The sequence below is a fragment of the Pantherophis guttatus genome, chromosome 5 (genome assembly GCF_059756535.1).
Source record: "Pantherophis guttatus breed Tessera chromosome 5, ASM5975653v1, whole genome shotgun sequence".
Lineage (NCBI taxonomy): Eukaryota > Metazoa > Chordata > Lepidosauria > Squamata > Colubridae > Pantherophis > Pantherophis guttatus.
The window spans coordinates 91,116,445-91,167,367 of record NC_142067.1 but is presented as its reverse complement, the minus strand read 5'-3'; the positions used below and the strand labels follow the sequence as shown (position 1 = coordinate 91,167,367).

At 36.6% G+C, this 50,923-nt stretch overlaps 2 protein-coding genes across 3 annotated transcripts; both read right to left on the bottom strand.

The window, feature by feature from the left end:
• Positions 1–1,677: 1,677 nt before the first annotated feature.
• Positions 1,678–18,176, bottom strand: LOC117673795 (P2Y purinoceptor 8-like). Of its 2 annotated transcripts, XM_060686660.2 has the most exons (3): positions 18,148–18,176; positions 7,848–7,954; positions 1,678–4,800 (listed from the first exon to the last, which is right to left on the bottom strand). In XM_060686660.2, the coding sequence occupies exon 3, from the start codon at positions 4,732–4,734 to the stop codon at positions 3,667–3,669; it is 1,068 nt and encodes a 355-aa protein (XP_060542643.1). In that variant the 5' UTR covers positions 4,735–4,800; positions 7,848–7,954; positions 18,148–18,176; the 3' UTR covers positions 1,678–3,666. The 2 variants fall into 2 exon arrangements, with proteins under 2 accessions (XP_060542643.1, XP_034287314.1); XM_034431423.3 differs by lacking the exon at positions 18,148–18,176 and having other exon boundaries at positions 7,848–8,590.
• A 14,646-nt stretch (positions 18,177–32,822) lies between these two features.
• LOC117673718 (P2Y purinoceptor 8-like) lies at positions 32,823–41,680 on the bottom strand. The gene is made up of 2 exons (XM_034431273.3): positions 41,588–41,680; positions 32,823–34,524 (listed from the first exon to the last, which is right to left on the bottom strand). Exons 1-2 carry the CDS (start codon positions 41,599–41,601, stop codon positions 33,435–33,437), a joined length of 1,104 nt encoding a protein of 367 aa, XP_034287164.2. The 5' UTR covers positions 41,602–41,680; the 3' UTR covers positions 32,823–33,434.
• Positions 41,681–50,923: the final 9,243 nt, after the last annotated feature.

Below are 50,923 nucleotides of genomic sequence, written 5' to 3'. Positions count from 1 at the left end.
AACATGTCTGCTGTCAAATTACATAACAATATCAAACTTCCCCCTTTTCTATGAAAAATACTTTATGGCAACATTCTGCTTTGACAGACATTGAAGTACATGCCGCACAATGTTTTAATAAGTCTGACTAAAGTTATATTGTGTTGAAAAGGCCATGGCTCAATTCTTTCATCTAACCTGACTTTTGCAAACACAGAAAGGTTCTACCCTTAGTAGAATGACAGTCTTCTTTGCCACTGTATGGCATTATAATAGGTAGAACTAAATTGCTGAAGAAAATTCATATTTTGGGTATAAAGTTCCTCTGGCAGGTCAATTTTATTTGAAAGCTGCAATGTTAAATATGCATAGAAATAAAATATAACAGTGATTGTCGTTTGTTGAAGCAGCTCAATTTTTCTAGTTGTAGTTTCAAAACTGGGTTAAATAGGAAAAACATATTCACTAGTTTACAACAAGAATGATTTTCAGTTGTAGGGAGAAGGAAAAGGAAAAGGAGAAGGATTTGGGTGAAATAGCCAAGCATGGACTATTTCACCTCTTGAGATTTGGGATCAGCTTTATGAATTTTTGGCAGTAGTTCAGATTGTTTCCTGAATCTGGACTATGTTTGGGTGCTGTGTTTATTTCCCCAAACCCCTTATAGTAAGGGTAATTTCTTTCCCCTCCAGATTGTTACTGTCTGGGATAATGACTTAGAACTCAATTTCTGAATATGGCGTGTTTGTCTAATACGGGTTAAAATCTCTCTAGAATATGATCAGACTAGAAGAATAGTGGTTTAGCAAATGTAAATGTAGTGAGTTTGGAAAAGTTCCACTTTTATACCTCCCCTACAGAGTGATAAACCTGAAATACATCATTGTCTGCTCATGCACCATCCCTCATTCTCCACGTGGTGTACACTGAGCAGTGTATTCCGTTAGGCAATACACTTTTATGTGCTGTGGCTGGAATGGAAATCTTCAGTACTCCCATTTTTTTCAAGAGTACATTGGGAATGCATGATCTACAATACCCTAAGAGGCAACTGTGAGCAATTGAAATAGGGTGTTAGTATTGCTTTATTGATTAGAAGGCAGAGGAGAGGCAAAATGGCCTTAAATAAGTTTCTCCAATACTAATATGATACTTTAATATAAGGCAATCCTCGACTTACAGCCATTTGTTTAGTGACCATTCAAAGTTACAACAGCACCGGAAAAGTGCTCTGACAGGAAAATACGGGCTCCTGAGCTCCGTTTTCAGCTGCAACAGCTCCTGCAACCCTCTGCCAGTGAAAACAGAGCTTGGGAGGACCGTGTGCAGCCCTCCTGAGCTCCATTTTCTCTGGCAGAGGCACCGCGGGTCGGTCCTTCGCTGTCCTTCGCCAGATCTAAGACCCCGTGGGCCGGAGCTGGTCCCCAGACCTTGAGTTTGACACCCCTGTAGTAGAGCATAATATATGTCACTAACTTCTTTTTACTTGATGGAATACTATATGCAGCATATCAAAAGAAAATGCGGAAATAAAGAGAAAATTCCAACACCATACATTTACAAAACCAAATGCCTTTAACATAACTTGTAAGAGGCTTCTATACTTAAAGAAGTATAAAATTAATTCCTAGGAAAAAATAAGTCCTTATTTTACTGATTTAATTTTAAAAAATAATGCAACAATTAAATTTACACAGATTTACTTGAAAATAAATTGTATGAATTCATTAGTGCACTTTCCTATTATGTAATTTGGGAGTGCAGTCCCATACAGTTGGGTATTATGAGATCACAGAATCCTCATTTTTTTCTGTTTCTTTTACCTGTCAATCAAATTTCCAAGAATATAATAATTTCATTGAAAGTGACACCATTTTAGATATCTCAATAAATAAATCCCAAAAGACACATAGCCCCAAATTTAATATTTGAGGTAAAAATTCCTGAAATTTAGCCCATATTCTTTTTCTTGTCAGATCCTACAATGCTAAAGATTAGTACTGAGAATTTTCTTTTTAAACCTAATGGAGTCAAATAAAATAAAAGAAGTAATTTGATTAATAGAGTATATAATAACCCAAGTTCAGTAGTGCCTTGACATATTCATATTTAAAAACTTTAGCATCCAAGCTTTTAAAACTGAATAAAACACTGTATTTATTATTTCCTTAACAGAACATAAAATGTACACAATATTTCTATAGAAAGTTATTTCAGATCAGATTAGGTTCACAGTATATTATGAAAGCAATATAGTTCACCATCAAAGGTCATGTTCAACAATTCCCAAATTTTATCAACACAGATTGAAAATTGTGAACAACTGCTACATCTACCTTAGTTAAAAGGTTACCAGTGAAAGTGTTGTAATAGAGGAAATTTTGAACCAGAAAAACTAGGTTGCAGAGCATTTGGATGATTTTATCCTGAATTCAAAGGCAACACATTCATCCTCTTTAAGAGAAAATTGTTTAAACAGTGTACACTATCAATGTTGGCACATGGTTGCAAAATGTTAAATGCAAAAGCAGTACAGACGATGAACATTATACAAAGAAACATGGAATAGGCAAATATTCAATACAGCAAGACATAAAACATAGAATCTTAGGAAGGGGTTTTCTAGTCCAATTTCCTGTCCAATTCCCTAAACCATTACCCAGGTCAAATGGTTGTCCAATCTATTTTTGAAAACCTCCAAGGATGGAGTTCCCACAACTCCATGAGGCAAGCAATTCCACTGATTAATTGTTTTTACTGCCAGAAAATTTCTCCTTTCTTCTAGGTTGTATCTGTCTTTAACAAACTTCCGCCCATTACTTCTTGTCCTGCCTTGGAAAATAAGGCAGTGCTTGGTGCTTTGGAGAATAAATCAATTCCCTTTTCTCTGTGACAGCACCTCAAGTACTGGAAGACAATTATCATGTCCCCCTAATCCTTCTCTTCAACAGACTATACATAAAAATGACTTAGCAGATAAATCCCTGAAATATATTCAGTTATGAGGACCACAGTTGGTACACTGGAGAAAAAGAATGGTGGTGGGAACTTTACATAACCAAAATTACATTTGCATAATCAAAAGAAATGGACTGATCAACTAATAATGATATATGACATAATGAAACTGATAGGTTCAAGGAAATGACAATTGATTAGCTATTTTGTATAAAAAAAGCAAACATCACTGGTGACAATTCTCAACTGGATATGAATTAACCATAAAAGACCCAGGAAACCCCAAAGAAATACTGAGCAGATGATGAAGTTCAGTTCAAAGGTTGTAACTTTGCCAAAATAGTTATGTTTTCTTATGGTATAATGTAAAGATTATTATATATTATATTGGGTTTCCTCAAAGAAAGAAGATTCAGGTTTAGTCATGTGTAGAGTTAGACACACTGAAGTCGGTCCACATTGATTTCAGGGTGTCTATTCTACATACAACTAACTCCAAATCATTGCTGAATGCTGCTATGGATTTGTGGCATGGTAATGTTCCTTTACATTTTACTTGTTGCTACATATTACCATAGGTATAATAGTTGCCATATTTGAAGACAAGAATTTTTCCTGGTATTGAATACAGTTCTCCAATCTTGCTTGTACAGTAGTTGCTTGAGATAACCATTCTTTGCTTGTTTCATGAAATAGAATGAATAATCTCTTCATCTTTGAGCATTAGTGTTAAAAAACACTTTCATGCCTTTGCAAACATGTTCTAAGCACATCAAATCCATCCTTATGTCCACTTGATAGAGATCTTCCTGATGTCCTGGTAGACAATACACTTTCCCTTCTAGTCTCCGAACTGTCACTCAGTAGCACCTTCCGTCCTACTACCTGCATGGATTTCTGATAAAACTCTTTGGATGCAAAATAGTAAATGAATGGATCTATGCAGTTGTTGAGACAACTAAGGCACAAGGTGAGTTTGTAAATATGATAGTAACCCTCTTTTTCTGTGAGACGGCTGACAATGTGCACCAATAGGATAAAGTTGTTGGGTGCAAAACAAATGATGAAAACTAAGAGCACTATTATAGCCAAGTAGACCGACCGTGTCTTCTGCCCATTGCCATACTTGTGAGAAGCTTGAATAAGTTTCCAAATAATGGCGGTGTAGCAAGCAACTGTAATTGTGAATGGAAGCAAGAAAAAGAAAAAAAAGGGCAACAGGAGGAAAGCTCCCCATGCAAGAACACCGGGAAGCATATTCCAATAAAGGACATCAAAACAGGTTGTAATATTCAGCTGGTTTACTTTAAAAGTCAGGTCAGTTGAGGCAAGGGGCCACAAGGAGAGTAATACAATAAACCACATTACAATGCAGGTAGCAATTGCATATCTCTTTTTTCTCCATTTTTGGGAGGTCAGTGGGTAAACCACCCCCAAATAGCGCTCAAAGCTGATGAAGGTCATAGTCAATATGGAGGAATACATGTTTGCATAAAACATTATTGTGACGTAGCTGCACAGCTGTTTGCTGTAAGACCAGTGGTTCTTCTTCAGGTGGTATATAATCTGAAGGGGAAGACAGGAGGCCAGTGCAAGATCTGTGAGGCTAAGGTTAATCATGAGAAGAATTGATGTTGTTTTGGGTTTGATATGAAAGAAGAGAATCCAGAGTGAGAAAATATTTCCAGGGATACTGATAATAACAACTAGCGAATACACAATTGGTAAGATGACCACAATATCAGGATTCTTAAGCATGTTTATTGTTGCATTATCCAGTGAGGTGTTTTTCATCATTTTCTGTATTTGATTTCCTTCTTCTTGAAAATTTGAAAGATATATCTCACAGCTTAAATTTGTACCCTATAAAGTAGAGAAACACAGAAAAGTGGTCAGTGAAAATGCGAAAGAAAACTTAGATGTGGTTTCTTCTATGGACCACTTTCTCACATGTCATGTACGCCTTTCTAAAGGCCATCACATATCCCTTTCTAAAGATATATGCTAAATTAACTAGTCAATCTACTGCTTTTGCTACTAAATTTATTCAGTATATCTGTTAAGTACCTCAAAATTAAATTTGCCAAGCATTTGTACATTGCATAGTAGCACTGCAACACATCAATAACATTCAACAAAATATAATAAAACAGTAATATAGATTATAAAGGTGTAAACTATGAAGAGAAAGGAGGGAGGGAGGAAATTTAAATGAAACATTTTTGGGATTAAAAATACCATATATATGAGGTAACAGAAGCACTCAGCTCTGGCCACAGAAGTAAGACAAGGATAATCATGGCAAACCCATGAAGTTCCTTTTTAAAAAGCCTCTCGCTCTTCTGGTCTCTCTTTGGATTTCAGATTAAATAGATACTTTAAGAAGATTATGTGCATTTAGTGGGTGGCATTCCATTAGATACCATTGTCCATGGTCATCACTGTGGTCCAAATACTTCTTTAGTGCTCTTAGATACCAGCCTCCCTATTTTATTAGACTAAAATAAAATAAAAAATAGGAAGCAGATATGTTGCAAGACAATAGTTTTTTGCATTATATTTATTTACGGGAATGGCTTTTGCTCCACAAAAGTTCCAATAGGATGGTTGATGCTAGCTTGAATTCTGGCATATAGTTGTTTTGTGAATGTGCACCCTAGACTCAAAATTCTAGTTGTGCCACTGGCACCGTCTCCTGATCTACTGCAAACCTAGCACATTGAATTATGTCAGAGGACAATAAAAACCAGTGAAAGTGAAAAAGACAACAATAACAATAATAATGTCAAAAATGCTGCTGATACAAATATGGGACTTGGTCCCATTTATTCAGCAATCACCAGATGAACTGCGAGAGGTTGTACTAGTAAATGCACATGCATACAATGCAATGTTTTAGTATTACAATGGTAAATATTCCTAAAATATCATATGTATCACAAGATAAAAAGAATACTTTTGCTAAGCATGTATAGAACTTCCTTTTTTATAAACCATATCATGTGCATACTATCTGATTAAAATTTCAAAAGCAAATTAATATATATCCGCTAATGTCTAGAAATGTGAACACTTCCCCTTTCATCACAAGATCAAAAGCAAAACACAAATGGTTGACTGCCATAGAAAGACAAGTCACGGCATGTCAAAGAAGAACTTGCCATGCATTTTATAAGTAACTACATACTGTATGTACGTCCTGCATGCATCGAGCATACAGAATATACAGTGGAATAAAATATTCTATTTCATAAGTATGCAGAACTAAGAAAAAAAGAATATGCAGTTGTAAGCCAGAGAAGTTATAAAGTAGGTTACCAGTTATAGTAGTACTTATGCCATATGGAGTATTATTCACTATATGTAATTAATTCATTCTGATACATTTTGGCCCACATGTTTCAAGGGCAACCAAAGTTCTAATAGTTCTATTATTGCTTCAACCCAATATTTGATCCTTTTGGCTCAGGAGTATTTTGGTGAAAGATACAGAAGCAATGATGTAGATACAGATCAGTTATTTTCAGTCAAAGAAGCATATTTATCCATTTATTTAGAATTTGATACATAAAATATGCCTATACAACAGGCTCAGAGAAAGTTCAGAACAGAATAATCAGATGTTGCCCTTCTGTGAAGTTAAGAAGTCCAGAAACCTCTGTAATTGGAGAAGTTTAAGGAGCACCTCATGGCACCATTACAACTGCAGAAGTGATTTAGAAAACAAGCAACATAGTTCAATAGTGGGAAATCCACCTGGGTATACACTTAGACAAGGTGTAGTTCTAAGTATGTATACCATATAAAGAAAGCACCTGCTAAGTCAAACCAGACAGGAATGAGTAAAAGCCTATTTCTTTTATTAGGAATAATTCTACATGGAGAGATCCTTGGACTACCAATCAAAATACATTATTTATCTACTGCACCGTTTTTTGGTACAGGCTTTCTGCGAAAAGGAAATAAAAAGGTGAAACAAGAAAACTTGGGTAGATTACAACCCGGAAATAGCATTATTGGCTCCATCTGCTAATCTATGTATGAGAAAGGATGTTGTTTGCTGTGGGGATGGCAGTTAAAGTTCTGTTTCAGTTTCTGGAGAGCTGCTAGGGTCTGAAGGAGACAAACCAAGCTGAAGCTGAACTTAAGTAGGGTAGAGCTGATGTTTCTTCATCAGGATCACTTATCAGGGTTGTATTTCAAAGATAAAGCAAGTCTGTGCCTTGAGGATACTCTCAAATGTTTTAATAAGTCAAGTCTACTCCCTTTATATACACGCTCTCTAAATCAGCCAAATTATTATTAAATTCTCACATTTATATATTTCTCAATAATATGCTTAAGAAGCAAAAATCTGCTTTGCATATCCCTTCCTAGCTAAAAACCAAACTATATTACCCAAATGTTGCTGTCACCATGTCTACTCTTTGAATCAGAAGGTTAGATAACACCTTCCCAGGTACACGAATAATCTAATCCCTCTATCATTTTTCATTTCCTTTCTGTTACATTTCCTTTTGTATAAGAGAAATGGCATTCTTCCATTTATAGGGTACAGAAGCATACACATATATGAAATATGCACATTATGAAACAAGTTGTAGAGTCACTTTGTAAGCAAATAGGAGCCATATTTTAACCTTTAAAATAAAATCTTAATTCTTGTTATAACATCTTTAACTGCATATTTCTTGTCATATTTCAAGATCTTACAAAGATTTTACTTTTGTTTCATTTTTGTTTTTTCTGAGATAATACCATTTCTAGATATAACAACTGCCAAGGTCAGCTACAATAGTTGGGCTTATACAACAATAAATGATGAAAAATAAATCTTTTTAAAGCTACTGTATGCTTATGCATCAATCTCTTTTTAAAATATTTTTTCTTGACATTGTATGTACACTTACCAATCTAGATTTTATTTGCTCCTTTACATGCAGCCAATTTACTTTGTAGTAGTAAAGTCAGAAGGTGGAGAGATAATCACATCACATTTTTCTCTATAAGCTGTCTTCTGAAAAAGGAAAGTCCTTTATTTTAGAAAGAGGGGTATTTTTTTATTTGTTTTTGGAAGCATGTAAAAAACTTGTGGTAAGGCACAACATTACCACACCGCAAATCTTGAAAGCCTAGGTAAAGACTTGGAACTCCACATAAGGGACTGCAGGAGGAAGACTTTACAAAAAAACCAACAGCTATGTAATTGCTGAGTTGAATATAGCATAAGGTGACCAGACATCCCGCTTTTGGTGGGACAGTCCCGCTTTTTAGCAATTTGTCCCGCGTCCCGCGGCGTTTCAAAAAAGTCCCGATTTTTCATTCTGCCTCCTCAGTCTCGCTGCCTCTTGAGCCCCAGCTGATGGCTAGAAGAAAAAAAAACTGTTTAAACTCTTGCCCGGGGCTTCAAAGGGCCGCCCTACAGGCAATCAGTGTAAAGAGTTCCTGAAGCAGTTTTTTTTCCCCTAGCTAAGCTGCAGAAACGAAACCGAAACCAGGATCTTTGGTGGAACGTGACAAAATGAGGCAGAGAGAGATTTATTTTTATTTTTATTTTTCCTCCCCAAAAAAGGTAGGTGAAAAACTGCAAACAATGGGAAATTTAGGAGGAGAGTTCAAGATTTTAAAACACAAAAGAAAAAAAAGCTGTATTTAACTAGGGAATTGTAATAATTGAATTGAGATACTATTAATTGTATATTGTGTTGAAAGCAGAAATGTTTAAGTTGTGGTTCAGAGGAATATATGGGGGAAATTATTTGGTTTATTATTATTGGTAAATATAATTAATTGATTTGTAAGAAATTGGATTGCATGGAAATAATTGGAATATTCATGTTCATATTGATTAATATACAAAAAAGATAGTTTTATAACTAATTGATTTATATTAAAATGTTGAATTTGTATTAAACAACTATATTACATAATTACATAATTAAACAATGTGAGGATGGATATAAAATAGATGACAATGGAAAGGGGTATAATATAGAATAGAAGGGAAAAATTGAATTTGATTAAGATTAGAGATGAGGATGAAGGGTAATATTGGTTTTTTTAAAAAAATAGATGAGGAATAAATATGGCAAAAAGGAAATATAGAAATTGTAAATTTAATTGAAGTGACTAAACACTGTTTAAATTTGTGAACCGGCCAAATACTCTGTTCAAAGAAAATAAATTGTATGTTTGTATGTGTGTTTCTAATTACTGCTATTTATTCATATTTGTTCTCTTTTATTCTTTAAAGTTTAACCATTCATTCTTTATCTTAATATCTTTATATTTGTTTGGGGTTGGCTTTCTTCCCTTTCATCTTTTTTATTGTACAGCAATCTTTCTCCTCAAACCTACCACCTCTCTCTTTTCTTTCCTTCTTACTTTCTCTTCCCCCCCTCTTCTTCTCCTCCCTACTTCCTCTTCCTTTCTCCTTCTCCTCTCTTCCTCCCCCTCTTACCCTCACTCCTACTCTAATTTCCCTTCCCTTCCTTCATCCCTCTCTATTGCTGTATCCTTTTATGCATATGGACTACTCAGAGGGCTGAAAAAGTTATTTTTGACTGGTCCTCGCACTTTTGACCAGTCATCGAACTTACGACTGTCTTCACATTTTATGTTTTTTGCCCTATCTTATCACCATGGTGAAGAGAAGCAGTTGTGAAATGAGTGACATGGTTGTTAAGGATGCTGCATGGGCATAAATGTGAGGATGGTCATAAGTGTGAGGACCAGTCAAAAGTGCGAGGACCTGTCAGAAATGACTTTTCAGCCCTCTGAGTAGTCCCTATACACATAGCCATGGCCACCCGGTCACATGACCAGCTAGCCACGCCCACCCAGTCACATGGCCTCCAAGCCACGCCCACACAATAAGTCACGCCCACAATGGTGTCCTTCTTACCAATGTTAAAATCTGTTCACCTTACCCTATACACATAGCCATGGCCACCCGGTCACATGACCAGCTAGCCACGCCCACCCAGTCACATGGCCTCCAAGCCACGCCCACACAATAAGTCACGCCCACAATGGTGTCCTTCTTACCAATGTTAAAATCTGTTCACCTTACCCTATACACATAGCCATGGCCACCCGGTCACATGACCAGCTAGCCACGCCCACCCAGTCACATGACCAGCTAGCCATGCCCACAAAATAAGCCACGCCCACAGTGTCCCTCTTTACCAATGTTAAAATCTGGTCACCTTAATATAGCACAGAAACTGAGAGACATTAGAATAACCCCAATAAGGTTAAGATAGTATGGCTATTTGTTAGGGATCAAGAGAGTTGTCATTTAAAACAGTGGTTCTCAACGTTTTCTTCACCACAGACCCCCTTTAAATAACTTTTGTGGCCATGGACCGAGGCCACAGACCACCAAGATTTAACTCAATATTTAAATCATAACATTTCTTCAAACCTTCACAGACCCCCTTGTGATGACATTGTGGACTCTCAGGGTCCACAGACCACAGGTTGAGAACCACTGATTTAAAACATCTGGAGATCATTCAAGTAAATATCCCTCTAGCCTACAGAAAAAGATAATACGTAAGAGAATCAGTTTGACACTATTGAATAAGACTCTGCCCCACAATTAAGCTTCTTAATTGCCACCAAGTCTCAATCAGAGTTTGATTGGGTCACAGACCCATTATCTGTGACCATCCAGATGTGGTTAATTGACATCTCCTATGCTTGGTACATGATTCATGGGGGGGGGGGCAAATTCCCTATTCAAAGTCTAAAATATTGGTGATACAAATGCAAAAATGATAGGAATTTTTGTATCCCCTCCTGTGAGTTTTGCCTACTATAACTCTGCAGATTTTGTACTATGTGACATTAAAACAAAATCACGTACAGCATTACCAATTTAGGCTAAAAGTATTCATATACAATTTGCCTGGAGTAATATGTGCTGGAGGCAAATTTGGCCAAATTTGGTTCAATATTATTATATTATTATTAATTAAATTTATATGCTTACCATCTCATTCTAAAAAGTGAGCCAATAGAAGCAGAAATTTGTTAAAGGACTGTTTACTATTATTTTTTCTTCATCCATTCAAATTATGCCTCTACTCAAAATCTTCTTGACACATTTTTTTTCCTTTTTAAAAAATACCCCACCAGAGTGTTAGTAAAATGTTTATTTATGTGTGATATAGTGTTAGCCTCAAAGTAGATAACGTATTTCATTCTAGGTCAGCTCTCGTGATTAACCAACAGGAATAAATCTTGCAAAACAAAAAATGTTCACGGAAATGGATGAGTTCGTCTCTCTGGTAATATTGTTATCAGCAAGATCTCAACAATAACCTTTTTATCTCTTCTGCCAGTCTAATGAAGTCTGCTTCCCCTCCCCTTCACACTTAATCCTTTTTTTTAAAAAGATCTAGTGGTTTCAAGCTTGGCTAATCTGCACATTGCATTACTGCACGCAAACACCTTACCATGTGAAAGTAACTGCTTGGTGGCATGATTTTATTGTAACTTTCATGTGGCAGCTGTGTGCATTCTGTCCTCAGAATGCACACAACTTGTGGTGTAAACATGCTAAAACTGTGAAACAGAAGCCAGAAGAAATGAGGAAGTGGTGGAAATGATTTGCATGAAAGGTTTGTGGAACTTGGGGAGGGGGGCACATTGCTGAAACACACATTTGAAGGTAACCTCCAAATCTTGTAACCAATTCAAAGTAATATATCAAGAAGCTTCTCTTAATTGGGCATTGCATTCCCAAATTTTGGTCAGAGTGGAAGTTGACAACAAACCAACAGTAGTAGTCACTTATTCGCACTTAAATTTTATTTTATTATTCAATTAAGTCAATATAATTAACACAATTGCCTCCACTATAATTAATAATTTGCTTCCGTCATATTAAAAATGACAATTTGAACACCTTTAGAGATTTTAAGAACGATAGGACCTTGAAGCAGAAGTTTATCCTATAATAGATAGATAGGCAAAAAAGGTGAACTTTAAAAATATAATACCTTACAGAAAACTTTTCTATCCAAGGGTCTTTCAGGAATATTGGGTTAGAATTCCTGTTATTTATACCCAAGAATGATTAATGACTCTTACCTGAGGATTACCTAACCAAATGTCATTTTAAAATGTATGACTTCTGAAGAAGCCTTTCAAGAGACTCTTATTATTTTAATGACCCAAAGGTGCTTTTTATTTTTCCTTGAAGACATTTGGCTTCTCATCCAAGAAGCTTTTTCAATTCTGACTGAATGGTGGGGGGTGGAAGAATTTTCATTCCTTGCAGTCCACGCTCACCATTCAGTCACAACTGAAGAAGCTTCTCGGATGAGAAATGAAACATCTTCAAGGTAAAACAAAGTGCAGTTGTCTTTTGAAAAAGCACCTTTGATCTGGATGACTGAGAATCTCCATACATTATTTTAACTAAACAGCATATCAGAGCAACAGTGTAATGACTTCTTCAAAGAGAAAATCTTTATCATCACTATTGTTGCCATCATCATTATCATCTGCATTGCTGTATTGTTTGAATAGTCATGGAATGGGAATCCCCTGTCTGAAATCATTGTCTACAATAAATTGAAATGAAAATTATAATGCTCAGACTGGAATAATAATAGAATGATAATGGTCTATTGTCAACTATAGAGTTCTGTTGAGGAAGTGAGTGTCTAGACTCATTTTTATCAGATTCATGGCACAGAAACAGCATTGATCTTTTTGGTAGATGACCTCTGTTGGGACATAGGAAGGAGGAATGCACCCCTTGGTATTTTAGATCTCTCAGTGATTTTTAATTTTAAGAGTTGGAGCTTGGTAGTGCTGTGCTTCAATTATTGAGTGACTGGTACCAATTGTTGGTTGGTAAGAAGAAATCAGCCTTGTGGATCCTGACTTCTGCACTTCTACCAACTTCTTCCAAGTTCTATTCTATCACTTCATCTGTTTTACATCTAAATGAAACCACTAGCAGAGATTGTCCATCAATTAAGTGAGATACCATCAGTACCCAATTACATATCTCCACTTTGGACTAAGCTGGAGATGCAGTGAAGTCTTAAACTGGGGTCTGCAGATAATTTGGATTTGAATAGGATGAAACAGTGTCAAACTGAACCTTAGCAAGATGGAGTTGCCCTCGGTGCAGAAAGAATCTCTCTTTTTCATTTTTGGTGATAACTCTTGAAAAGTGGTACTACCCTAAAAGAACAGGTACATGGCTTGGGAACTTTCTAGATTCATGGCTACTGCTTAGTAAGCAGATGGAGACCACAGATAGGGGACTTTCTTCCAGTTTTGGCTGATGTACCTGTAGTAAGGAGCCCTTGCCATAGTAACTTGTTTTCTCTTAATCATCACTTCTTATATTATTTCCTGTCGGTTGATCTCTCTCTCTCTCTCTCCCTCCCTCCCTCCCTTCCTCCTCCCTGTCTCTGTCCCCCCACCCCCACCACACACAAAGAAATATACTTCTTCCCTCATGAAAGGGGTGGTTGGATGGAACAAAAAACCACATACCTGACATAACATAATATCCAAATGAGCTGAAGACAAAGTGGATTTCATATCATATTCTGATATAATTTATAGTTTATGGATTTTATAGGTGTTTATATTTATAGTTATAGTTTATATGAATTTATTGGTTTTTAAGTTTTTGCTCAGATTTTATTTTGTAAACTGCTGTGATAATAAAGTCATTCAAACTGTTCTGAGAGGGCACTAATGTGCTTTTCCACTGAATAGGCTGTTGGTTGTGTAACACTGATATGCAACCATTTATGGTGCAATAGAAGCAGCATTGCCCATTTCATCACAGGTAACAGTGACAGAGTTGGAAGGGACCTTGGAGGTTATCTAGTCCAACCCCCTGCTCACGCAGGAAACCTGTACTAGGGATTCGAACAGCCGAACTGCCAACCTTTCTGATCAACAAGCCCAGTGTCTTAGCCACTGAGCCACCTAATCAGGCTGCTGGTAAGTTATAGCTCCCTTTATGCTTGTTGTGTAATTTCTTTTAAGAGTATGCTTGTCCGTGTGCACTATAGTACCAAACAAACAAACAAACAAACATGAACACATGGAAAATGAGATTTCCTTAAACTGACATTCATGAATTTACAAAATCAGAAGAAAACCAAAGGCTTCTTCAATATATATATGGATGGAGTGGGGTGCATCACATTATTCCTGGCAGGAAGAAAATGTATAATATCCTTGTTCCAGTGGTGGGTTTCAAAATTTTTTACTACCAGTTCTGTGGATGTGGCTTGGTGGGTGTGGCATGGTTTGGTGGGCGTGGCATGGTTTGGTGGGCATGGCATGGTTTGGTGGGCGTGGCAGGGGAAGGTTACTGCAAAACCCCATTTTCTCCTGATAAGCTGGGACTTGGGAAACAGAGAATAGATGGAGGTGGGGCCAGTCAGAATTTTTACTACCGGTTCTCCGAACTACTCAAAATTTCCGCTACCAGTTCTCCAGAATTGGCCAGAACCTGCTGAAACCCACCTCTGCCTTGTTCTTTTTTTGGAGAACCTCTATGGACCGAAAATACAGACTTGAGTTCTCTAATGACGATTTCTTTCTGATTCATTCTATGCACATCAGCCTAATGATAGAGTCTGAAACTGTATTTTCTATACCTGTACTTTTAATTCACCATATTCTGAATTTCTGAAACTATTAAGAAAACTGAGTACTGTATATTATAAAACAATAACATTCCTACAATACTGTTTGCATCTTATGGTTTGCTTCTATCCTGCAAAAATATTCCAGCAAATGCTATAAAGGAACACAAAATGGACTTCCGGTGGCTCCGTGTTCCCCGATGGACGCTCCTTTAGGAGCTCCAGCCCCGCGATTCTGTTTGCCACTAGAACAGCGAAAATCAGCTGTCTAGCAGCTTGAAACTCTCCCCCAGGGAAAAATGGGGAGAGAAGAGCAGAAGGGTCTGGGTAGAGCTCCCCTAGGCCCCCAGGGTTTTTTTTTAAGCCTGGGGTTTGCAGGGTGAGAGCTCCCTGAAAGCCCTTCAGTGCTCCGGATCCGGGACGAGTCTTCTTTATGCAGAACAAGGGGTCGCAACCACACCAGCAAAGCAATTTTAAGGATTAAGAGAAACTTTGACCCTGGATGCTGGCAGAGCAAAATCAGGAGAACAAAAAATGCAAGTACTGAACTTTAACTCCATTTAAGAGAAAAAAGAAAAAGATGGCGCTTAAGGGCGTGAAAAATGAAACTTATTACTAGTGAAAGTGATTGTTAACATTAGCAACATTGTTAAAGCTACTGGATTACGCAGCAAGAAAAAGATTTAAAGTGCTAGTGGAATGGAAAAAAACTATGGTATTGACCTCAACTAATTTATACTTTTAAATTGTGTGGAAAATAATTGGACTTATTGCCTGATAGCTGAATAAATTTAAAGTGAAAATTGAAATATGGCTGACATCAAGGATGGAGGATCATTATTATGTGAGCCAGCAAATTCACAAGTTGTGACTGTAAAGGTTTTACAAGAACTCTTAAACTTTCATACTTCTGTTATATTAGAATCAATTAAAAGGACTGTTCAAAATCAAAATTTGGAGAACAACAATGATTTGCTGGCTGGAAAAGAGGAAGAAATTAACCAAGCTAATGTGATTTTGGAGGAGGGAAAAGAGACTGCCAGGATTAAGATAGCACACTGGAAACAGAGGTTTTGGCAGAGGCTTCTATGCAACTAATTGAAAAGCAGCAAATAGACTCTTTCCTGCAGACTGATAAACTTTACCGTGACAATACTTGGCTTTACAGACAGAATCAATCTTTAAGGAATGAAGTGACTGATTATTTAAGCAGGAAGAGTCGAAATGGAGGTTTCAAATTAAAGGAGATAGTTTTAAGAAGAGAACGAATTCCAAAGATACATCAGCCTCAAATCTATATTCAAAAATTTTTGAAAATAAAAGCAGGGGGAGGAGCAATGCTGAAGAAGAAAGTATTATTGAAGAAGAAGGACTGGAAAAATATAGGAAGAAAGGAAAAATGGAAGATTAATTTCTTTTGGGGAGGATCTTAATAATAAATATGAAAAGCTTACTGAAATTAGTATTTTTTAAGTTTAAGTAAAAATGTTTAACTAAAAATGGATAGCTTTTTAAAAGTTATCGAGGTATTAAAATGGTTAACTTTAAAATTAATAGATAGCTTTCTGAAAGTTTTGAAATTGATATTTTGAAGAATGAATTCAAGAGTTAGAAATAATTTAACCCAATGGATTAATAGTATCTTTAAGGTTATATTCTGAAGAATGTTTTATTGAAGTGTTTTTTAAAACTTACTGAAGTATCAAAATAGTTAATTTAAAATTGAATGGATAGCCTTTTTTAAAAAAAGAAAGTTTTGAAAGTTATATTTTGAAGAATGTTTTATTGAGGTATTAAGAGATTTTAAAAGGTTTAAGCTAATAATAATATTTTTCTTTTTTTTTCTTTCTAAAAAGATATGCTTTAAAGAAAGTTTTAAAATGTTTAAATTAGAATTTTAAAAGGAGAGGCTGATGAATAACTTTTAAAAGAGGAGTTAAAGAGTGTGAGGGAGTTTTGAATCTTGTAGTAAGTTAGTATATTTTAGCTTATGCTTGTTTAACGTTATACCCTGTTTTTGCTCTGGGAAATCGGGGGTGGGTGGGTGGGGGAGGGGTTGAAGGTTGTGTGGAGATAAAATTTTATCTATTAATACATTTATCTATCTATTAAAAGATAGATAAATGTATTAATAGAGAAGTAAGAAATGTGGGAGTAATGTCATAACAAAGGAAATGATAATATTAAGATATGATAAATATTGGAAGAGTAAAAAGAAGACACAAAAGATGTATTCAGAAGATATATTGAATGATTGATTATGTATTGTATTGTTTGTTTGTTTATAAAATAAAAAAAAACTTTTTAAATAAAAAAAAGGAACACAAAATAATCTGCTAGTGTCTCAAAAGAAGAAACTAGTATTATAGGCAAGCTCTGCCTTCTAAAAATGACTATATAAAAATATACAGGGTCTCCTTACTTTCATTTCAGTTCATTCAACCAAATATATAAATATCACCCCATATGTACATTTCCAAATATGATACAGTATGACTGCTTGTCTTTAATTTATGAGGTTTTAATCTATTTATTATAATGATCAATAAAACAATATCTTCCCCCCTCTTTTCTCCTCAGATTCTAGCTATGAAGTATGTTAAGCCGATAAATGAATAGGTTGCAATCACTCCATGAGCTTCCCAGTACAATATTCTAACCAATATACTGAACATGATACAGAATCAATGATAATAATCACATTAGAGACAAATAGACAGGGTAGCTAAGCACAAATCAATACAAATAAAAGTCAATGAGTATTTGGAGGTAGGAATAAAAAGCAAATACACTTTTAAATACCTAAACATTTTGGTGGAACAGCTATTAAACAATATTTTACATTTCAGAAAACGGTCTGGGCAAGCCTGTAAAAGCCACTTTCAATCAACTACCAGTACCTTCTGTAAGAAACAACAAAGAAAGTTTGTTTATGCTTGTAAAAACAAATGCTATTATAAGCTATAATTCTGCAGGTTCTGTTTTCAAGCAGCTAGTGCAAAGAAAGATTCCCCCAATAAAGTTATTATAGCATTTATGTAATTTACGAATTTTCCCCTAACTTTTGTCTTCCCTAGAACAGCAATGTAAAGATGGCTTTGTTTTATTAGATGCCTGTCTCAGATGCAGAAATGTTACTAATGTATTTCTTTCTGCTTTAATTAAAATCCAACATATTATAGTCGATTTATACATTATGTTAGAACATCAGTTGCTTATGTAGTTTTAATAATAGTTCTGATTACACAGTAACTGCTCTTCCCCAACTCATTGCTGATTGCAAATTTGTGTGTTATCCGTTTTAAAAATATTTTACAGTTGTTTAATTTATCAATGATGGTTTTTATCAGGAGGTACGATGTAATTAACTATAGCACTATTTTTATTGAATAATAATCCTGAATTATCACACATTATTCTTAGAATGTATATATTTTAAGCAAAACATGACAAATGTATAATAATTACAAATATTATAGCACTATTTTTATTGAATAATAATTCTGAATTATCACACCTTGTTCTTAGAAGGTATATATTTTTAAGCAAAACATGACAAATGTATAATAATTACCTGCTGCAGTGTGTGCTACATTCAACAATGCTTATAATAGGAAGTGAGCTGATTTTGTTTCAGAATAACTCAGGAAGTTACCATACCCACTCCACCCCTCCCCCCCCCATACCCATACCCATACAAACACACATACACTTAACTCTTTCATCATTGATATTATGTAAATAATTCAAGAAGACACAAAGTGAAATTATTAACTGAATTTACATCATGCACATAGATCCCTCTGATAATAAAAATATTTGAGTCTTAATAAAGGGGAATAATGTGGATATTTTAGAATGTAATACTCTAGTTTGTATTTTCCATCTCAAGAAGATATACGGGAGAGCGGGAGAAGGAGGAGGAGCTTGGGGGAATCTCCTGTCTCATTTTGCGCAGCTTTAGAGAACAAACTGATTTAAATGCCAGCTTCTTCATGCTATCTGAAGTTGCATAAAGTTCAAACACAAAGAAATACATTAGTACCATTTCTCTCAACCAAGGTAGAGAAGCACTGGCTTTTTCATCCAATTTCTTATCTTTTTAACATTCTGTCTTTCTGCTGTATTAGAAATGTCCATTCTCTTTACCAGGTACAAAGTTCTATGATCCTTCAAAATTGGCCATGATAGTTAGGTTGATGGGAGCTGGTGTTCAGGAATTTTGGAGGGCTAAAAAAGTATAAGGTGATAAAATATAACGTTTTTAAAAAGCATTTAGAAACATTGGGCAAAAGTAATTAAATGATTATTTAAGCAATAAGAATGTGTTTAAATGTATATATTTTAGCTGTTAGGCTTTTTTCTTTCAGCTTTCATTTCAGGTTTGCCTCATAACAACTTTGATGTATATTATAATGAAAGAGAGTTAGCTTAAGTATATTTGAAGCAAACCAAAATGCCTGGCCAATTTTTGGACAATTAGAATACAAAGATGTTGAAGGGGTACTCAAGTAAAATAGGGAGATTGCAGAGAAACTTAATTAATTTTCATCTGCATTTATTACAGAAGATACAAAGCAGTGATACCAGCCTGTAACCATTTTCTCAGCAACAACTAAACAGTCCAAATAGAAATTCTAGAACACAGTAACAAATCATCCAGTTCTGTCATCATTTATCTATAAGAGTATTCTCATAATTGGGGAAATTTTAAAAAATTGTTCAACATGTAGCATGTGAGGAACAGATGGGCATTTCAACTTCACTCTTAACTCTGGCTTCAGTGCAGTTATGAGTCCAAGAAAGGATAAATTACTTTTGAAAATGCTGCCTTAAACTACTGTCTCCAAAATAATGACTGCAGTTATTTCGTTCCCAAAATTCTAGAACCCATCCTCTTTCTCCTGAGCTCCTGGGCTTATCTGCACTTTACCTTGCCCATCATGTGTGTGTGTGTGTGTGTGTGTGTGTGTGCATGCATGCAGTAGATACATACCTACTACTGGCCACCCATCTTACTTCTGGGTAACTCTGGCCAGTTCTTTAGTACTAGCCACTCACCTGAGGGTAAGAAGAGATGATGTCTTCCTTTCATTCCCATCCTATTACAACCTGTCCATGTCTCCAGCCACAATTAAAACCACTATTTTCTGACTCACATTACTTGAGGACTTCAGTGTAGAATAGTCTTCAGGACTTTATTCCAGTTCTAGTGGCAGCCTTAGGTTCAGTTGCCTGGGTTTCCTAGCATTTTCCCACCCATCCAGTGGCTGGTTATTGTCTGGGACAGTCATTTCATTCTGGGGTGCTTTGTTCTCTGAAGGTCAGCTGTGATTTTGTGTCATGGTTTCTAAGGTAGAGTATGCACCATCGATTTAACAGACCATTCTTGAGTGGCTGTTAAATCAATGATGTATACTCTACCACAGAGTGAAACTGATTAAGTTCTGGTAGTTCCAGGCAGCAGTGCCAGCTTACTGGAGGGCTCTGATCAACTGATTAAGATCACAGAGCTAAGCTTCTTAACTTGCAGTTACCACTTCTTAGGAAAGAGTTGTAATGATACGGCCTGTGGGGTGAGGGTGGAAGAGGAAGAGTTACTGCCTAGGTTATGATCAGATAAAAAGAAGGGAACCCTAGCTGAATGACAGGCAGAGAAAGAATTTTAGAAGGCATCTGCCCTAGAGTGCCAGATTAGTAAAAAGAAATGGTACAGGATTTATACTTTCAGACTTGCAAGATTAAAGTAGCCTTTCAATAAAGTTATCATGTTTCCTGTCTAGTTACTTGGAAGTCTGATTGGGCTGCACTGCAGAGAAAAGCAGGTCAGGAAGAGATACCTTATTTAAACTTTCTGTCTGCCCTGGGAGTGAAGAGAAAAGTGGTTTAGGCACAGGACACAGTACAAGGAATTATCTGACAACAGCAGCCAGTGATCTTTGAAGCATATCTCTTTCTCTCTTATTCACATGTTTGCTTAGTGACCATTTCACTTAACAACAAAGTTGCTAGAACAGATTGTGATCACTAAATGAAAGGGAATATTTTTTCTTAAAACTTTAAGTTGGAAAACAGTCCAGTGCTACATTATTTCTGTGATATATATTATACATCATATATATCGTTCCAGATAGTGTTCTAACAACTAAATCAGCTAGCTGTGCCTGGCTACATGTATATCGTTTTATTTAGTTTGCTAGTATGTTTTGTGTTGATTGCTTATTTAGTATCCTATAACTATCACTAAGTGTTGTATTTTATGATTCATGATGAATGTATTATGATGACTGTGATCATGATTTATCACTTATATCTTTTATGTACACTGAAAGCTTATGTACCAAAGACAAATTCCTTATGTGTCTAATCACTCTTGGCCAATAATGAATTCTATTCTATTCTATTCTATTCTATTCTATTCTATTCTATTCTATTCTATTCTATTCTATTCTATTCTATTCTATTCTATTCATCTGAACGATCACTTCTTCCTTGCTACAAAATTTTCATACAGTCTAGAGCCGTGATGGCGAACCTATGGCATGAGTGCCACAGGTGGCATGCAGAGCCGTATCAATGGGCACCCGAGCATTGCCCTAGCTCAGCTGTGCATGCCAGCCAGCTGATTTTCAGGCCTTCCGGGCCCACAGGAAGTCAGGAAACAGGCTGCTTCCAGCCTCTGGAGAGCCTCCAGGCGGGGCGTGAAGGCCATTTTCACCCTCCCCCTAGGCTCCAAGAAAGCCTCTGGAGCCTGGGAAGGGCGAAAAATAGGCCTTCCGGTCCCACAGTGCCATCACGTGTCAAAAATGGGGGTTACACGCGGGGGTCACATGCGCATGCGGGGGGAGCATTGAATTATGGGTGTGGGCACGCGTGCACGTGATCCCCCATGCTTCCCCCCCGCTTTTGGCACTTGACGGTAAAAAGGTTAGCCATCACTGGTCTAGAGGAATATAGGAACAAAAGAGCAATCTGTTCCTTAGAAAAGAAAATGGAAGGGGAGGGGAGGAAAGAAGGAAAGGAAGGGAAGGGAAGGGAAGGGAAGGGAAGGGAAGGAAAGGAAAGGAAAGGAAAGGAAAGGAAAGGAAAGGAAAGGAAAGGAAAACCCAATCATAATTTTTGAAGTTTTCTTAAGAAACCGTCAGGAGCAGCATAGGAAACTGGTAGCTTTAACTGCAACGTGAAATTGATCTCTTTGTGAATCTTTCTTCCTTGGCTATATATTGGCATCATTCTTCTTTAGAATCTCAGATATGAAGTTGCTAATTTCCTAGCAAAATACGTAATTTATCTCTCAAATTAGTGCCAAAAATTAGAAAATAGCCATCATGACTCTTTTCTTTTTTCAAAATAACCCAAGACTGGTCTAAGCCAACTAAAGCTTGTTACTTTAATAGTTACAAATTGGTAGAAACAGCAACCACAAGAACCACCTTTGCTCAAAGAAAATGTAAACTTTTGCAATGTTAAATCCTGCCATACAGATCTGGGTATTTTGAACCTGTCTAAAGGATGGGGTCAATTTTTTGATATTATATAAGTTGATTTTCACCAAGCCTTTAGCAAAGACTTGAGCTTTAAGTGGCCATAATGTATCACCAGTAATCTCTTTTATGGGTTATTAGCTGGTTGAAAACAAACAAAAAATGACGATCACGACAACAAAGAACAAAAAAAAAAAAAAAAAACCACAGATGCACCAGTAAGTTAATTGTACTTCAATCTCTTTCCTGATTAACCAGCCAGACAACCAAGAGATTTCAGTTAAATAAACCTACTTTTTGTAAATTACACCTTAACAGTTTTATGTTTAGACTGTCTGAGACTGAGACTTTCATTCTTACTCAATATTCTTTTTCAGGCAGAATAAAGAAACATACAATGTATGCAAAGGAAGTGCTTACTTCTTCTTTCTGGAGTTTTTAAAAATAATTTTGATATGTCTTTTATTACGGACTTTAGAGCATGCATTAAATCCCTTCATAGTCAAAATAAAACAATCACAGGGAGTTGACCCAAGAGGAGTCATCAGAAGACTGAATAGAACTACAAAGATATACAAATGTAGCAAGAAAAAAGAGAACACCCTTTTGCAATGGGAAAAAATAAAATCTGATGCCATATTTTCTTATATTGCAGTTTCTTCTATATCCAACCAGGTGTTCTTTGGTTGCTCTACCAACGAACCTGAATATTATGAAGTTGCCATTAACTGTGGAGTATGTCTAAAATAAGTCTAGGTGCTCATTTGGTATTTGCTTCTGAGACATGGAAAAAAGATGGAGAACTAGGTTTTACAGCTTCACCAGGACTCTTGGGGTGATATATTTTGTATCAGTAGAGTGCTGGGAATAAGAAGCAGAATTTCTAAGGTAGTTACAGGGATTCTGAACTTCCTTAGGCCAGCAGGAGCATTTTCAATGGGATAGCCTGGTATGAGTATTCTCACAAAATGGTTACCATAATAATAAACTGGATGGCACAGTGGTGAATTTTGCCTTTCTTCTTTAGATGGTTCTAATGCTGTAATTTTCATTTTTTTCCCCTGCAGAAGTGGCCAGGTTGCCAAAGAAATATTTCCAAGAGCCACCATTTTTATTTTCTAAGAATGTTTAAGGGTCAAAGTCATTTCTGGAATCAAATAGTAGAAGTGAATACTGCATTTTGTACCATAGTAGAAGTGAGTACTCCACTTTGTACCATGTCATACTTTTTTTTAATTAAAAAAAAAAAACTTTAAAAAAAATTGAACGGAACAAAAATGCTGATGAAGCATTTTCTGTATGTGTGAAAATGGATAGGAATATAACTTATGCAAAAATAAGTGAAACAGGTTTTACAGCTACAATACAAAGGAGATATATTTATTGGAAAAATATTATAAGGCTAGGCAAAGCCTAGCAACCAGCCAAAAACATCCTAGCACAGTGATGGCTAACCTTTTTGCCATCGCGTGCCAGGAGAGGGGGGGGCGGGGGAGGGTCACGCGCGCACATGCCCACGTGCATGTGTGCGCAACCTCCTCTCCCCTCCCCCCCCGCTCCTGGCACAGGATGGCCTGGTAGGGCCGTTTTTCTTTCTTACCTGGTTCCAGATCCTCTCTGTGTATCTGGGAACGGCAAAAACAGCCTTTCCCACTCCCTTGGAGGCCCTACGGAGGCTGAAAGGGCCCATTTCCCAACTCCCGGTGGGACAGGAAGTGACATTTTTTGCTGTCCCCAGCCTCCAGAACCTCTCTAGGAGTCTCTAGGAGCCTCTCTAGGAGTCTCTGGAGGCTGGGGACAGGAAAAAACATCACTTCCTGTCCCACCGGGAGTGGGGAAATGGGCCCTTTCAGCCTCCGTAGGGCCTCCAAGGGAGTGGGAAAGGCTGTTTTTGCCATTCCCAGATACACAGAGAGGATCTGGAACCAGGTAAGAAAGAAAAACGGGCCTTCCCCACCCTCCCAGACCCTCCAGAGGCAGGAAACAGCCTGTTTCCCTACTTCTGGTGGGCCCAGAAGGCCCGAAAATCAGCTGGCCGGCGCACGCATGCGCCCCAGAGCTGAGCTGGCGTGCCCACTAATATGGCTCCGTGTGCCACCTGTGGCACGCGTGCCATAGGTTCGCCATCACGGTCCTAGCAAGATGTAAGTACAACACAGGTGTGTGCTTGGGGAAAAGGCTGGTAGAAAACAGTCTAGGGTTAGCAGACTCTGACAAAGATGGGTACAAAGTAAATCTACAACTCTTCACCTATAACACACTGTCATAAAGAGTGCTGTCATTAGATTCATTCTTCAATAACACCAAAAAAAGTGTTGTCTTAATGTTGTTGTTCTTGAACATCATTTTGAGTATTCCAAATATATAATGATTCTGTCAATCTCTACAGGTCTAATCTGTATCTATCCTATGACTATCACTAAGTGTTGTATTTTGTGATTCACGGTGAATGTATTATGATGACCGTGATCATGATTTATCACTTATATCTTTTATGTACACTAAGAGCTTATGCACCGAAGACAAGTTCTTTGTGTGTCCAATCACTCTTGGCCAATAATGAATTCTGTTCTGTTCTGTTCTGTTCTGTTCATCTAAGTGATCACTTCTTCCTTGCTACAAAATTTTCATACAATTTAGAAGAATATAGGAACAAAAGAGCAATCTGTTCCTTAAAAAAGAAAATGGGAGGGGAGGGGAGGAGGGGAGGGGAGGGGAGGGGAAAGAAAGGAAAGGAAAGGAAAGGAAAGGAAAGGAAAGGAAAGGAAAGGAAAGGAAAGGAAAGGAAAGGAAAGGAAAGGAAAGGATCCAGTAAAACCCAGATCATAATTTTTGAAATTGTCTTAAGAAACCATTTAGACTATTTGTATTTTGCATTGGAAAATCAGAACAAGTGTGTCAGCACCAGCCGTCCTCTCAGTCCTTGTACTACTGTGGTTGGTAGGTATAATATTGGTCTTGAATCCTGGGCTAATTGTAATTGTCTTATATAAAGGAGTTTTAGGATCCATGGTGAGGCTACTTTATTTGGCAAACACATAATTCAAATAATCCATTGACATGATGGGACTGTTTCAACTTGTAACTGACCCAGCAGACATAGAAGGCCTTGTAATTTGTTGTGTTATACAGGAAAATGGTGGTTTAAACAGGAGCGATTTAACCAGAGGTGCTTTTCAGCAGGTTTTGACAGGTTCTGGAGAACTGGTAGCAGAAATTTTGAGTAGTTCGGAGAACCGGCAAATACCACCTCTGGCTGGCCCCAGAGTGGAGTGGGAATGGAGATTTTGCAGTATCCTTCCCCCAGGAGTGGGGAGGGAATGCGGATTTTGCAGTATCCTTCCCCCTGGAGTGGGGTGGGAATGGAGATTTTGCTGCAGTATCCTTCCCCTGCCACGCCCACCAAATGATGTCCACCAAGCCACACCCACAGAACCAGTAGTAAAAAAATTGAATTCCACCACTGGATTTAACATCTGTTCTTTACCATCATCAAATAACATGGCATTCATCAATCCCTCTATCACTTTTAATGTGGAAGATCTATTCTGCAGGTTAGTAAATCCAGATGTTTCCAGGTCTTTGAGAATGTTTTCCCTTCATATAATCAATGCTTCTTTCAAAGCCTTGTTCAATCTACACAATATAAAGTGATACCTCGGTACTCAACTGCTTCCAAACTTGTAGAATTTGGTAGTCAACACATTTTGATGTGACAATATTGTCCTGGGACTCATCTTTGGTACTTGAAGTCCTGCAAAAGGAAGCAGGGGAGAGCCGCAGACAGAGGGCAGGAAGTTGGCATGCTGGGAAGGTCCTTCCTGGCCGAAAAAAAGGATCATATGATAAGTCACATTGTTTGTTTGCTACTAGTCCTTTTTAGTATTTGTTGCACCTCCTGGAACCAATTAAGCACGCATACCAAGATATCACTGTAAGAGATCTTATCACTTATCAGAATCTCAGAGAACACCTTTCTTTTTGACAGAGAGGAACCACCTCCCTGAAGTAGCTCAGAGAAGAAATTAATAAAGGAAGTGGAACAATGTTTGTAATGAAGTTTGAAAAAAACATCACCTTGCTGAATCTTACAACTATGTGTGAGAAATCAGTATTGAGACTATTCTGCAATGTTGAAAATGGGGAAAAAAGAATACTTTTATGTCTCATTTATCTTTTATTTATTTATTTTATTTATTTATTTATTTATTTTTTATCTCATTTCACTTTTTTAATGCTATCTACTAGCATGCTTTTATTGAGCTCAAATCTTGAAAGTGAATTGATCACTATTTGTCTAATAATGACAAATATGTAACTATAAATTCTTCATAGAATTAAATTGGACTTTATAGTTAATGCAGTTCCATTAACAGAAATATCCATACACTGATCTACCATTAACTCTCTGGGCTTGATTATCCCATACTGGCACTCTTCTCATACCTCTTGATATTTTTCTACCACTACATCATCCACTTAATAAAAGAATTGCCATTTATTTTGGGAACCAACTTCTTTGTACCTTCTCTGAAATTCATTCTCTGTGTAGGCTGAAATCTGTTCTGCCTGCGTGATCTGCATGAACTCAAATGTATCAGTATAGCATAATTAGGATTATATTCTAGTGGCAATATATTGACATTGATCATATAATCAGGGTAGATTGGGACAATTGCTAGCTGTGATTTGTGCTCCTGTTAATGCATATATCTTTTTAACTGCTACATCATATTGCTAGTTAGTGTCTTACTTAGATCAATAAGAATTACCTTGAGGTAAGATGGACGGCCTATAAATTTTCTAAATAAGCAAATAAATGATCATACTTCAAAATATTCTCCTTTTGATGCTTTATAAATAATGGCATCACTTAAGCATGAACACCCTATATGGCATCCCAGAAAGCATAAATTGCAAACTAGAAGCTTTTCTCCAAAATATGTAAGAAGCAGGATTCAAAACAATATGCAGAATAATAAAACCCCAATTTAATGAACAGTTTGTAGAAGGGAATGTCCATTAAATCTAAATATGCATTAAATCTGAATGTACATATTTTGTGTTAAGTTTTATGATTTGCACCATTGCATAATCAATGTACATAGTATCATTTTCAGTAAAACATCTATTTAACTGGCAAATCTTAAATGAACACCAGTCTATAAAATGTATTGAGGTTACAATAGATGTAACTCAGAGAGTGGATTCAAAAAGTAGATTCAGTTACTGGGTGTGGTATTTCCTTCCTTCTATTGTTTTTCAGTCATGAACTTGAGAAATAAGAAATAAGTAGAACATGAAATAAAATGTTTAAATACTTAACAAAATACATTTTGATCCACAAGGTTTCTTTTTCATGCAGGTTTTGTATTTAAGAAGCCGTGGCAAGAAGCTGCCATTATTTTCTCGCTTTCTCAGAGCTACAGTGATATAGTTCCATCTTCTGCCAATTATAGAATTATAAAATCCACTAGGACATCTCCATTAGAAAACCATCAGTTTGCTGACTTCCAGTGAACTTCATGGGACTGTTCCACTGACCAACAGCTCTAACGTTTAGAATGTTCTTTTGTATCTATTGCTTAAACCTGCGGGGCCTTGAGGTTTTGGTTGTGGTCTTTCTTTGTGTAAACCTAGTTAGTTCCTCTTTCTTGTGGCAGCTCTTCAGATATTTCAACATTGCTATCCTGTCTCTCCTCAATCCTCTCTTCTGCAAGCTAATCCTTTAATTGTTTCTCATAGGTCTGAGTTTCCAGATCCTTCACTTTCTTGATTGTCTCCTGAATTTATTCCAGTTTATCAATGCCATGTTTGAGCTGGAGTGTCTATAACTGACCTAGTATTCCAAGTGGGGTCTAATCAGGCCAGGGTAGAGTGAGACAATTACTTCCCATGATCTATGCTCCTAGAGATGCATTTATCTTTTTAACTGCTACATCACTTTGCTAGCTCAAATCTAACCTGGGGTCAATAAGAACATTCACATGTACTACTGCCAAGCCAGGTTTTCCTCAATTTATACTTCTGCCTTCCATTTCTCAACCCTGATGCAGAACTTTACATTCATCCCTGTAAAATTCCATCCTATTTATTTTAGCCAACTGTTGAAATCTGTCCAGTTCATTTTGATTTATTAGCCCCATTTCCCAGCTTTGTCATCTATTAACCTGGCAAATGTCCCCTGAAGTCCAACAAATAGAATGTATGAGTATCTGCTTTTATTTCCATGGTTATTGCTTTTTTTTCTCTGGTGCATTTTTCTGTATACCATGTAGGAATTTGTCAAAAAAAAGTGATTTGTGTTCTTATTTATAAAATGTCCTGGCAAAGCTCTCAGAGATGTTCATGGGAAAGGTCCAGGACTCTCCACTGATATTTGCAGGACCCAGTGACTGAAGGAGGCATAATGTATCTATTTTTTCTTTTAATTTGTATTAACTTGCTCAACACAAAATATTGTCATGGTTATTATTCTTTAGACCTGCCCAACATCTGATCCAAGAGGTGGGGATGCTGGCCAGTAAAACAAGGAAATATTCTCCCATTTTATCAGGAAGATCCCACCACCCATGGACCATCTGCAAGCCCATATGATGCTTGATCTGTGTAGTGGAGAGTGCATAGCCAGGTTTCATTGCTTTGTTGGATACAGTCTTATCTCTGATCAGTTGTCCAGTAGGAGAACCAGAGAATAAATATTTAGGATAGAGTGAATTATTGGTGAATAACCTGAAGAGCCTTGTCCACTTAATGGGAAGTGCTTGGCCCTCTCCATCCACAGATTCACTTTTTGACAGACTTGGGAAAGTGCTACATTCTAAAGCTTGCTAAACACTTAGGTCTGTCATAACTATCCTCCAATCACAGCAGTGTTATGGTTGGTAGATGATTTCCTGCTGGTTGGCAACACTGAGAAACATGAAACTCTGTCTTCCGGGTTTCCAGAAACTTTCAAAACCTGACTTTGGTCCCGTGCCTGAAATTGATGTTTATTATTTGATTAATGGACCCTGTTTTGTTTGGTTGATATTAGGCTACTGTTGCTTGTACTGCTCATTTCAATTAATGATTTTAGTTGTTTTTATGTTTTTTTCTAGTTTTGTACTGTACACCTCTCTGAGTCCATTGGAACTGGGCAGCCAATCAAAATAAATAAACAAGCAAATCAATAAATAAATAGATGAAAAGAAGGACAACAAACTTGAAAAATTAAGCAGTGTCTTTTTCTAACGAGTCTTGTTCATCACAAAACAGAACACAGTACCACTATCAAGCAGCAACCCAGAATGTAGATATGACAGAGATAGGTGGTGCAGACAGCAAATTTTCTTCAGGTTCAATTCTCTGCACAAGGGTTGGTAGACAGCATATGAAATAAACCATGGAAGAAATGGTATAACAATACAAGACTGAAAAAAACATGACACATATTTTATATACTTACAACACAATACAATGAGAACTACAGCACTTATAACTATGATAAGATAGGAAGATATATGAGAGTCAATTTGGTCTAGTGGTTTAGGCATCTGGCCAGAAAGCAAGACATTATAGTTCAAGTTCCGCCTTAGCCATGAATGCCAGCTGGGTGACTTTGGCCAGTTACTCTCTCTGACTCACCTCACAGGTGATTGTTGTGAGGAAAATAGGAGGAGGAAGGTGTGTTGGATATATTCCTACTTTGAATTATTTGTAAAAATAATAAAGGTAGGATATAAATAAATGAAGAAATAAATAACATACATTAAAAAATGGAAATAATCCATAGAGTCAAAGTATAGAAATCGTGGAAAAACAGGGAAAGTATAAAAAATAGAAACTGGGCTTGTGCAAGTGAAGAAGAGTAGATAAAAGTTGATAAAGTGATTATTAAAAATACTAAAAGTTGTAAATGAATGAAAGAAGAATACTGTAGTTATGGAATGCTGAATATCTGTTAATGGTGTAAAATCAGCACCTCAGATTTTACATAAGTGGATCTAAATTAACCAATAGTTCATGTAAGACTATAATAAAAATACTTATTATTTTTCTTCTTCAAAGTTATGGAACATGCCGCTCAATGCCTTCAAATCTAGGCTTTTCTCCAGCAATGAAAAAGCACTATTTTCTTTGAATTTCTTTAGCTAGAATAAAACTTTTTATTCTTCATAATGTCTTTCTTTAATTTTGCTTATACTTTTAGCAGTTGAACCTGAAACCATTTCCTGTAACTGGGAATGCTCTCACTGAAGTTGAAAGTATTAAATGATCAAATATTTAAATAGCTTCAATTTGCTTATCCTAGCAATGGGGCTAGCAATGTTTTTGAATTTAATATATTTATTTATTTATTTATTTGATTTGATTTCTATACCGCCCTACTCCCGAAGGACTCAGGGCGGTGCACAGCCAAACAATAAAACACATACATACAAAATTTAAAAGTAGAATAAAATCAAATTAAATAATTTTGGCCCCGACAAATTTAAAACCCCAAACTTTTAAAACCAATTTAAAATTGAATGTATAAAATACTAAAAGATATTTAAAAATTAAAAATCTTTTATAAAAGGGGGGGAAAATTAGGCCAGGCCCGCCTGGTGAAATAGTAAGGTCTTTAAAGCGCGGCGGAAGGTGCGCAGATCCGGGATCCTCCGTATCTCTGGTAAATATATTTACCAAATTTGAATTAATATGCTTGTTCTGGACTATGTTTTATTTCTGATTGTTTTGATTTAATAATTTTAGTCAATTATGTGGTTTTGCTTGTTTAAGCCTTTTATTATACAGTAATTGAGTCATTTATGGATCATTTTATTTAATATTTTCATTTTTCTCACCAGTTCACCTACTGCTCTAATAAATGTTAATTTGATTTCTTTCTTTCTTTTTCTTTCTTTCTTTCCCTTCCTTCCTTCCTTCCTTCCATCTCTCTCTCTCTCTTCCTTTCCTTTCCTTTCCTTTCCTTTCCTTTCCTTTCCTTTCCTTTCCTTTCCTTTCCCTTCCCTTCCCTTCCCTTCCCTTCCCTATCCTACCTTACCTTACCTTACCTTGCAATCTTGATATAATAGTGTCTCATAATCAGTTCTCTGGAGCAGCCCAAAATAAGAATGATATAGGAACCCAATTTTCACTCACCAATGCCATCTCACAGTCATCTTCTTCAGACATTACAAACACTAACAAAAATTATTATATTAGCAGCAACATCTGCTTCCCTAAGGATATATGAATTAAGGTGGCATCTGCTTGAGCCTCTTCTGAATGTTATTTCATTGTTCTGAATTTAAAAAAGAACCATGAAAGTTTTTACACATTTCCTTCAATGTCATCTTCCTTATTCACTACCCAAGTTAATATGCCTGCTGAGGTATACAATACTCAATATATTTGCAGGTGTATGTAGCGGTGGGAAGAACTACAGTATTTTGGATGAACAAAGTGTTTGCCTATGTCTAGATTAACTTGTCAAGTGTTTAATAAATAAGCCTATTCACAAGCATAATGTAAAAATAGCACTGTAGTAAAATAAGTCAACTTTATAAAATATTCTACTTTAGAACCAACTAAAAAATAAGCTTAATATGATATATTTGGACTGCATTTAGAAATAGAATTTTTAGGTTAGTAATCTGATGTTTGTACTGAAGATAGAAATCAGGAAAACACTGAAATATTTAATTTCAAATAGATCTCTAAATACTCTGGTAGTTTTTCCAAAGTATATATGCCAAAGCTGAACTTAATTTCAGAGATCAGTGGCATAACATCAATTGATATTCATGCCTCTGAATCCTATCCATAATTTAAGTAAAATAGCTTTTGCCTATTCTTGTAACACTTTAACTAACAGTGATTTGATCCATGCAAAATGATCCATGCAAAACTATAAACTATAAAGTTATTGGTAGAATGGGATAAGGAAGTTGTGTGAACCCAGCCATTACGGTGGGTGATTGATTGATTGGTTGGTTAGCATGTTTATGAACTTATTAATTTGCAGTTTTTATAGTAAACTATGGTTGAAGAAGCCAATATTTTCTTTAACATGGGATAAGAAAGCTAACAAATCTATTTGGGATTATTTCTTTAGTAATTTGAAACATAAAAAGTTGATTTTAATGATCAGTTTGACCTGCCATATAAATATGGGTTGATGTCCAGTGTATAGATGACTTCTACTTCTAATATATATTTTGGGAGCTCAGATGGTGACTGATAACTTTAGATGACAATTATTTATACATTGTTCTTCAGATAATATATAACTGTTTATGCATGGTTTCTATGAAGTCTAGGTAACACAAATTTTGTTTCATCAACCCCTATATTGCCTCATTGAAAATTGCCAACAAAATTATATCATAGAAAGAGATCAGGTTAAAAAAAAATCTAAACAAATCATGCCATGTTACAAAAACAGTCCAAAAAATCCAAATGCAAGAAATATTAATTAGTTAAATATTTGGCTGCTTTCAGGATGGTGCCTCAATACTGCAAGTGAACACTTTTATCATGAGTATACCTTGAGTATACTCAAATATACTTAAAATGAGAGATTATTGTTCATGGAGGACAACTGCCCAGAGTAACTAGGAGTCAAGCAGCATATATATTTTATTAGATGATGATTATGTTGATGATGATTATGTTGTTGATGATGATGATGATACCTCATTCTGGTCAAGCTTATCTCATCAAGCATGCCTTTAATCACATAATCGACAGTCAGTTGATAAATCAAGAGTTCATTAAAACAGTAAATCTATTTCAGAGTTGTAATATTTTGATGTTTGGATAACAGAAATATCAGAAATAAGAGAATCACATTTTTTTTCTATTTCGTGGGGGGCTTGTTTTGTTCAATAACTAACTGCCATGCAGAAGTATTGTCTTAGTATAGTATTGTCTTAGTGTTGGCCCTTGTTTCTATGGATTATTGTCCTATTAAATATTACTTGAAAATCCCTATAGCATTTAATGATCATAAAGTATATTCATTTAAGATCTCAATATAAAGACCAGAAACCATTTTTAATTTAAACTATATGACTCTCCATGTTTTCAACGATACCAGTCATATTGCTATGACAATTGTCAATTTTATACCAATTCACACAATTTAGTAAGACCTATCTATACAGAGCTTTTTCTAACTATCCTCAGTTTTAAAAAAAGCATGCACTGTAGGAATGTAGTACACCTATCAGCTACATCCTTTGATTATTAGTGCAATCCATGATGTTCTGAGAAAATGGTTCAGCAAGTCTCTGTTTCTAGCCAACCAATCTTTCCATTAATAACAGATCCTTCAGTATGGACATCTATCAGTATGAATTGTTAAATTAATGTTTTTCTTGTTTATTTATTGTAATAAATATGTTTATTGTTAAATCTTCGGTGCTTCTTGCACTGGCATGATTTGCATGTCATGCTGTGAAAAAATTGGGCTATTTTCACCGAAATTTACTGCCACACACTTGCAGAGTTTCCTCTGTATTTTTTGTCGAAACTCTTTGGAACCAAAATAATAAAGAAATGGGTCAAAGCAGCAATTAAAGCTGGCTGTAGCAAGTGACAATTTGTATTCCACATAAAATGATTTCTTTTGGAAAAGGAGGACATAATGAGTCACTGACATGACAATGTGAGGGAGGTAACAAACAGTAATCAGGAATAGCAACACTACGATGAAGTAGACAGTCTGCCTCTTGCTCTCTCTGAACTGAGAAGATGAATGGAGAAGTGTTAATATGATTGAGATATAGCAAAACCCCATGATGATCAATGGTAGGAAGAAAAATAGAAAGAGCAGGGATCCAAAATAAGCAATAAATTTTTCTTTGGAGCTAAACATTTCTTTTGGCAAAACATCAAAGCAGGTGATGATAGGGAGCTGCTGTAAATGAATGGTGATCTTATGCTGCATGAGAGGGAAAAGGGTGAGTAAAACCAGGGCCCAAATGCTGATGCACACCAGGAAAGAGGCCCTAATTGGCTTTGCTGCTTTGTACCGCAATGGGTGGACAATGCCTAGGTATCGCTCAATGCTAAGGCTCATCATGGTTAAAATGGAGCAATGGAGGTTCCCATATGACAGAATGGTGACAATGTGACACAAGACGTCTCCAAAAGGCCAATTATTCTCCTTTAGATGGTAGGCTATTTGAAAGGGGAGGGCAAAGCCATAGAGTAAGTCTGCAATGTTTAAATTAATGCAAAATATAATGGTGGGAGTCCAAGGCCTTGAATACCAACAAAGGAACCACAAGGAGATTACATTGAGAGGAATGCTGATGCAGCAGTTGAGCATGAAGAGGGCTGGCAAAACCGTCTGCATCACGTAGCTCTGAAGTGCTGTCAGTGTAGCATTGGTCACATTTCTGGGACTGTTTAGATGTGACATCACAAAGTCCGATGTGATGGCAAGGGAGAGGTTTTGAACCATCTTTCTTCTGAAAATTAGTGGTGCTTCAGTTCTAGATTTAAGAAGGAGAAATACAGGCTGGTGAAGTAACCCTTTGCTGGAACATATAAACATTAATATTTCTTAATTAAATAGTAATATTTAATAAACACAACTATTTCTTCTTCAACTCTTCACTGATTACTTCTGAAAGCAAAATCTATTATGATCTTCTTGCTTCAATTTTTTTACTTAAAAGGAGGAAGATTTGTTCCTGCAGCAATATAAGTTTTAAATATCAAAATTGCATTTCAAATTTCATATGGAGCTTTGATTTGATTGACATTTGCTAATAACAACCTAGCACAACTGCTGGTGAGTGTTTTAAGATGTCTTTTAAGTGTCCCAAGTCATGTTCCAAATTCTGCTATTCTCTTGGAAGCTGGACAATGTCCTTTGACAGCAAAGCCTTGATTAACCATTTTTGATTACAAAAGCATGGTTTTAAAAAACCAAGGAAGAAAATCCCAAATGAATCTTTTGTAGATATGTGGTTCAAACAGGTGCCTCAAAAGAATGATCAAATTTGCATGGATCCCGATTATTTATTGCCCAGTATTGACAATTCATTACATCCAGTGGTAGGTTTCAAAAAAATTTATTACCGGTTCTGTGGGTGTGGCTTGATGGGCGTGGCTTGGTAGGCGTGGCAGGGGATGGTTACTGCAAAATCCCCATTTCCTCCCGATCAGCTGGGACTCGGGAGGCGGAGAATAGATGGGGATGGAGCCAGTCAGAGATGGCATTTACCGGTTCTCTGAACTACTCAAAATTTCTGCTACCGGTTTTCCAGAACTGATCAGAACCTGCTGAAACCCACCTCTAATTATATCAAAGATAAAGGAATTAATGGCCAAAGCCAAAGTATCATGTTCACCTGCAACATCTGGAATTAATTATAGACATATTTTTCAACTCCCTAAACATTTAAATAGTATATATTTAAATATTTTCAAAATTTCAGATTAAAGCCAGAATAGATGCATTGTCAATAAATAAACTATGTGGTAGATTTTTAAAAATTTCCATCTCTCAAAGGTTTTGTCCCTGTAATGATATCGATCTTGAAATAATGGATTATATTTTATTGCATTGTGAGTCTTCAGGAGGAAGTTATCTGGCCTATTTTAAAATCTAAACCAGGAGGAGTATGTAATTTCTGACTATGTAAACAATTTACTTGCAGATGAAAATCCTAAAACAGATTTTTAACACTGGATACTAAAAAGATATTAACTATGACTTTTTAGATATTTGAAAGCCCCCATTTTACTTTTGACCTGTGTTCTGGTAATGGAACTTCAAAAAGCAGTCTCTAGGGCAGGGCAAACAGATAGACATAGATAATACAATATCTTCATTTGATTTAATTTTAAATTATTTTAAATTAAAATATCAAGATACTTACCCCTTATTATGTGATGCTTTTTCTCTGGGGTTTTTTTTTGTTTTTTTTGTTTTTTAAAATTTCAATGTCAGAGCAATTTGAAGAAGGACTGGGAGGGTGCGACTACCTCCAAACCTTCAAAGGCCACAAACCTTGGAAAGAGATCTGAATCCTCAGGGTGTGCACCTGAATATTAAATTATTTTGAGTCTAACAGGGATGAGATAAACTCAATACCAGTTCATAATCCAAAAATTAAAAACAGGTTATTTATGAAGTGGATGGATGGATATAGAATCACCCCAAAAGTATAGTCGAAATGCCAGCTACTATGGTGTGACCAATGTACAATACACACAAAAACAGCTACAGCTTCCATTGAACTGTCAGCGGCACTATCTTGATTTTTTAAAATCACATTCTGTAGCATTGTGAATGTGGGTATGTGTGTGGGTTATGTTATAGCAATAGCAATAGCACTTAGACTTATATACTGCTTCACAGTACACAGCCCTCTCTAAGTGGTTTACAGAGTCAGCATATTTCCCCCAACAATCTGGGTCCTCATTTTACCGACCTCAGAAGGTTGGAAGGCTGAGTCAACCTTGAGCTTGGTGAGATTTGATCTGCCAAACTGCTAGCAGCCAGTAATCAGCAGAAGTAGCCTGCAGTACTGTTCTCTAACCACTGCGCCACCGTGGCTCTATATACATAATGAAACAACAGTGCTAGTTCAAGGGTATATGGCACCCCTAGGCCACATTGACAGATGGTGCTATATCCTTCCAATACACAAGAACATTATTTGTTTGTTTGTTTGGTCAATAACCAGCCTTTCAATGCAAACATTTGCATTTTTTGAGTGATTTTGACGGAGGGGTAGCATTGTTACCTCCCAAGCGTGGGTCCTTAGGCCAATATCTATTTCAGTGGTGGGTTGCTCCTGATTCTGTCCGGTTCTATAGAACAGGTAGTAAAATTGGCGGGAGGCTCTGCCCACCCACCATGACATCATCAAGGGTGATCTGTGCATGCACAGAAGCTTCTCTGCATGCACAGAAGCGCGCACGTGCACATGAGCGAAGCAACCCGCACACGCGGTCCCATTGCAAACTGGTAGTAAAAGTAAGTAGAACCCACCCCTGATCTATTTGTGCTTAGATTAAAGACAGCCCTAAAATATAAATATGGAAAACAGCTAAGGAGATATGCTATGCATTTTAGCATTTGAATAATTTTTATCAGAATATGGTGTGCATTTTTTCCTGCTTTTTTTCAAAATATAATTGTACTTCTTAAATTGATGAATTAATTCATAAATTGCATAGAGAGTTTTGGCAATTGGTAGTTTTGAAATGAAATGAGGTAAATTGGAATAATTAGTGAGCTTATTATATGTTATGAAAAATCAATAGATGTAGGAAGAGTACAATAGCCATTGTAGCATTGTATACACTGAAGTTGTAAAAGAAGGACAGGAGATGTAAACCACAGCTTCTAGAAATCTAGAAACTGTGGCTTACCATCTCCTGTCCTTTTTCTACAATTTGAAAGTGGCAGTTAGAGTGGCAGGAAGCTAATACAGATAATCGTTGATTTAAACCAGAATTAGAACCAGAATTTCTGTTGTAAGTCATTGAGATCGTAAGTCAAGTTGGACCTGATTTTATTAAAATGTTTATGGCATCATTAACTGAATAACTACAGTTGTTAAACAAATCATGCAGTCATTTAGTGAATTCAGCTTCCACAAAGATTGTTTTATCCTGGAAATTGGCAAAAAAGGCCACAAATTGAGATTATATGACTGAAGATCTTGCAACCAGTTGTAAATGTTCCTGATCCTACAACCAGTTGTAAATTGCCAGACATCCAAACTGAAATTATGTGACCAAGGGGTGGTGTGACAGCCATAAATGTGAGAACAAGCCATAAGTCTCTTTTTTCCAAAGCCATAATAACATTGAATCACCATTAAACAAGTGATTGTAAATCAAGAGATTTCTCCATAACTACACAGAAATATGCATCTAGATCAGGGGTGTCAAACTTAATTTCATTGAGGGGCACATCAGGGTTGTATTTGACCTTGGAGGGCCAGGGGGTATACTGTGGCCAGCTCGATGTCACTCATGTTGGGGGCACCTGTGGTGGCCAAGTGCTAAGGCAGGACTTCCCTGAGACCCTCCCTCCCTCCCTCCCTCCCTCCCTTTTTCTTTTTTCCTTTTTCCTTCCCTCTTCATTTTCCTTTTTTTTATCCCCTCTTTCCTTATTTTTCCTTCCTTGCTCTCTTCCCATCTTCCCTCCTCCTCCTCCTCCTCCTCCTCCTCCTCCTCCTCCTCCTTCTTTTGTCTTTCCTCCTTCCTTGTCTCCTTTCCTGTCCTGTCTTGCATGCTCAAATGTAAAAGGGGAAACATTTCTCCTTTTGTTTTTGTTTTTTTAGTTTGTTTAGATAGCCCTCTGCTAGCAAAAATGGACCCGGGGGGGTGGGGGGGGCAGTGCACACCCCTGAGCTCCATTTTTGCTGGCAGAGGCACCACAGGCTGGTCCTTTCCTGTTTCCAGGCCGGCCCTGATGGCCGGATCTAAGCACCCAGTGGGCCATATGCAGCCCGTGGGCCTTGAATTTGATCTAGATGAACTATTGTCTCTACATAAGTTTTAGATGCCTGTGGAAGTAGTTTATGTGTTGCCATATGTTCTGAGGTACAGCTCCTATATTTCCTCTCTATGCTATCTGTGACTTTTGGAAGTACAGTTAGTCCTTGACTTACAACACTTCATTTAGTGACCATTCAAAGTTACAACAACACTGAAAATAGTACTTCTGACCATTTTTCACACTGTTGTAGCCTCTCCTTGGTCACATGATCAAAATTTGGAGACTTGGCAACTGACTCATATTTATAACAGTTGCAGTGTCCTAGAGTCATGTGATCCTGTTTTGTGATCTTCTTCTGACAAGCAAAAAAAAATGGGGAAGCCAGATTCACTTAACAACCATGTTACTAATTGAATAACTGCAGTGATTCACTTAATGTCTTTGGTAAGAAAGTTCATAAAATGGAGAAGAAGTCACTTAACAACTGTCTTGCTTAGCAACAGAAATTTTGGACTCAATTGTGGTTGTAAATTAAGGATTACCTATAGTAGTCAGAGGTATTGGAGAATACCAGACATTTTCTAATTTCACCCCAGATTGCATTCTAGTTTTCAGGAGGATTTCCATGACCCTTCAATAAAAATGGAAATATACTTTAAAAAAATAGAAATATTGAAATATTTTTTAAAGAATCCCTACATGGGAAAAGATGGAAAAAGAACTGATATAGTCTCATGCAGCTCTGACTCATACGTTGTCAACTACTGAAAAGAAAATTCACATGAGGGTGCAGATGCTTCATTCTATATTCCTCTTTTGATTTGCTTGCTTGCCTATTTTATACAAAATTAGAAACTGGATGACTGCAACAAACAAGGGAAGAGAGTTAGTGATGACTGACCCTTGATCTAAATATGAGTAATCTGTAGCATTTAAGTTTTGCTTAATTGCAACTCCTCATCTTTTGTCAGTGTTGCCAAAAATGGTGGAAAAGTCCCAAGAATCAGTGTTCGAAGAGCAACAGGTTCCTTCCTATCTTATAGCAGCTCTAAGCAAAGGCTGTCTGTTGAATCTTTATGTATAAAATGTGACTGTATTCATCTGTTATCTTTTAGCTTTTGCTCGGCTAGATGTACCATCTGCGGTGAGCAGATTTCACACAGCATGGATGAAAACAGGCAGCCTCTCCCACAACGATGAAAAATTATTTTGAAGCAATGCTTTTTCATAACAAAGGTGCAAGGTGGCACCCTTCAATCTACTGAGTAGTATGTGGGCAGTGACTTATGTGGTTCAGATGTTATGTTATCTATGACTTGTGAAACTATAGGTTATCCTCCACTTACAACCACAATTGGAACCAGATTTCTACTTGAAAGTCATTACCGTCATAAATCAAGGCCCCACATGACCGGATCCAATTCTGTAACATTTTGCATCGGTTGTTAAGCAAATCATTTTGCGTGTCATTAAGCAAACAATGCAGTCATAAGCGCGAACCTATTTTCCCAAATAGGTGGGGGGGCGGGGTTTGCCAGAAACTCACATAAAGAAAATTCACAAATCATGGCTATGTGATTCTGGGATGCTACAACTGGTTGTAAAGGCAAGCTGCTTTGCCGAGTGCCCAAAATACAGTAACATGACCATGAGGAGGAAGGAAGGGCACAACATTTTACAATAGCCAGAAGTGCTTTATAGTTCGCAATGCACCTGTTCTAGGCCCATTGTAATTCTGAATGGTCGTTAAGCAAGCAGTCATAAATCCAGTCCTCTACTTACGACCAAAATTAAGCCCAAAATTTATGTTGCTAAGAGAGATATTTGTTAAGTGCATTTTGCTCCATTTTACAACCTTTCTTGCCACTGTTGTTAAGTGAATCAGGGCAGTTAAGTTAGTAACATGGCTGTTAAATGAATATGGGTTCCCCACTGACTTTACTTGTCAGAAGGTCATAAATATCATAAATCATAAATATGAGTCAGTTGTCAAGTACCTGAATTTTAATTATGTGACCATGGGGATGCTGCCAAGGTCGTTAGTGTGGAAACTGGTCATAAGTCACTTTTTTCAGTCCCGTTGTAACTTTGAATGGTCAGTAATAAACAGTTGTAAGTCAAAGACTACCTGTATAAATTTTATAAATAAAAATAAAAGAAAGGGAAAAAAAGGCATCAATTCTGATTCCGTCCATAAGGGTGACTTGGCTCCACAAACTTTTCTTCATTGCTGCAGCTATTCTAAAATCTTTTTCTATATCAAGTAATCTTCTTTCCCATATATAATTCAGAAGGGTGTGTGTGTAAATTATTACTTTTATGTATTTTATTAAAAATATGGGGACACCCTATTGATTGTTAATATTTCATTCCTATCCTGAAATTCCAAGTAGATTTTTAAATAAGTAACTTGTATTATTGGGGTTTATTTAGAACTTATGTAACAGGAAGGCTAGAATATAATGTGAGAACAAGGGTAGTGGGGTACATTGCTTGTATGGCTTGTTGTTTATTTCTGCCATGTATTTGCTGAGCTCAGTATGATTGTGACATGCCTTGGAAATATTAAGAAATCACCCAATTTTCCTGTTATTGTTACATGCAAAAAAAAAAAAATGAAAAGAAAAAAGATAAAAATGGGAACTAAGTTGTTGTGATGTACATGGCATTGGGACATCTTCTTTCTTCACACTATTTCACTAAGAATGGATAAGTATTCCATACATCCATGAGTGAACTAAAGGTTTACTTGTCCCAAACACCAAAGGAAAATTTGAAAAGAAGTCTTCTGTAGTAGGAAGTGAATGAAGGTGCTAATTAATTCAATGTTTTCTCTGAAAGCTTTTGAATCCCTTGGGACAAGTAAACCTGCAAGAAAGTCTGAAAGTAACTCCTGATACATGATTATGCAAGTGGAGAGCTCTCTAGCTCCAAATGGTTGGATGCCCTGGAGAAACTGAAAGACAAGGACAAGGACACTCTGTTCAGAGAAATGCCACATTCACTATCGCAGGAAGATCCCGATCAAACCTCAGATGATTAATAGATAAGATTACTAACAAAAACAACAGGAAGACTGAAGCAGATACCTCAGGTGATACATTTGAAGCCTCAAGATTTTTATCCTCCTTTTCTACTGAATACACTCCTTTGGGTGCTATGAGCTAACAAAGAATGTATTGTGTGACCTAGAAAAGCAAATTACAAAAAAACTTAATCAGACTAAAAGAAATCCAGCAGCAGTAAGAACTCAAGCTTAATCACATGTTTAACAGAATAGCTAGGTTGATACAGGTGCCCCAAAGACAAGCGCTTAAGACATTGTGTATCCTCCCATAGTGCATAGAGCATTCCGTAGCTCAGGGGTGTCAAACGTATGGCGTCACATTGCCGCCAAGTGACATTTCACAAGGTTTTTACTGTTTGCAGAACTGGGATGGGCGTGGCCTGCGTGTGACGCATCCAGTTTGACACCCCTGCCATAGCCTGATTTCGGTCCATGCAATTATTCAGTAAAATGCTTTGAAGTACCTTTCTGGACAGATTCATCAAAACTGTGAAGCTACCACAGCCTGGATGAAGGTTTGGTTTCTTTGTAGATTACTAGACATGCATCTGGCTGCCACTGATTTACATAGGTTAGGGCTCTTCCGAATGAGCTACACTGATATAACATTTGCTGCCCCACTTATCCTGCTTCCAAAAGTATACTCTCCAGAGTCCCTTCTAATGAGATGGGTGGCTATATAAATTGGATCAATAACTAATAAATAAATAAGACAACTCAGATAAATAGTGCCATATGGAGTGCATTAGCAACAGGGATTGGTAGATTCCTCTCAGCTTTGCTTCCCTCCATTTTTCTCAAACTTCTTCAGCTAAAAGGAAAACATCTGCTTCACAGTCCTTAAGGTGACCGATGACTGAACTTATTGGTCTAATAACTTAAAACTTCCTTCCTCACTAACCCCTCAACCACTTAAGGGCAGTCAGGCAGATAGTTTCTTTCTAGCTGGTCAAAACCTTCTAGCTGGTTTTCCTTCTAGCTTGTCAAAACTTCTGTGGATAGTAAAAATGTTGTTTGTCGGTGCATTCAAAGAAATCCAAACATCTCTCATGTTTGCTGATTAAGAGATGAAAGGTGAAGAGATGAGAGATGAAATTTATTTATTATATTAAATTTATATGCCGGCCATGTCACTATCTTGAGTGCCTCTAGATGGCTTACATAATATAGAACATACTGTAAATATAAAAATATTAAAAGCATTAAAATTAAGATTAACAACAATTAAATAAATAAAAAGTTACAATATTCTTGAACAGCACTGAACCATGTCTGAAGGAAACTTGGCAATCTGCTGATATCTGCTGGTAATCAGGGTTCCTTTGAAAGTATGTATGCCAAATCAGAGCTGGTGCTCAGACTTTTTTTGAACATGGATTTAGCATTATTCCAAAACAGTTCATGCTTCAGCTCATAGGGATGGACAGAGGTGTGATAGGAAGCAGCAGCAAGAGCACTCTCTCTCTCTTCCCCATCTACATTGTCCATTCCCACCACTGCCACCTCTCATCAGCTACCTTCACTTAAGGTCCCATCCTTTCCAAAGAATTAACAAATCTAGAGCAATTTTTCCAGGTCTTTAAAATAATTGTGAACGATCTTCATGTCCTTTCCCTTCCATACCTTTCCACCCCCAGATTTCTAGCTACTGTTTTTAAAAATCTGATTTATTCAGAAAGCTATCAGATATTGGGGGGAAAAAACCTGTCATAATTATTCGTGTATATGCCTTAATATCCAGGACTTATTTGTGGGGTGGGGGCAGACCGGTAGATTGTAGGAAATAGTATTTTTTTAGATCTCTACCATAGCCTATAAAAATGTTGGTCCCAAAGATTTATGCAACAAAGACCTGTTTCTGAATGAGTAAAAATTGAATACTTTGTGTGACTTAATCAGCAAACATGACAGAGCTGTTTCATGTCTCTAAATGTTTATTAAATAAGAGTATAGTCAATTTTCACAATGACATTTAGCACTCAAATGTGGATTTGAAATTCTGGCAGTTGCAATTTCAAATATGTCTTGAAGTTGTTTGGTTGAAGCAACCTCCAACGGATAGATATGTAGATAAACAGACAGGCAGAAAGATATAGTTGAACAGATAAGTTTGACTTATTAATGCCACACACACACACACAAGTAACATAAACTTGTGCGCTTAGGCATGAATAACAGCTTTAGTAGCAACACATAAGACATATTTTAAAGGATGTAAATGTTCACTACATGATCTTATCTTTTAGACATTTCAATGCCAAAGCAGCTTGCCTGTGTGACACAACTGAATTTTGTCATACAAATAGATTACACTATGTAACATCGTAGTAATCAAAATTAACAACATAAAACATTTTTAAAATCATTAAACACTCAAAAGAGTAACAAGCTCACCTGTTTATTTATCTGCTTCTGACTCAGTAAAATTTTATAATGAAGTGTCTTGTATTACCACTATGTACTTTATTGCAAAACATCTACTTCCTTTCCTTTGTTATTATCACCTCCTCTTGCCCTAGAAAAAGAGAAGATCAGGGTTAAGAAGGAGAACAACGCATTCAATGTCAACTTAAATTAGCATGGATGGAAAAAAATTATGCAGAGTGATTACATTTGGAGTAGGAATGAGATAGTTTTATTTTATTTTCATATGAAAAGCTGCTATTCTTCAAAGAAATATCACATACATTTCAGGCATAATATAGTGACACACACACAGTATTTTTTTTTTAATCAGTGGCTGTAGGTAGAAGGAATGGGGAATGGCTTTGAAGGAGGAAAAGCTCAATGGTTAGAGAAGCAGGGCTTAAGTGGTGCCATGAAATTAGTTGAGTAAACATCTCAGCTAAACCTCTCCATGTTTTCAATGAAGATAAAAGGGTGGAGGGGGAAGCAGATTCAAACTTGTACAATTGGTTTAAGTTCCAAAAGTTAGACCAGACTAATAAATCAATTCCATATAAGTCAGGACTAGTTTTATTTTCTTAGAATAACAGAACCTATAATCTCTACAGTGCTCCAAAAGCTCCAGTTCATGTCCCAATTTTTAGAATTTGTAAAATGGTAGTTGATTTTCCCGCTGGTCATTTTGGAAAGGGTTTCTAGGAAGATGCCTCCCACTGTCCTTTTCTCCATTAGTTAAGTAGTGCCAATTAAGTCCTAGACTAAAGAAATGTACTTAGAGCCTTCATGTTGCTTTCAATAACAAAGGGCAAATATGCTGGTCAACAGTTCCCTCTATATTGTCCTAAAATGTGATTGGTCCTTTAAATTGTGGGTTTTGGGTGGTTTTTTTTGCTATTGTTATTTAAGTGGCATAAAAGAGTGTTATCCCCAGTTCGGGTCTGAGCCTGGTGTCGAAGCTCATGAAGACACCAGACACTAACTGCAGGTTTTGTTTCCTTTTATTGAAGTGCTTCAGCAAAAGGGGTCCCAGGCAGCAAAATGCCAGGACCCAGAACAAAGGATTAAGAAAGTTTATACAATTTCACTAAAGCAGAAGGCAGGTCAAAGTGGGATATATAAGAAATATCATCTTAGTAATGATCTAACGATTTGTTCTGTTGGTCTCTAGCCATCCCTATTCCTAAGCCTTGGCTAATGGATGGTCTAGGAGTTCTCTAATACATATTCTATTTGCTCCAGGTGATTCCTTTTTCTAACTTATAGCTGACGTATGCAGGATATCTAACTCTTTGTTACTGTTATCAATCCTCTAACCACCTAGAATTGTTACAAGGGTTCAACGTGCATATTCTCTGTGAATAAACATTCTTTGTTCTTGCCAGATAGACTCCATAACTACAGGCATCCCAGTTTTCTTTCAAGTGTATATCATATCCTTGCTTCCTTTTAGCAGACAGTCCATCATTACTTGTAATTAAAAAAAACAAACAAATAGTGGAATTTACTTTTCTGGAGTAAAGACTTAGTGCATGTAGTTCAAAAGTACTTTGGACTTCAAGAATGCTATTGGGTAGCATATTGGATAAGGTTCCAAAGATAGAACTTTCACAAAACAAAAAGCGAAGCACTGAAATTTGAATCTCTGAATTGCCAGCTATCCTGAAAAAAAAAAGTATCATTTTTTTAAAGTGGGGGAGTTGAGATTCTAATGAAAATGACTGATTTAGATGAATGGAAAGTTGAGGAAAAATTATTCATGAAGGATTCCTGTTTTAAAGGACAACTGATGATAATTAGGAAATTTCCAACTTTAGTTGGAAAAAGGTTCAGTTGGAACATGTCAAGAAGCTTTGTTCCCTAATTTAAGAACTGCTGATCTAAATCATTCCACCCTTTGTTAAATCTTAATTGTCTACTATCCATTTTTTGTTGTTTATTCAATGAATTGATTTCAGCTCTTCATATTTGAACTGATATAATTTTGGTTAGTAACGCATCTGAATTCCCATAGGTTCATGCATATGTCATTAGTGATAATATCTATATATATTCTCTTCTGTCAGACTCTTTTTTGATTGTCTTCAGTTTTTCAAAATACTGGAAACTTCTCCAATAATGTCTCCATATTGCAGGTAGTCCTTGCTTAACAATTTTTTATTCAACGACTGTTCAAACTTACAAAGGTGATGAATGAAGGGATTTATGACCTGGATTAAAAGTTACAGTGATGGTAGCACCCTCCACAGTCACATAATAAACATTCAGGCATTTAATGGTCCATCTGCCCTTACAACTGACTACAGGGATGCTGCAATTGCCCCACCCCATATCTCCTCCCATCTCAGCTACCCATCCAGCCCCCGGTGCATGCAAAGCTGCTACAGCATTGGAGCCTTCACCCACCCCACCAATCCCAAGAGGTCTTGGCTGGTTACAGGGCCCAGCAGTGCATGTAAATTGCTCCACTTACCTTTGTGTTTTTATCCAGCTACTGACAGCATGCATGGCCAATGTGAGGCATGGTCATAACTACAGATGTCAGAGCAACCGATCTGTAGTTGTTTAACTCCTTGATGGAGAATTTCTTGGGCACCAGGATGATAGTAGAGCACTTGAAGCAAGAAGGGACACAACACATCTCCAGTGATTTTATTAAAGATGAGGATGAAGATGGGGGCCAGTTGATCAGCACAAACTCTCAGACAAGAAGCCTTACCTTTCAAGATTTTCAAGCAAGAATCTTTACTTTCTTACTAATGATAAGAACTTACTAACTGAACATTATTTACTAGAATTATTTCACATTTTACTTGATTTGTTCTTCTTGTGGTCAAAGATATTCTTACATGTCTTCTCCAATTTTGCAAAATATTTTTCTTCATTTATTCCATCCACTCCAGTGGTGGTATTCAGCAGGTTCTGACCAGTTCTGGAGAACCAGTAGCAGAAATTTTGAGTAGTTCGGAGAACTGGTAAATACCATCTCTGACTGGTCCTGCCCCCATCTATTCTCTGCCTCCCAAGTCCCAGCTGATCAGGAGGAAATGGGGATTTTGCAGTATCCTTCCCTTGCCATTCCCACCAAGCCACGCCCACCAAGCCATGCCACGCCCACCAAGCCACCGGCAGTAAAAACATTTGAATCCCACCACTGATCCACTGACCCAGTTTTCATAATCATGTTACAACTGGAAAAATCATCGATGTGACAATACCTATTTTTGTTCTTAGTGTGATATCTTACACTTTAATATATTATCTAGATAGGGCATTTCCCCACATCAATTTTAAGCTATTGGCACTGGAAATGGAGCCAGTTTAATATATTTTTTCAGATATCAATCCCTTACTCTATTCTACCGTTTTTTGGTCTGGACTGTTTTTAACATGGTACTTATCATCAGATCAGTAGATTTCCTGCTTCTTTACCCCACCCATCTATACAAGAAAAACAAATACCGATCACTTTCCTTTCTTTCTTTCTTTTTTTTATTGAAAAAGTTTTCAAATACAAAATTTTTCCCCCTTTTTTTCCCCCTCCCCCTCCCCCTCCCTAACCCCCCCTCCCCACACCATCCCCCCTGTGACTTCTTCATAACAAAAAACCTAATTCATAACAGATTACTTACCCCCTCCTCTAAATACTGACCTTTACTTACTAAAAATATTATTAATATTATAACATCCCCCTTTATCCATACATTTCAAGAAAGGAATAATAATAATAAAAAAAGACATTATACTATAACATTGTATAATAACTTCTAATTTAGCAAAATAGTATTATAACTCCCAATTTGGCAATAATCTACCCTTTTTCTCCTCTCCCAAGCTTGTATCTATATATTATTACAATTCAAAACCACCTTCCACTTTAAAACTATACAATAAGTCCTACTTTAACATTTAATCTATATATATTACTATAGCATTTCAAAGTGGCCCTCCCCGTAAAACCTAATTTAACATTTATTCCACTCTATCCATTCCCTCCACTCCCCTAAACATATCACTTAAAAATCCCTTTTCTTAAACTAATCAGTCTGCAAACTAGCTTATTCACCCACTGTCCTGCAAAATTATCATACACAACAATTCTTAATATCTTTAATTCATTGCCCACTCTACTTAAAGTATATGTATATATATTCCATTATATCTAAATAAAAAAGAAAAGACAATAACTTTAAATTTATAATCCGTATGATATCTTCTTTAAAGTCTTTCCACTGGATTATTAAAACCATCATCCATAATAGGGTAACATAGCTTGCTGATGCAACAGTATATTCAAAATCTTCAGTCATATCTGCCCCCATCAGTAGTAAATATCCTCTTATATATATGAAAATAAAAACAACCACCCGAGTGACATTATAGTTATATTCCATGTAGTAATAATTGTGGCTTTCATCAGGATTATTAATTCTCATCATCGTAGTGAGTAACAACCAGATCTTCTGCATGCCCCAGTATGACTCTTTTGCCTTATAATTCAAGATAATTATAATATAGTTATCAGCACGAAAAGGAGTTCCAAAGTAGATAATTAAAATCCATCAGTTTGAGGCTCTTTTCACATCCCAAAATTACGGCAATGCAGAGGCCTGTCACCATCCTCAGGATAATATTGACCAATACGTCGCCTCCTCTATATTTTCACATACTCATTCATTTTTAAAGTCACTGGCTTCACTGTTGCTTGATTTAGAAATTTCTATTTTTATGCAACCTATTTCTTTTTTTCTTTTCTTTTTGCGGGTTTGATTTCCATCCTGGTTTCCTTTCTACAGATTGTGTATCAACTAGTCGGTTTTGATTCTGCTCTGTAGATTGATCTTGTTGGTTTTGTTTTTGTGTCTCATCTTTCTTTTTTGCCCCTTGTATATCCCCTAATTGGTTTCCGTGCTTGTCCTTGACTTGATAGGTCATCACATTAAAGTCAGATGCCACTTCACTCCGATTTGTAAATAATCCAGCTGGGGTATCCGAAAAATCCAAAGGCAATTTATCTGGTACAGTCTCTGTAACTCGATATTTTCCCTTTATTTCCAACTCCTTCTGCTTATCCTGTATTATACCTGAAGATGTTAAGTTCATTTTCAATCTGTTTTGATAAAATTCTTCCGCTCTTTCAACAGTATTTAACTGGTATCTTTCTCCTTGATATCTCAATATGATACCAACTGGAGCGTCCCACCTGAATAGGATATTTCTCTTTTTTAACTCAGTCACCAGAAAAGCAAATTTCTTCCTTTCCATTAATATCTTAGGTGGGAGTTCTTTGTAAATCCAAATCTTTCTTCCATGCAGTTGCAAATTAGAATTGAAGGAATTTTGCACAATATTATTCCTAATTTCTTTGTCTGTAAAATAAATCACTACATCTCTAGGCAATTGCCTTTGCTTGGCAATCCAGGAATTTATTCTGTAAACTCTGTCAATCCTACAAAACACTTCCTCGGGTTGAACCTTTAAAATCCCAGCTAGAAATTCAGAAGATATTTTCCTTAAATCATCTCTGTTATCTTCCTGCAAACCTCTGTCTTATCGCATATTCTGTGAAATTATATTGTACCATTAAAACCTCTCTTTCAATCCTCTGTTGCAGATTTTCTACATTACCAGACTTTTGATCAGCCTCCATTTTAGGTTTTTCTTCTGAGCTATTATCCTGAGTGTTTATCAAATCATTTTCAATTTTTTGAGTTCTCTTGTCCAATTTATCTTGAATTTCTTCCATTTTAGACTCTAGTAAATTAGTATTTGTAGCCAACTGTATCATAAATTCTGACAAACCATTAGCCACTTTTAAAATTTTTTGTTCCAAAAAATCAAACTTAGATTTCACCAATTCTTTAATTTCCTGCTTAAATTTTTCAAGATGCTGATTCACAATCTCATCCCTTCTTACAATCTCCTCTAAAAGAAATTCTATTATATTAAAATCAGGTTTCTGAGATTGAAGAGTTAAAACTTGTTCTTTTAAGTCGTTAGTGGGGGAATCCCCCCCCCACTACTTGTTTGTTTGACTTTATAAGTTTCAGTGCCACATTTCCGCCCAGGCAAGCTTTGTTAAAAAAAAAAAAAACAAGAAAAAAGACTTCTTTCCAATCAATAACAATGTCAAGTCTCCAGGGAAAAAAAAGAAAGAAAAAGACACAGGAGCGAAGTTTTGTCTACAAATGTAGCCAGTGGTGTTTATTCCGCTACATTGTATTAATAGAAAACGGAAGGACTTTTCCTTTCAGCCTCTTCTCCAGCCGCGGCAGACGCCATTTTAAAAGACTTTTTTTCTCCCCCTTTCCTTTCCTCTTTTCTCTTTAATAAATTTTTTAGAAGATAAGTAAAATACTTGCGTTTCAATATTACAGGTCCAGCTCACATTTTCTTTGAGTAATCTGTTAAATTCGCAGGCTTGCTCTTCACGCCTGGCTCTGCATTGGCAGAGGTCTCCCAAAGCCCGGAGCAGCGGCTGGGGATATGGGGCATCTCATCCGCTCCGTCCCAAAAGTAAAAAAAAAACTTTTGGGACTCTGCAGAGAGTTCTACCCACCCCTGCCGGCTCTATCTCCGTTTCCTCATGGAAACGGAGTTTTTTCGAGCCGCCATTCCGCTGTGAAGGCGGCTCTGACAGGCAAAGGAAGCTGACGATCCCAAAGGAACGTCTAGCGGCATCCAGCAGCAAACCAGAAGCCCCGATCACTTTCCTTTCTGTTGGTGAATCTTCAGATCTGTGATTTCCTTCAATAGATTTTTGTATGAGACTTCTTCAGCTGAATTCACTCATACTTCACATAGACTTGTTTCATGCATTCATTACTGGATCAGTAAAAATATAAGGAAAGACCATGGTATTATCATTCTTCTAGTCATATGGGCTAGTAAGGGAAATTGCCAGAACTTTTATCATTTCAACTGTTTAAAAAAAACAACAGACTTCTACAAAAGA

Coding starts and splice junctions, on each gene's coding strand:
- LOC117673795 (XM_060686660.2), bottom strand. CDS start 4,734: ATGATGAAAAACACCTCACTGGATAATGCAACAATAAACATGCTTAAG.